This window comes from Hermetia illucens, chromosome 2 (genome assembly GCF_905115235.1).
Source record: "Hermetia illucens chromosome 2, iHerIll2.2.curated.20191125, whole genome shotgun sequence".
Taxonomy (NCBI): Eukaryota; Metazoa; Arthropoda; class Insecta; order Diptera; family Stratiomyidae; genus Hermetia; species Hermetia illucens.
Window position 1 is genome coordinate 34947962 of NC_051850.1, and position 71397 is coordinate 35019358.

The 71397-nt window shown below is 43.4% G+C and overlaps 4 protein-coding genes across 6 annotated transcripts; 2 read left to right on the plus strand and 2 right to left on the minus strand.

The window, feature by feature from the left end:
• Nucleotides 1-5011: 5011 nt before the first annotated feature.
• On the minus strand, nt 5012-10604 carry LOC119650047 (distal membrane-arm assembly complex protein 2). Of its 2 annotated transcripts, none has more exons than XM_038052531.1 (2): nt 10457-10604; nt 5012-5979 (listed from the first exon to the last, which is right to left on the minus strand). In XM_038052531.1, exon 2 carries the CDS (start codon nt 5962-5964, stop codon nt 5140-5142), a length of 825 nt encoding a protein of 274 aa, XP_037908459.1. In that variant the 5' UTR covers nt 5965-5979; nt 10457-10604; the 3' UTR covers nt 5012-5139. The 2 variants fall into 2 exon arrangements, with proteins under 2 accessions (XP_037908459.1, XP_037908460.1); XM_038052532.1 differs by having other exon boundaries at nt 10445-10579.
• Nucleotides 10605-10701: 97 nt separating this feature from the next.
• Nucleotides 10702-27811, plus strand: LOC119650046 (serine/threonine-protein kinase PITSLRE). Of its 2 annotated transcripts, XM_038052530.1 has the most exons (4): nt 10702-10974; nt 11357-11672; nt 24699-26949; nt 27013-27489. In XM_038052530.1, the coding sequence occupies exons 2-4, from the start codon at nt 11617-11619 to the stop codon at nt 27487-27489; spliced, it is 2784 nt and encodes a 927-aa protein (XP_037908458.1). In that variant the 5' UTR covers nt 10702-10974; nt 11357-11616. The 2 variants fall into 2 exon arrangements, with proteins under 2 accessions (XP_037908458.1, XP_037908457.1); XM_038052529.1 differs by lacking the exon at nt 11357-11672 and having other exon boundaries at nt 10703-10974; nt 27013-27811.
• A 6271-nt stretch (nt 27812-34082) lies between these two features.
• On the minus strand, nt 34083-34680 carry LOC119649817 (coiled-coil-helix-coiled-coil-helix domain-containing protein 7). Its single transcript, XM_038052148.1, has 3 exons — nt 34492-34680; nt 34329-34427; nt 34083-34270 (listed from the first exon to the last, which is right to left on the minus strand). The coding sequence occupies exons 1-3, from the start codon at nt 34534-34536 to the stop codon at nt 34157-34159; spliced, it is 258 nt and encodes an 85-aa protein (XP_037908076.1). The 5' UTR covers nt 34537-34680; the 3' UTR covers nt 34083-34156.
• Nucleotides 34681-34711: 31 nt separating this feature from the next.
• Nucleotides 34712-46106, plus strand: LOC119649816 (vacuolar protein sorting-associated protein 26C). Its single transcript, XM_038052147.1, has 4 exons — nt 34712-34867; nt 34929-35465; nt 45133-45355; nt 45815-46106. The coding sequence occupies exons 1-4, from the start codon at nt 34811-34813 to the stop codon at nt 45898-45900; spliced, it is 903 nt and encodes a 300-aa protein (XP_037908075.1). The 5' UTR covers nt 34712-34810; the 3' UTR covers nt 45901-46106.
• The last annotated feature ends 25291 nt before the right edge of the window (nt 46107-71397 follow it).

Below are 71397 nucleotides of genomic sequence, written 5' to 3' on the forward strand. Positions count from 1 at the left end.
ATATCAAACAAAGGCCTCAATTAGTACTTTCCGAATTTGATATCAGTTTTAACGTGAATTGTAAAGTGCGCGAGTAGAGTAAAAATGTATACAGTTAAAGTGAGGCAGGACTCAATTTCGGAAACTACTCATCCCAAAAATCAGGGTTGTACGTTTAGATGAAATCTAGGCCTCAAAATATGCACCATTCTTATATCTGCTCAAATAAACTTACTAATAGTATATTACAAACTTTTAGAAATTAACTAAAAAACCCTTACGTTTATCTTAGGACTACTAAATTTTGCACCGGCATAGAGGACAATCGTGCATATGTATGTCAAGTTTCATGAAAAATTTTTCTAAATCGCCTTCTAAAAACTAGAAGGCAATGGAATTTTCAACTATGTACACGTGAAACTGTCATGTTCACATAGGGAAACAAGAAACCTTTTATACTTGAAGTATTTTGCAGAATGAACACGTGCTTATTTTTGAACTTCATTTAAAGTGCGTGGGACCCATTGAGATTTTTTTTAATGTATTCCAGATCTCTTACAGAGAAAACGCCGAAGAAGGGAACAATTGTTTCCCCGAAATACGGTATTTGTTGTTTTTTTTCATGAAATTGTTGGTCAATAAAGCAAATAATTATCTCAACCCATTTATTTTAAGATACATAGTTATATATCGGCCGCTATACATTGCTTTTCTCATATATGGCATGCATGGGGATGAACAACTGAACCCAACTTCTGATCCTGAAAACAGGTTTTGAAGTGAGACAGCGCCTTGCCTACTATTCCACTGAGACGATGTTTTCTTGCCAATTCATATCAACTTGGAATGGGCACCTCACACAGCACGGTTCAGTCTGAATAAAACAGTGTTTTTGTGACCGCCGCACTGTCAGTGGCAACGAACTACCCAGAATTAGGAGATTTAGTACCCTGGGGCTGTGATGGTGATTTGTGCGATGAAATTACTTCATGTATCAGCACAGCCTAAATGAAGCGGCGTTCTATAACTAACATCCTTTGTTGTCGGATCTGCTGAATGCAGTCTTCTTGGTTGATACCCAAGAAGACTGCATTCAGCAGATCCGTCCCTCGGGCATTTGTACGGTGAAAGAAAACCATTATAAATGCGCGTGATGAGTATGTGTTGTAGTGAAGAGGAAACATACAAAAAAAACAGCTAGGCGTCATCGACTCACACGCCAGTTAGCTACCTCGTACCTAACCCGCATATATGCCATCATATTCCGTGCCGGCTGGAGACTCGATTTGTTTCTCTTGTATGTAGTCTCGTTGGCATCAACTAATGTCTCAAGTGTAACATCTACTGCAGTGTCATTCGCCCTGTTGCCTTCTATGATTCTGAGTGTTTATCCTACATCAAAAACAATGAGCGGTTCCCTATGGTAACGGAGGCAAAGCGCGCTCCTGATCAGTGACATAGTTCGCTATAATTATGTCTATCTATAAAGGATTGCACGCAAGAAGTCCCGAAAGATGTGTCTTTGATGGTATCACCATGTAATCGGCTCCGACGACAACGCGTAAACCAAAACCGGCCTGAACACCAAAGTCAGTTTTCCATTCAAATCGATCAAGCCAACGATGGCTTAACACGCTGGCTAGTGGCTTTCAACTCCAAGTGGATCAAGCTTATGACCGGAAAAAGTGGCGACTCGAACCAGGTGAGTTGAATCCATTATCGAACGGAACAAAGACTGAAGAATAAAGGTAAACGTCTTTATGGACTAGCGTTGGATGAAATAGGAAATTGGATAACATCCAGAGTTTGTCGGATGAGTGCTAAACCAGTTCTATTATAGATTCTTAATTGTTTTGGGTTACTCAGTACTGACAAGAAACAGGAGAAGTTAGGACTCCCTCTGGACTGGAGTTTTCTCGTAGAACTGGAGTTAAAATTTCCATGAAAAACGACATAATAGGAATGGCGCATAGTTTTGACCCCGGGCTCCATTTTCTCATATAACTTTTCACCCCGCGCCTGGATTCTTTTTCTCTACGGCCCTAAATGTGTCTAGTAACATCAAACTCGTGGCTTGAAGTGCAACTTTCACAAATATAAATCCTCAGGAAAGATCTTTCGACTAAAACAAGGCACCCAAGCTGCAAAATCTGTAGCTTAGACGGCAATGCAAAAGCAAGTGCGGCTTGAGAGATCCAAATCTCTCATTTACTACCATGAACATTTCCCCTTACAAGGTATTGTTTCCATGGTTCAAAAGTTCTCTAAACTGTTAAAATGCTGGGAAATACTAACAAATTTGAAAGTTGCGCATGAACAGGTCCTTTTAGGAGCCGTAGTACTTTCAGCAAAAGCAGGTAAAACAGCGTCTCGTTCAAGAATTCCAATACCAAAAAAAAAATAAAATAAAATAAAAATCGCTGGGCCATGGAGAATTTTCGGTAGCAATAATCACTATTCTTCCTAAAATTATGAAAGCGATAATCAAAATCAGGCTAGAAAATTTGTTTGCACAGACCCTACGAGAGGGAGAGAGGGAGGGAGGGAGAGTGAGAAATTTTTTTAGATTTATTTTCAATGGTAAAATCAGGTGGATTATGACGGTGACGATTACTACAGGAAAGAACTATCAGGGCCTATTTGGATCTGAAAGAACATTTTGGTAGTTTTGGTCAAAATGGCTTCCAAGCAGCATCCTAGGGAGATAATCCGGGCCCAGGGAAAACCATGAGAGCCCCCGAAACTACATTATCAATTAACGTAATTTTATTAAAGACTGTTTCCGCCGGTGCCCAGAAAGCTTCAGGTCCAGGAGAATTAACTCATCCCACTCTACAGGCCTGCTACCAGAACACTAAAAAAGATATCAGAATATAGCTGGGACCTGCACTAAAAGGAAAACCTTTGGATCTTCAAAAATTTCATAAGATCCGTTATTGAATTTCTGGCATTGTCCGTATTGCTGCCACCCAAACACCTTGGCAATAAAATCCAGACTTTCACAGCGGATTTACATCAACCTATGTAATTTTTTCATTGGTAAATGGTGCCATACCCGGTTATCATCACCAACTTCATTGCAACATCAAGTTCCATTAAGAGGAAGGAAGCCGAATCCTAAGCAGTACTTGCCCAAAATCTCTGTAAAGAAGTGAGTCCCGACAACATGTTAGGTTGTATAGTAGCCTTTCAGGATAAAGAAGCACCAGCCAAGCCAGCTAAAAATATCTCAAGCTCGTTGAAGAAAGGATGAGAGATGGGCCACTATGGTATAAGCGGTGGCGATACACTTGAGCCTCTCAGTGAGTAGGTGAAGCCATGCTAATAGTATCGTAGCCTAAAGAATGTTCGCTTTCACCAACTTGAGTGAGAGTTCCAGCGACAGAATATGGACATTCTGGGGTTAAGTGAAGTTAGATGTGCGACTTTAGAGGGTCTTCCCTCCGTCTTGTCGCAAAAAAAGCTTAAATCTGGTGCTGATAGCCGGTACAGGATGAGAAACCTTTTGACAATAGAGCGCTACGCACTGACAGAAACTTTGATACAGAGGAGACGAAGGCTTTCTATAAGCAAATGAACGCAGTCCAGGCGAGGCTTCTTTAAAGTGAGAAGGCAATTGTGATGGGCCTAAAAAAGGGATCATCCTTGTCACTTATTTTAATCTGCGTGAAGGTTCGTCTGCTTCTCGCAGGGTTGCAAAGCTTCATCTCGGTGCACTTGCATGATAAAGGTGTTGGTCGACAGTGAAAGAATTACTCTGTGGATCAGACGGGAAATGTATGAAGGTGCTATACCTGTTTTCGCCCACATCACCAAAGGGCGCCACAAGATCTCGTCAAGACTTTGGTAAAGGATCGATGAATGTAAGGAATTGAAGGCTCTATTGTTCGGTGAATGAGTGATTGAGTGATACATACATCGATAAGTAGTGTTCATCGTGGCAAAAGAAATTTAATATTGCGCACGACAGAAAAGCAGAAACTACCGCAAACAACGATCTCAGTATCGTATCACGTTTCAGAAATCGTGTCGCGTAGGTGTGGTTGACGTGATGTGACCCATTTAAGGATGGGTAAATGGTAACCATATGAATAAGTTTTAATTTTGATCCTCAGCTGTATTAGAATTAGAAAAATTGGAAAACTCATTTGCGAAAATGTAAAGAGATTTGCGGGTAGAGCTTCCAACTTAAGAGGGCTTTTTAGTTATGTTTTTGGAAAGGCATAGTCCAATAACTTAAATTTAAAAGTGTTAATTATGCAAAGAATTTAATGGCCGATTTCATCAAGCGAAATTGAAGCTTATTCCAATAGGTATAAGAAAACCCATTTCGTATTACAAAACAAGTTCATAACAATAAGGCTTCATTACGCCTCTAAATTACGGTCTGAGCACCAAGAAGATTTAGATTGATGATAATAACCGTGTATACTGGGGACACAGGTAATTTGATCCTGCGGTTTAAGTCATCGTAAGGCAGTCTGGATCAGCATAAATTTGGGTGGACTTGCAGCAACTTTTGTTTACACCCCAGTCATATTCTGTCCCGAAGTTAGTAGCCATACAGATCAGAATCAACAAACGCTTTGATTATCAGACGAACATTTTAAGAAGCCAAATATCGCAGAATCATTAGTCAACAGGGAAGAGGTGTGAGAGCTTCTTCTGTGTCCCTGTCCAGTTGGATAAACAATTATTGGACCATGTAGAAAACAGAGATTAAAACAAGATAAGGAATTTAAGGGACCATATATCTGCAAAACTGCTTTCATCTCCATAGAACTTTTCATTTTCAGAGTGAGAAAAGTAATTTAATGGGTACTTACAATGGGCGTAGGTGGGATTCCAAAATCGGTCATATGGATCATAAGAAGGAAAGAAATGGAGTCAAAGATTAACTTTTGCAATAACTTTATGAAATTATCTGGTTCTCGTGACTACACAAAATCTCGGGTACTGAGAGCATCACAGGAATAAATATCGTGAATATTTGAAAACGGAAAATTGAAGATGAAATGTAAAAAATATCAAATTCTTGAATACTTATTGCATTTATTTAATATTGCAATTCTAACAGCATAAATAAATAATTTCATATTTATGTACAAATATTAAAAGTAGCTTATAAACAATTTCGGATGTTTACCCAACAAACCCTTCTTAATCATCGTGGATTTCACTAGCTGCCTTAATTTGTAATTTCGGCCTGAACTCTTCAAGCATAGCACAACTTAGTTCAAATTCCTTTGAAACTTTTGGGTCATCAACAACAAGCACCTTTAAATTCTCAAGTCGGTAAAGAGCACTAAGACCGCGATAGGTTATTCCTGTTCCTGATATGTCCAATACTTCCAGCTTCGGATTTTCCGCACCTGACACACGATCTAAACACCAATCGTCAAACGTTTTTACATTTCGAAATGATAAAAATTTCAGATTTTGCAAGCGACGCAAATTCTCTAGTCCTTCGTAGTACAATGTCATGTTATCGCACTTTATTGCTTCTAATTTATATCTCGGATCGAATCTGTCTGGTAAGTTGAACTCACGATTCTCATCAGCTTGAATCCAATTTTTTTGATTTAAAAACTTCACACTTCCACCTCGGAATAAAATAAAGTGAGCGGATGCCAGATCGCTTCCAAGGATTTGATGACGTTCGGGTAGATACATTTGCATATGACGCTCAAGACGTTCATTTCGTTTTTGCCACCATTTAGATAAAGCTCCGGGCGACAGATCAATAGGTTGCTGCATCAGAGAAATGAGATCGGAAGTTTGATTGTCGTTACCAAAAAGTTTGAATTTACTCATCCAAGCGCCTGGTTTCTCGCCAGGTTCACTTCGCCATTTTAAACGTTTCTTGGCAGCTTCAAGTTGTTCTTGAAGACGGGGAGACTTATTGAAATTGTCGCTGCCAATGTGACGTATTAGAGTAATGGCAGCTGGAAGACGGGGCGTGGTTGAGATGGGCTGGCGGAGCATGCTGGTAAAAGAATTCTGAAAAAGGTAAAATTATTCAATGGGTTACAATATTTGAAAAGGTATGGTATCACTGAATTGATTGCTATTCAGTTAAACTGGACACGCAAAATGTTTTATGTTTTTTTTACCACCAGTTAATGTTGGATTTTTTATTTATGTCATCTAATCTATTGTATAAATTGAAGCTATTGGGTTGCAGGCAAAGCGATAATTATAGACTACATTCTGAAGTGGACAACGTTAGTTCTACATAAAACTTGCCCAGCATTGTTCCTGAAAGTATAACTAGTTTGAGTAGAGAAAATTTACAAGAAAGCTCTTGAAAGTGATTCTTCTCAACGACGAAGAGATAACAATCAAATAAAGCGGAAAAATAATGCAAAAATCATCAGTTTACTCATTCATACCGCTTGAAGACAAATGAGGTTCTCTGATACCAGGAACTCCTTCCGATTCCGAACCTATTTAATACTAACGAACGTAAAACGATATTGAAATACAACGTAATGAGACGTAAACTAGCCTACGATATTCCATAGTGACACGGGTAGGACCTCGTTTTTTCCCCATTCGACCTCGGCATCCTTCACACGATGAGTTGTTGATCAACAAAATGTGCCACTTAAGACTCGACGCACGCCACAAAAATGCTGATGCGTGTCAATTGACAAAAAAGTGGATAATTTGACGTGGATTCCCCTCTAGAGAAATCGATTGTGGCTATTATACTATATTCCGAAATCAACGAATAGTAACGGCATAGGTCTGCCAGCCAAAGTGCAATTCCACAGAAGTGTCCGTCGACACGTGTCTTAGTGATGCTGTGCAAGCTAATTGGGAGATGTGGATGGAATTGAAAACCCACAATCAACAAAAATGTATGAAAAGTTATCAGTAAGATCCTAAAAACGAAACAAGTGCAAGTGTATTTGGTTTGCCAGTGCGGGCATTCGAACTTCTTACGAATCCGGACGAGGTAAATGAATGTAAGAAGTAACCACACTGAATCACACTTCCTTATAACAGTCTATAGCATCAGTTGCTGTAAGATGTGTGCTGCTGCCAGGAGCTGCCTCCTTATCTAATACCTCTTAGCCCTCCTTCTTTTTTGTCCTTTTCTCGCTCGAGAAAAGTTGGAGATCTACTTAATGGCGGGCGGCAATAATTTTGAATTCACTCCTTCCTTGTAGTGCACGGATCCCTCTCTTTTCCTTGGGCGAATACCTTGACGGCAGAGGCAATCTCGGCAGACGCTACCTTACTTCTGCTGGCGTTGCTTCTACAAATTAGTGTTGCCTGCCATTAAGTAGATAGCTCAAGACAACTCTATCGACAAAATAAATAGTCGCTGTTTAGGTTCACTCCAGTTAAGGTTGCAAATCGGTCTACAACATCTGCATCCACTTCCAGTCAAACTGCTCCCCGAGATACATACTCAAAAATATAACGATAGAATGAATTATAAAGGGTTAATGAGGAATTATAAGAGACAATTATTGTTAAGAATTTACCACCGTGGTAGTAATCTCTCCCAATTTTTCCATGATCGGTGCAACCCCATATTGGTCGCAGATATTCTCATTTCGGAGGTGATTAAGGCGTGTGACGCCACTAGCCCCACGTAACATCTTCGAGAGCATTTTACAGAACAAAATGCGGCACAATTTTGAGAAGATGCACATTGTCCACCAGAAAACCTAACTTCTGGCGAAACACTGAACTAACCTAACTTTCGCTTCTATCGCCATTGAACCGAATAATGGTCCAGAATGCGATCATCATCAATGGCGCAACAATCAGTATCCGGTCTAGGCCTGCCTTAGTAAGGAGCTCCAGACATCTGGATTTGCACCGACGTCCATTAATTCGACATCCTTAAGAACTGTCTGGCGCCCTGGCCTACGGCAACCTTGAAGTCAATGATAAGATAGTGCTTGCCACACAGAGAAAACCTGTCTGTTGCCAAAATACTTGGAAGGAAGTCTCTTTGGTATGGGCCAATCATGTTCTGGGCGTATGGGACTTCCGACCAGCAGATATATATAGATAAATAATACTCAGCAACGTGATACCTCTATAGTTGCTGCACCTTTTTATGTAAGTGCGATAGATGAAAATTATTAGGAAGAAAAGAAAAAACTTTAAGAAGCCTCAAGCGAGCTATTTATCCAAGTAAGGCACACCCTTGATATGCTTCTACTCAGAAACGACCCTTGATGTGACTTTACTCAGAAAGGCCATAAGTGTTTGGTGTGATTCTAAAGGGTAGTAATAGGATCAATCAAATCATACGAGGAATGTCTATTGATTTCGTCATCATTCAGGTGTTATTGCCTTAACAAGGGAAAACCGGGACTATCATATGAGACTTGGGAGATACTGGTAGCCCCCGCAATAATCAGAGAAGATCTACTGGAAATTTTGAGCAGGATACGGGGAAGTAAAGTTTCAGGTTCTTAAAGAAAAGCTAAGGCGTCCAAGGCGGCCAAAGGGTAGTATAGATCCCAGGGCGAAACGTGGATTGGTACCCACGACGAAGCATGAAATATGAGAAACGTCTGCTGGACCAACATCATCGGTGATCGGTGATCGGTTCTTTCTTAATGAAAAACTGCAAACGGAGAAGGATGAAAGCGAGTTTCTCGTGCCTGAAAATGGGGCAACTGGTCCTCCAGGTTGGGAGTTGGGTAGGGCTGACAACCCTACACAAAAAACCGAAGTTACGAAGCCACGGAAGGAGCCTCGGACAGGATGGATTTTAAAACGACGAAAACGGAATAATGATTTGCGCATTTTTTCATGGAATGCTGCTGAGCGACTATCCGATACCCTGTCCCAATATAAGGCTGATGTAACAGCGTTGCAGGAGATGCGTTGGACAGGGAACGGTTTCCTGGAGAAGAGCCACTACACTATATATTATAGTGGCCATCCAGTAAGTCATGTGCTCGGAGTAGGTTTCTTAGTTAGCCAAAAAATGAAAGCTGCTGTTATCGGCGGGGGGGGGGGGATATTTACGCACAGAATGTTGGACTTCCGGTTCGGTACGTCGCCGGAACTAAACACCTCCCCATCGTCAGAGAGCTAGCGTGGATCTGTTTGTCACATTACTTCGGGCTAGTCCTCGGGCTCTTCCGCCTTGCGGAGCATTCAAATCAGAGAATTCCTGTCACCAACGGGATGGGAGAGGAGGAAGGGAAATGTCAGTTCAAGGAACTAGTGGAGCTCTATCTTCTTAGCAACGAGAAGGACCCGAACGTAATGGGCAACACGGCTCCACCTGTCAGCACTCCTCGACAATGTTGTCTAGAGAGAGATCCGTTGTGTTTAAATAGAGTTGCTGGCGAATCCCCTCTCACCTTCCATAAGAAAAAAAGTGTGATTGACGTCGTCCAGAACTCAATTACAAATCACACAATCCGGAGATCGTGCCTTTCCAATCTTGTGCAGGGCATGGGGGTTGCCCACTTAAGAACTGGGTAAGGAAATAGTCAGTCTCACCACGCTTCTGATTCAGCCACGGACCTAAGTTGCCGATGAGCCGCGCAGTCCATCTGTCTCTACTTTCATTTTGCCATTCGTCTAGGGTGCGTTGCCATTCTTCAAGAGCGACCACCTCCTTTGGCTCTTCTCCCTTGCGCTTGTATATTACTTGACGCTCCTTAGCAAGAAGAGCAACAGCGATCACTCCCGCGATCACCATCACCGCCGGTTCAGAGACCCGCAAAGCTCCCCGTCTCTGTACTTGCGCAATACGCTTACGACATACCTCCTTGCCAAGAGCGTCAATCCATACCTCTGCGCCGGAGAGCAGGGCAGATTGCGTTGAATTCATCAGGAGACGTCGTCTGCTAGACGTACGGGGGGGATAATTGATTTTAACTCTGATAGGTGTTAAAATGTAAAAAAATTAATATTTTGGTTTACAAGGGAGCAACACTAGTCGTGCGTTTATGCTTTCGGATTTTCTGATGAAACAATCCATGAACATTATTTTGGATTCGAAGCTAACACGCTCAGTGCCTTAAGTAATTTCTTTTACTAACAAAAACTAATCAAAACTAAGCCTATCACTTTGAAAGATGAATATTTTGGCCAGTGTAGGCTTGTTTGGTTAACATCCATGTGGGGCAATAATTGTATGCCTGTTACTCCTCGGCATTTGAAGTAATTTCATAATTCACCACAAAAAAGTATCACCCTTTGGTATACAACGGTATGAGGTCAATTTGTATTGCTCCGGAGTAAAGGCGTTAAATTACTAATCGTATTATCTGTTGTTTCCTGGTAAAACCGAATATACAGTATAAAATTTTCAATAATGTTTTTAATTATTCTGTTCATATTCCACAGAAGGATACCGTTCAGGCCTTAGATTACAAAAAATTAACGATTTGCCGACATCATTTGTCAACTTAAAGAGAGACCGAGAAAAATTGGCGGAAAATTCTAAATCAAAGTGATTACATTCAATAGATACCTTTGTACTTACGTCAGCTTTAATTAGAATTAGTCGAAATTAAGCTCCAAGCCGTGCTGCGTACCTTAAATCGAGAAATTTCACTAAAAACTTAGCCACAAAGAAATTCGTCCACCAAAACATTCCCACCGGACATAACCTTCAAGCGAATGTCAAAACGAACCGCTGCAAAGAGTCCAATTCGAATAGATTCTGAACTGCACCCTTCTCACTGTCATTAGGAATCTCCATTTTCATTTTATAAATTCTTTAATTGTCAAGCGATCAAAAACGTTTAAAAGCTGCCTGGGTTTCACGTGTGGTTTTAGTCATTGTCTAGATATTTTGCGTTGGGTTGATACAAATAGTTGTCGAGTACTTAAACGCGTGAAAATTAAATCGTTTTACAATTACTAGAGACAATACAGATAGATTTTCGGTTGGGGCGAACGCACACCTCACGCCATTATGAGTAATCAGCAACGTTTCGATAACTCGGGCAGTGAAGATGGCCAAGTTCGAAGCGCAGGCGATGATGATGATTTTCTCAGGTCAGTATTACACCCCCTAAATTGTAAGTCGCATTCGTACGAGAAAGTTCTGTAATCACGCTTTTTTTGGAAAAATCTCACTCCCTAAGTCGAACGAATGAAATTTGATTTTTTTTCGTGATTCAGTGGAGTGGGATGTCGTCATACAAAGAACAGACGAAAAATTCTCTCCCACACCTGTTATCCTTGCGACCGCGACTACCTTTTCCTTCCCTCCGCCCTCCCAACGTTTTTCGTGCGTGTGCGACTGATTACTCCCGATTTCACCGAGACGAATGCCACCAAAAGATGCAAAACTATTTTGCCAACAAAATCTGAATCCTTTTTACATTTCTAATCAATTTCAAATGGATGCTTATTGATATGAAATTTTTTCAAATAGGCCACAAAATAGTGTGTACTCTCTCATGTGTCCACTAAAAAATGTGACCGATGCGCGCGATGGCCAAACATGATCCAAACCTAAGACCACTTTTAAATCTTAATCAAAAAAGTAAATATATTTTTGTTTTATATAAAAAACAAACAACTGCAAAGTCTACATAAATAATCGCCGCAAAACGCTGCAACGACTGCTCTAAGTCACACATCGAATTGCACAGAGCCATGCAATGCGGGCGTGCGGATTCCCAGATCGATTAAATGCACATCAAACCGCCTGGCCTGGAAAGGTGGTTTGGACAGTATCGAATGTCGGGGTAATTACTTGTTTCATTTCTGCTTTTTACTCGTTTTGCGTATTGACAATCAATCGGTCGCGAACTGATGAGTTTCGGCTGCGAGATTATTAACGTAAATAAAAGACAAGGCGGCCAGTACGTCGGATATTGGCCCGTGAGAACTGCGACGTAGAGAGAAAGAAATTTAAATCGAGGATTTCCCTTATTTCTGGTGTCTATTTTCGAACTACGTGAAACATGAGACATGCAACACAATTTTTGTGTGGATTCTCAGGGAAAAGAGACAAAATTGCATTGAGATTCGCATTTCGTCGCCGTCGTCATGGAGCAACAAACCGCGTCTGCTTCAAGATCACTGCTGACGTCGTTGAGGTCGATTAAACATTCGTTGCTTGGACGCCAATCCTACTCAGACGTGAATTGAACCAAATTAGCTCTGGTAAGTTAATGACTTTCTGATAACGCTCTAAATGTTCTTTATTTGCACGTACTCGCCCACAAAATGGAATGAAATTCTGTTGCTGGACTCGTGCTAGGATGATGTGTGAGGCGAAGCGTTGTAGTGAGTGAATGGAAGGAAGAAATAAGGTTTGTAGAGTAAAATTAATATTTATTTTCCGTGGAAATTATATAGGAAGTGATCGGAAGTGTATATATATAATTTAAGAGTTCAATGGGCCATTGGAGGTGAAGATATGTTTGCGGTAGTGGTAGAAATTTGAAATCGACCCAAATCATTAGGAATCAATGACATGCTCTGTAAATAATTTCTTCTGCAAACATCATTTCAGTCCCATTAGCTTATCGTCTTTAATAACTCAACTACCCTCTGTCGTTTTTCCTGTCGAATTTGGATTTAGCGCCCCAAAACTATTGGTATATCAGAGGCTCCGTGTATTAAAGGAACAAGTCAAATTCCGAATCCCCACATTATAATTGGCATAACTAAAAAGATTATCCAGGGCCAAGTAAAGTGGGGTATCCCGTTTCTGATAAAAGACAATAGGAACTCTGACTATAAACTTAGTCATCATATCTTGCAGTAACGTCGTGGTTTCCTTCAAGTGATCGATCTACTGCTACTTCTGATTAGTTTATTTACAGTACCTGAACCGTACGCCGACAATTTTTCCACTGCGAATTGCATAGCTGACGAAGTTTGATGGACGCTTCAACTTGATCAATCTGTCAGTATTTAGTGGCCAGATTAAAGGTAGGACCGCATATATGCCACGCGGTGCGACACTACATTCAGCAACAACTGCTGCGACGGGGCATGTCTATACTGCATTAGCGCGGCAGCCAGCTGCATGTTTTGACATTTTAACAGGTGGATCTAAACCAAAACATGAAAAATCGTAGCAGTCAACTCAGTTATGATATGCAAATGGCACGCGACACTGCAAAATATCCCCTGCTGAATGTCGCTCAAGTGTGTATTGCTATCTGTAAAACCACGTTAAGCGACCCGGCCACCAATTGCACTGCCTGTCAAAATATCTTTATGTGGTTTTGCAGGCAGCAATACACACTTGAGCGACATTGCCCGACGTGACATTTAGCCAAGCGACGCGACGTGGCCAAATTGCCCGGCAGGGGATATTTTGCAGCGTCGCCTGTCATTTCCATATAATGAACTCAGTTGACTGCCACGATTTTTCGGTTTTGGCCTGTATCCGCCTGTTAAAATGTCAAAATATATAGTTGTTAGTAGTTAGCTGCCGCGCTAGTGCAATATAGGCATACCGCATCGCGGCAGTTGGGCAAAATGGAGGGTTCATACCTTAAAGGTACGACTGGACACGACCACAAACTGCACTGTCCGTCAAAATATCGATATGGTTTTGTAGGCAGCAATACATATTTGAGCGACATTGTGCAACGCGACATTAAGCTTAGCAGCAGCGAATATTTTAAGGTACGGCCCCATATACGCTACGCGACCCGACACTATATTCAGCACCGCCGCTTGACTGAATTTCGCGTCGTACAGTGTCGCTCATGTATATATTGCTGCCTATAAACCCATATAAAGATACAGGGTAGGCCATTTAATGCGGGCCCATTTGTTTCTGGAAAAAACATGAAAAAAACCATTTTTTGCTGTTCATATTAAAAATCATTTATTTTAGTTCAAGAACATTTGTGCCAGATATTTTTTGAAAATGATATCTTTTGGCCTTGATGGCCAAATGTGCTCTTTTTTAGCATTTTCCATCGTTTTGGCCAATGTTTCGGCCGATATGCCGGCTATTTCGCGTCGAATGTTGTTTTTGAGTTGAGCTAGAGTCTTTTGGATTGTTGATATATACCTTGGATTTGAGATAGCCTCACAGAAAAAAGTCTGGTGGCGTCAAATCTGGTGATCTCAGTGTTCATGGAAAATCACCATCTTTCGATATCTATCAACCTTCCGGGGAACAATGAGTTAAAAAAATCGATTGTAGCGCGTGAAGTGTGGCAAGTTGCTCCGTCCTGCTGAAACCACAAGCCTTCCATGTCATTTTCTTCGATGATGATAAAATCACGAATCATGGTCCGATAACGCTCGCCATTGATGGTAACAGAGGCTCCTTCGTCATTTTCAAAAAAGACCGGTTCAATGACCTTTTCCGCACAAACAACACACCACACAGTCACTTTTTGGTCGAGGAGAGGTTGTTCTTCAATTAGTTGAAGATTTTCGGTAGCGTAGAAGCGACAGTTTTGCTTATTTACGCCTCCATTTAACTGAAAATGGCCCTCGTCTGGCATGATGATTTTTCGCCAAAAGTCTGGTTCATTACAATTCAAACAATTTCGACGGCCCATTTGGCATAATCAAGATGTTTCGGATAATCAGTTGGGTTTTTAATTTTTGTGCTAATTGAATTTGTACGGAATTTTTTTTAAATCGATACGAATTATGCGCCTTAGTGTGGTTCTTGCAATGCCTAACTTTTGGGAACGGCGATAACTCAATGTTTTCGGAGTCTCCTCCTTGCGTACGGCTTCAATATTCACCTAAAACTGACAAATTGGTGGCAGTCACGGGGCTCCATTATATGGAAATGACACTCCAAAATATTCTCTGCCAGGGAACTTGGCCGCGTCGCTTGGCTGAATGTCGGGTCGTTCAAATGTGTATTGCTGCCTGCTGCGTAGCGTAGATGGGGTTATCGAAATTCTACTGTATATGAATAGTCCGGTCAGACTGATAGTATATTACTGTTTTCCTCGTTCTGCCGCAGAACGTAGTACTTCTCGACTGAGTTCTGGTCGATGACTGATGACTGTCGTCTCCCACCCTTTTGTTTTTCGTCAGACAATACGTGGACAAGATCACGGAATTGACGCCATTCTGATCGTGTAAATGCTGTCTCGAGTAAAACAGCATTAAATAAAATTTGGCGTTGAGAGAACTGCATTATTGTTGGCAAAGGGTTGTATATTCTTCAAATGCAAATAAAGCGACTGTTGGCGATTCATTGAGGTGGTTGGAAATACATTTGAACGCATATAGTGAATTATGTTGCGTATCCAAACCGAAAGCAGCTATACGTTGAAACAGGTCTAGAACATGTACATAGTATAGCCATAAGTTCTGTCAGTCAAACAAATCTTTATTTCTCACGAAGTAATAAACCAAATCAATTGAAAAGTACACCATTAGAAAAGGGAAACATAGAGCTTTCAAACGATTAAAAGAAATTATTCAAAATGGCTGCCGTTACCAGCTACAGAGACCCGAAGTCTGTGAGGCCATGCATCAATCAGTTCACGCACGGTATGGAGCGGGATTTCTCGAGCTGCACGCACGATGCTGGCCTTCAAACTCTCCAAATCGGTGTAAGCTCGATTGCAGGCAGTCTCCTCAGCCCAAGGCTGTAGTCCAGAGCATTCAAATCTGGGCTGCCTGAGGCCCATTCATCCGCGGTTATGAAGTCAGGAACATATGCCGCTAACCACTGCTGAATTACCATGTGAGCGGGGACCGAGTCCTGCGAATAGATATTTACTCAATAGCTCGGCCACATCCTCTAACATCTTTTCGTACACGTTCGCATTGGTTTTGACGTCGGCCCAGCAGAAATGAATATCAATTACTCTGTGATATGAGACGCCCGGATGAGCAGCACATCGAGTTCGCCGTATTTCCTTCAGTTTTGTCGTTAACATATGGCTAACGCACCGCCGGTACGCACCAAGACCAATATCTTGACGGAGGTGGGATATGGTTAGGTACTCTCCGTGCGCAGTGTTACCAGTTTCGGTGGCCTAACATTTCTCGCTATACGCATCGACTGACAGAACTTATGGCTATACTATGTATATCCAGGGTTCGCTTGGTTTAAATTTGGTGTAATATCGATATTATATTAGGCTGTGAAAATATTTTCGAGTTACTCGTTGATAAAACGGCGGTGAATTCGCAATGCCAGATGTTAGGCAAAGAAAGCGATCGCTATTACCTGAGCAGTCCACTACAAAAGTCTTTACTTATTGTTGTGTTAATGAGAGAAGGACATTTTGCTTAATGACCGACTGACGGCACCATCAGCACCGTAGTTGAAGAGCCAATCAAACGAATAAAATCGGGGAAAGTAGCAAGACCTAGCGATATCGCTTCCATTGCATTATTGAGGAGGGCAGAATACCATTTGACTCACAAGAAAGCAACGCCGCACCAATATGAAACAAAGTCCAGCAGATATTCAAAGAGAATTTTTGAAAGCACGACATCGTTCAAATTACCGTGAACAAGGCTGGCTGTCAAGAACTGCATAATCACTGACGCCATGCACGGTGTACGGTTGCTCATGGAAAAACTTCCGTCCGTCCCTACATTGTCTGGACCTAGAGAATGTGTACGACCCAAACTTATTTGGTATGCATTGCGCAAACACCTTGTATCAGAGGAAGGTATACTCGTATAGAAGCCACTCTGTGTCTATGTCAATGTTTATCAAAGAAGCACCCTCCCATCTCTTTATCTCTCTCTTTATTTATGTCTTACACTGTTCGTGTGCATTGTCACGAGGGATATCCAATGTCCTACACACTGTTCTTTGCAGATGTTTTTCTAGCGCCTCACCGCAAAGGATACAGTCACTGTCAGTGACAGCATCCTGCCAAGGAATGAGCAATTTAAATATCTCGGATCAATGCTCTCAGTCAACCGTACTATGTAATTGCATCACGCTTCAGTGCAGTTTGGGTGGCGTTCCACATCTGGCGTTCTTTGTCCGCGATCGATATGGGGTTGCACTTAGAAAAATTGAAAGATAGCGTAAGAAGTGTCTTCCAGGGTATGATCAAGTAATTCCACCGACGAGAACGCATTTGCTAAGATTTGCCTGAAAATCAACAACGGTGGCTTGATACGCTGGATGATCATTTGAAAATCCTCCTAGAACTGGAGAGTTCGATCTAGACGGCCCGACTATGCTACTGGATGAGATGAAGGCTCTAGATATAGAAAAAGTGACAAGAGCAACCCAAACATGAAAAACATCTCTCCTTTACTGTGCCCCTAGCTGAATTCACTGGTATGTAAGACTCTAATAGGACCAAGAATATAGCCGAGACAAGGGATGAATTCGATCTAGACGATCCAGCCTGCTACTCGTCATCGGGAGAAAGGCCTGAGAGGTAGAAGTCAAAAGTGTTTTTTAATGGAATCGAATAAGGAAAATTAATTGAAATATTGTCCAATATGATCGATGATCTGCCGCCACCGTGTGGCCAGAGCTATTGTTGGACTTTCAAAGTCCTTGTAACAACTTTTTGTATTCGATTTTTTTTTCCTAAGTCTGGCCTTATTCGTATTTTTCATAACCCTCATAAAATGAGTTACTGTCAATGTAGATTATCTTATCCATAATCCCCGCACTTTTCGTAGATCTGCATTTCTTTGCTTTCGGTAAATGAAGCGTTCACGTGGCGAATATTTCTGTTTTGCAATTCAAATGACTTCTAACAGCTTAACACGCATTTTTCCTGCAAGAAACGCTCTTCATTCGCCAAATTTTCAGAGAATGCTCATCTAGACCTAAAAGAAAATTACTGACTGCGGTTGCATAATTACCTAATTGCAATTATAATGATGTATTTATGACAACTTTTAATTGTATGAAGGTATGGAGAGTGAAATCTGAGTCCTTAAGGGATTGGGGAGTATCCAGCCCGAGAAACTAGTTTCGGTTCATTTCTGGTTTACGAAAAGTACATTTTTTGCAATAATATTTCTGGCCCCAAATGTGTGTGGCAGTGCTGCATCTAAATGATTGGGTCAGCAATCCTGATCGGATAATAGTTTCATTCAAAGTGGTTTATTGCCGCGAATCAGACAACTCGCCTACCCCGTCGTTTTGTAACTGATTCCGTCTTCACTATTCGATTATTCCACCAAAATGTCAGCGGTTTAAGAACTATGATGGGGCCTCTAATTTGCTGCCTTGGTTCAACATCTGTATTGCAGGAACTTGATTTTGATGATAAAATATTAAGCTCACTGGGAAGATGAGTTGGGTTGCAACACGAAAATTCATTGGTGGTGCGTTCCTGAGTGCAATTAAGGATCTTTTTCACGCTTGTCTCCTCTTATGATTGTGATGACTTACATGTCTCCCTGCCTAAATCTGTTTCTGGTGTCTATTTCTCCTGTATTTGTCCCTCCCTCTTGAATGAAGAAGTGCTTGATAATTTGCCTGATCTCCTTACTATCATCCATATCGTACAATACGTATAGGCGAAAAACAAAATACCCACCCGTCCTTTTGCATGTATGCGGAGCCCTTTTTAAACTCCACACAAATTCATGTCACTTATTGTATGTATCTCCACTAAATTGGATTGAATTGACGTGGCCATTTTTGAGAAAAGTGCATTTTTTGTGACAAACAAACTGATTTTAATAACCCTTTGTTTTGCATCAAATTTTGAAAAAGACACGTAACCGATACTTGATTCCCAACTTTCTGGTTCCAGCCAACTCCCCGGTACCATTCGGTCATTTACTTTGCCCTTACTTCTCTCTCTAGTGTCCGGATTAGTGAATGGTTACAGCACAAGGCTGTCGTACGGAAAGTTGCGGTTCACTGGTGACAGTGGGATTTGTATCGTGATTCGACGTCGGATACCAGTCGACTCAGCTGTGAATGAGTATCGAAGTCAAATCAGGCTGATAATCGCGGGCGAGGGTAATGCTGACCACATTGCCTCCTACAGTGTACTGTAGTGTACCGTTACGGTTTTGAATGAAGTGCTTTAACACACTTCAGGGCCCTGCTCCATTTGGATTATTGCGCCAAACGATTATTATTATTATTACTTCTCTCTCGTCGCCCAATGCTTCTTCTACACTCTTCTAGGTACAGACTATTCTGAGCCGCTCGTCGTTCTTCTCCTCACTCAACTTGACAATAATATTGGAACTTGCCCCCTTGAGCTTCCTAATCTGTTCCTAGTTAACCCGATTCTAGATAAAACACCCGACGAATGCACTTTCCGCTCCTTTGAAAAGAGGACATTATTATCCATATTCCCAAAAGCGAAGAACTTAGTTATTGGCATTGAAACTTCTGCATTTCATGAAAATTTATTGCACTCTAAGAGGTGTATGACGACATCATCATAGTGAAGTTATAGGAACGGCGGGGTCTATGGGGACACTTTAAATTTCCTTTTCAATTACTCAAGGCACACATTTGTATGTATATGTATCTGCTAATTAAGTTTGCGGGCAGTGTCCAATAGGATAGATTTGTGTGTACGTTAGTACCAGTGGTATTTACTTACCACCACAAAGTACATATTTGTATGACTGCACGAGGTAAAGTGGAAATACGTGAAGATACGTCAGATCAATTTGGATAGGCAACGTTTGTTTATTTAGGGCTAGCAAAATATTGATGGCTTTGATATGTATGTACATATGTATATCTAGAATTTAGCAATTAATGAAGGAGTATTTCGCATTTTTTGCTATGTACGAATAGAAAACCGTGCATAGGGAGATAAGATGAACACAAAATCTTTTACCTGAAGCGTCCGGCTTCCGCTATCGCGACTAGTTTCATTAATGACATTGTGGCGGAGCAAGTAATTTGCGTGATAATGGTACGCAATTGTGAACGCTCTGAGAAAGAGTCGGGCATGGCTTTGAAATACAATTGGCAGCCACTAAAAAATAGCTTTTCAAAGTCACTTTGTTTGAGTCAAGAGCGAAGTAAAAGAGTCAAAGACAAGGCCAGACATTCGCGTTGTGCATTAGTTTAACAAATAGTTTGTTAATTGTAAATAAAATAGTTACATTAAAATAAGTTACAATACAAAATGATCCCTTAGTCTAGTGCTCTTGCTTATTATGCGCAGACGTCCATAAATGGCTTGCCCTTGTTTTGTCTCCGCCGGACTGTGCTTTCATGATTAAAGTTGGTGCATTGGTGTCCTGTGAATAAACTGACTCTAAACTTCACCAAATTTCAACAGTAGCAGTAATACACCGTAATTGCTCATTTCAGCTTCATTTCAATATCTACTTCGTCGAAATCGTTGTGTTTTCAAACTGTCTGCTTTTACCCTGTGTTTCTCTTCCGATTTTACCTCAATCCAGTCCACTTAACATTTCGAATCTTCGTTAGAAACATCTTTATATATTCTGCAAGTGGTTCTCCCTTCCGCCTTGCTTTTTATCAAAACAGAACCTTATTAAAGTCGGTTCGTAATCTGTCCGCCTGGTCTGCGTGTCTGTCATACGCATTTTTCTCAGAGAGTTACAGCTATTCACATGGAATTTAGTACAAAGGTTGGAACAGCGAATCCTCATCCCCCGTTAAACTTGAGGAGGATCGCCAAATATGTAAAAGGGGAGCGCCAATAACTTCACGTGGCCTCACAGAAAATAATCGAGAGATATGAAGTCGCACCACCTTGGAGGCCAATTGCAAATTCAGTTAACGATATCACATCGCCAAATTTTGATTTCAATAAGTCGACGGTTGCGGTTGTCGTATGGCACATAGCGCCATCCTGTTAAAACCATATTCATATTTTCTAACAAATCATTGATCATGGTGCACTAACGATCTTCGGTTTAATTTTTGAAGAAATAAGGTCCATTCATGCCACCATATAAATTTCGATCTTCTTCCTCTCTTCAGTATGCATATTTCTTCGACGTATTGGCATCATTTAGAGAGAATGTAGTATGAAAATTTTGGTAGTTTAACGAGTCTATTATTATGTTGCATTACGTCCTTAAGAACTATAGTATGTCAAGCAAATTTTAATATATTCCCTACTTGCAAGTATTTAAATTTGTCATATGGTATTAATTGTACAAGTGCCGGACACTGCCAGAACGTGTATGAAGGTTTCGACACGCTCCGCACAGAACGTGCAGGCAATGTTCATGGATATACTTAGCTGCCCCATGAGATAGTTTACTCAGCAGTGAGTATTCCCACTGTAATCTGAGGGTTCTTCTTGGTGAGGTTTAAACAGTCCTTCGTGCATTTGGGTTCGTGTCCTTCCATGAGTACCCTGGACTGCTCCATTCCTAGTAGGCTCGCCCATTATATTTCCCTCAGCCGTTACTATTCATTTTTTAATGTCGTAGCTGCAAACCCGTTTTCGATTCTACAGGAGGGTTCTGGCCCGTGTAGAAGCATCGCTGCTCCCTTCCTGGCCAGTTTGTCCATTGCCTTCCAACCCAATACGGTCTGGCATCTAGAGTATCCAGACGTTAATGTGCGAGCTGATCATATTTAGTCTGTCAAGGCATTCCCATATCAGTTTAGAGTTCTCCTGTTTGAACTTAAGTGCCTTGCTTGCAGCTTAGCTGTCGATTAGAATAGCAATGTCCTGCTCCTTTGGAGGTTGAAGGAGGGGTATCTGTCTATGGCGTATATGCCTGGAATATGCTAGTCCGCTTATCCATTAGTTCAAAGTATATTTTCCTTGGATCAATAACCCCGGTTCCCGCTCCCTCTGCTGTTAGGGATCCGTCAGTGTACCAAGTGATCAGTTGCTGGTTTAAGCCCTATGCCACATCCAGGCTCTTCCAGTTTGCCTTGTCACTCCAGCGTGCTTCGAATTTCTTATCGAAGCGAAACCCCGTTTTCATGTTCCCTTGGTATCAATAATTCGGGGTACTGACAGAAGAAGTATTCTTTGAACACGGATTGATTTGGAGACCACAATCTACGCCTCGCGATGACTGGTACAACGGTTCTGGTTTATACCGAGTGCAAGCTCAGTATTCATACTACTGGATGCGAGGTCTATCTAAGACCTCTCCCGCAACTAGAGGGTACAGCGCAACTCCATGTTTTAGCCCATGAAGAGCTCCGTCTGCGGTGGGACCATGAAACTCACACAAAGTTGCAATCGCAAACAACCGGGCCGAGAGCATATCCCCCATGGGTTCTAAGGGAACATATTCTCTCAGAGGGCCACCCCAGTTCCAATGGTACCACATAACCTTCGGTGAGGTTTTGTGGCAAGAGTCACTTCAGATTAAACTTGTAGATTCGGGTCTGATCGTTCTCCTCGTGCGTGGCGACTGCACTTCCCAACGGGTAATATGTGGTATGAAATCTATCCAGAGTTCGAGGGATGACTTGCTCAGATGCGCGATAATGTGCGCCATAAAAATCACAAAGTTGTCTATAAATTGCGCGAATTGATGACTGGTTTTAATAAAGTAAATCTGGATAATTCGGTGGCGTTGTTCAGAGTATGCTGACGATAAGTGTCAAAAAATGAGCGCAGTATGACATTTCGTTTGATAGTTAACCCTTTCTTAAGTTCTAACGGGTTTAAGCACCCATGATATATGCACTGCGAGCTTTGTATAGATGAAACCAGCGTGTGTAATTCACAAAACCTTCATGTCTGAAGCGCTGGGCCTTGAGTTTCCAAATTGTTTTATTTTATTTTTAAAGAAGGAAGTCATAGTAATCGTAATTGTGGACCAAGTAAAGAAAACGAGGTCTATTTTTTTCTGTTTCTCTAATGACTTTCCCCAAGCCTTCACCAATCTTGACAAATTTCAAATATTTCGCCGAGGGTTCCTCATTTTTTTTTTGGGAGATTGATTGATTGATGTGAATATTACTTTGAGCTGACAAGATTCGAAATTTTTTGTATAAAAAAATTAACAACTCAACGACTCATTTGCCGGCCACTCTCGGATAGAAGGTTATTACCTGCAATAGAGTTACCGCCATATCTTAATGAGTGACCTATTCATTCCCATTACCGTCCTCTGATTAACAAGTTCATGAGTATTTGGTCCGTAAAGTTGTCCGTTTGTTATTATCTTAGGCAAGAGCACTCAGATGATGCGGCGCAGATAGGTATTTGATGAAAGCTTGGATTCTTCTAGTAATAATTTCATGTGCTAGTCTCATACAGCAGCAGAGAGAAAACATTATCATTGATGTTAGCGCATCTCCACATTTTAGACAACACAGAGAGCGATTTAGCGCTGTTAAGGTGTTTAGCGACTTTAAGTTCGGTGCCGTCGTTGGCAGAACCGTTAATGCAAATAGGAAGGGACCAACAACAAATCAGACCTAGGACCTTGGTTTTGTTAGTGTTTATCTTGTATCCGACTCTGCTTGTTTCCTTTTTCAAATCCAGAGTCATTTGTCCGAAGTCCATTAGCATAGTCGAGATGTTTGAGGGAAGATGACATTATTTATTGAATTCTTTTACGTTCTCAAACCAAGGCAGTATGAACAACATCGTCGATAACAAGAAGAAAATGTATCGGCGCAAAATGCAACTCTGGCTCCACTTTGCATTCGAAAGTACTTTGAGGTTTTGTCTTGATGTTTCCTCCATCACCTTTTGTCATTTGTACGGGTTTTCTTGCATATTTTCTAATTATTTCGCTCTGAATATAAACGAAGGCGAGCGAAAGTAATTGTTATTTCCGATATTCAGTGGAAGCTGATGGAGCACGATTGAAATGAAAAAATACTGATAGAGACAAAGTAGAACCAACACAGAAATCTTTATAGATTTAGAAAAGCTCGGAACTTGTAGCTAAAATCATTGTTTTTATTTTTGTCATTAAAGGAATGGAATGAATAATGGTTTGAGTAAATTTTGTGAAGTTCTATCTTATAACGCATTTAAATTATTTTTTATAAACGAATAACGTTGCACCAGGGAATCACTGGAGTACATCATGTCGACACTAACGAGCTGAACATTAGGAGTACGAAAAGATTCTATTGCTATTTTTTGTTATTGCTTAACGTCAACATTGGAATTTCCGTTTCTGTTAAGACATTTTATGAGACTTAGAATTTAAGGTTGTTCGAAGTGCCTTTAACTAATTTATTTGCCTTAAGTTGTTGAATAATTTCTTTAAGAACTTAACAGCATGTTTATCTCCATAAATTTCATGAGCAGGAGCTTTATCCTTATTTCTTCAATCACCACTCGCTACTTCGCATTTTCGCACACAAAATAAATTTCAAATCGAAAATAGACACCAAAAATAAAGGAAGGGAAAGCGGTTATATCTTCGACGTAACTTTATTCGAAATAAAAGACGCTTTAATTCTCCCAAATGAAATAATGGCCAAGAAACATCGGTTCACTGGAATGGAGTGCAGTCGCGAACAAAGTCCATAGATGACAACATCAAACAGAGCCAAAGACGGCAATCCAACGAAAGCATGAATGCTACGAACATGAGAGCACCCAGTACTCACTATAAATTCGTCTTGGTAGAAATATTATGGAAACACATGATTGCGGTGCTCTACAAAGGCTTCTGAAAAATCAACTGGATTTGATAATTTGGAATGAGCCTGAACGAAACGACTTGCCGACACGCAAATCTTCGAAGAATGCACGACTATGAAAGCTGGAAACGAAAATTTCACGCTAACATCAGGATAAAAGGAGGAGCGTCGTCGTTCAAGTCGTCGTCGTGTTGTAGTAGCGACACGCAATATCACATGACCAGACATGTGTCCATCGCATGGATTAACGAAATACATTATTTTCTATAATTTTTGTATCAATTTCTTATCATTTCAGTGATGATGATCAAGGTGAGTCAGCGTTTGAATCGCTTGATATCAAGCCACCACAAGCAGCGCGTGCCAATGCAGTAAAGAAACGTTCATTCAAGGAAAAGAAACATTCCAGAGAGCATAAACACAAGGACCGGGATCGCGACCGCGATCACAACCGCGAACGAGAAAGGTTAGTGAGGGAACGAGAAAAGGAACGATTTGATGACAGACGACATCGGCAACCGACTGGAGCTGGTCGAGAATGGGAAAGGCACTCAAAACGTCGCGAAAGGCACGATTATCACGATCAATCGGAACAACGTGTCCATGACTACCATGCACGGCAACAACACAAAATTCGTGATCGTGACAAGCGGCAAGTGTTGGATCCCCGCGATCGTGAGAGAGATCGAGATCGTGATCGCCGCAAGGGTCCTGCTGAGCATTATTACGAAAGCAAGGTTGATGCGGAACGGGCTTTAGAAGATCTCAGAACTCGCTTGTTAAGTAAAAGACACAAATATGTAAAGGAATTGTCTCGTTATCCGGACAGCCGCTCAGGTACAATAGAATCAAAGCGAGATGGACGTGATCGCCGGGAGAATATTGAACTGATAGATAGTCCAGAGCATTATAGTGATTACACATCTTCTTCAAATCGGACTGAAAAGAAAGATAAAAAGGAGAGACCGGAGGATCCAGAACAAGCTGCCAGACGAGCGCGTTTGCTTGAAGCCGAAAGACAGATCGCCCGTCAAAAAGAACTTGCCAAACAAGAGCTGGAAGCCCGCCGTGAACTACATCGGGAACGTAATCGTAATACAACAAAACGTCATCACGATAGTGAAGGAATCTTGAAAAAACACAAACGACCCAGGAAGCCGTCTCCTAAGGAGGAAGGTGAATATGAAGAAAAAGATGTTAAAATAATAGACAATGACAGCGACGAGGAAGAATCTACTGAGGATGAGGATGTCGGAAAAGATTCTGGATCAGATTCAGATTCTTTGTCCGGATCGGTGCATTCGCAGAAAGTACGACAGCAATCTGCCGAAGATGATGATGTATTACCAGGTAGTCCATTATCTGTCGGTGAATTAGCAAAATCTGAACACGGGAGACGATCAGGGTCCCGATCACCACGTTCATCACATTCAATGCGATCTCGTAGTCATTCTCGATCGGATCGTAGCGGATCCGTTCATTCAAGATCACCACGATCACACAGTAAATCAAGATCGCGCAGTAAATCTCGGTCACATTCAACCGATCGCTCAGTTCGCTCAATATCCAAATCGCGATCTAGATCGCGTTCACATTCACCATCGCGATCAAGATCTCGATCGGCTTCTAGATCAAGATCCCACTCGCATTCACGATCCAGATCACATTCTAGATCAGGATCGAGATCGCCTACATCACGCTCGCGATCCCGTTCACAATCAGTGGAGATCAAAGATCGAAAAAATACCGAAGAAGATATTGAGATGAAAGAGATCAAACCTTCGGATAGCAAAATTCCTGAACCCGCCAAGGAAGATGATTCACCGAGAGATGAAAAAGGTGAAAAATTGCCCAATTATTTCCCGGGAATTCAAGGATGTAGATCTGTCGAGGAATTCCAGTGTTTGAATCGAATTGAGGAGGGTACTTATGGGGTGGTCTACCGCGCTAAGGATCGCCGCACAAATGAAATTGTTGCCTTGAAACGACTCAAAATGGAAAAGGAGAAAGAAGGATTTCCGATTACTTCTTTGCGGGAAATCAACACCCTTTTGAAAGGACAACATCCGAATATTGTAACGGTCCGTGAAATAGTAGTTGGTAGCAACATGGATAAGATTTTCATCGTCATGGATTATGTGGAGCACGATTTGAAGAGCCTAATGGAGACTATGAAGCACAAAGAACAAACATTTTTCCCGGCAGAAGTCAAATGTCTGATGCAGCAGTTGTTGCGAGCGGTGGGACATTTGCACGATAACTGGATATTACATCGCGATTTGAAAGCTTCGAATCTACTCTTGTCGCATAAGGGCATTCTGAAAGTTGGAGATTTTGGGTTGGCTCGGGAGTATGGTAGTCCTTTGAAGGCGTACACTTCACTAGTCGTCACACTGTGGTATCGAGCACCAGAACTGCTGTTATGTACGAAGGAGTATTCAACGCCCATCGATATGTGGTCTGTGGGTTGTATTTTTGCGGAATTTCTCCAAATGGCACCTCTTTTTCCGGGGAAAACGGAGATGGATCAACTCAATAAGATATTTAAGGTAGGACGAATGAAATGTTATAAATAGAACAAATTCAATTAATTTTTTTTTGTATTTTTACAGGAACTAGGTACACCAAATGACAAAATCTGGCCCGGTTACAAAGATTTGCCTGCCGTACAGAATCTTATTAGTCAAAATCCACATTTCACCGAGTATCCAGTCTCAAACTTGCGGCGGCGATTCTCGAACAAAGCCAGTGAATTGGGAATGAGTTTGCTGCAAGGTCTTCTGACATATGATCCCAAGCAACGCTTCACGGCCGAACAAGCTTTGAAGAGCCCCTACTTTAAAGAGCTTCCGCTTCCCATCGATCCATCAATGTTTCCTACATGGCCTGCGAAAAGTGAGTTGGGCGCACGCAAGGCACTTGCTTCCTCGCCGAAACCACCGTCGGGCGGGTCGCAGTTCAAACAACTGGGCCGTGACGATATTCCAGCCGTTCAAACAGCTGCTAGTAGTAAGACTGGTTTTGTTCTTAATGCAAATATGGACCAACGACAATTGGCAATGGCGCCAGGGTTTAGTCTTAAGTTCTAGAATATTTGTAAGATGAATTGTAGAATGGTTTAAAAATTGAAGAATATTTTTTTTGTATGAAAGAAGATTGTAATGATCGACAAAAATGAATTCATGCTAGTTTTTCCCTTATTGCTGCAAATTTATTGTGTGCATGGGGAAATCACTCGAAGATATCATTTTTTCGTTAATTCACTGTTATAGTTGTGAAAATGTGAATGAATTACTTCTAATTAGTCTTAAATGTTTGTATAAAATAAGTTTTTAAGAAAAAAAAAGAAAAATAATGAAGAAATATAAATTTTCGAAAATTATTGAAGAAATATAGCGGAAAAACGTGAAAGATTGAAAATGGTGTTTTTAGTATTTGGAATCAACTAACTTTAGTTTATTGCAAAAGCTTCACTGAATTTCTTGTTATGCAACGAATAAGAAAACTTCCACTAAACGACCGAATAAAAAATTGGTAAGTGCTTTTCCAGCAAGAATAAAAAGCGCTTGTAGTGGAAACATACTGACTGGGGAGAGTCCTGAAAAGAGGCTCAGTCGCGAATGAGCCTAGTAAATTATCTTCGTAGCCTCGCTAGGACGGGTTTTTTCCCCATAAATGAAGTTTGGTAGGACATAAAATATGTCGGCAGGCTGTAGTATGGGGTAACATAACCCAAACTTACATGAAGCACTCCAATTATCCATTCATACTTTTGGAGCGCTATGAAAGAGGAATCTTAAACTTGCTCTAAGACTAGCAGCCTGGGATAAGGGTGGAGTAAAGGTAACATCTCCAATGTCGTAAAATTTGGAATGGTAATTATGAGCGTGACTGGACTGATCTTCCTCTGCATTTTGGAGACAAAAGTACATAGTTCAGCAGTTTGCAGGAGCTAGTGGTCATAATGAGAACCGGACGCAATATTTCAAATCACTAGTGAGAAGTAATGCCAGTGTCAAAGTACTTTGCATAATTTTCAATAACGTTTAGTGCTCGAACAAGAGTCGGGATTCTTTTAACGTCGCCAATCCCATTGTAGTTTTCGAAGTTTAAGCTGATGTTGGTTGTTCATTAAAACATATCGCATACCTCACGCATTTTGGTCAAATGTCTGTAGATTTGGAAAACGAGGCAAGCAGTCCAAAGCCAAGGTTCCTTTTCTAACGGTTCGTCACACTTTTTCTATCTGCATTAATAGTCAAACATCGATCTATTTGTCGATTAACGGTGCTAGATCTATTATTACTATTCTGTTCAAAATTTAGAACGCTTTTCATTATTTTCGAAGCTGGTAGTGCTGACGGCATATGCCCTAAAATTTATGATGCGAGAAAAAGGAATTATCTCTTCAATCGCTACAAAAGGCTGAATTTGGCAAGACATGGTAAAAAAAATCCGCTGCAGAAAAGTCTACATAAGCTGTATTCTTTTTTTGATCACCAGGGGCCTCTTGCAGATTCGAGGAAGGCTACATGCCGACATATCAGAAGAGCATAAACATCCTGTTCTCTTACGAGAGGACACTACATTACTTGCCTGATAATAAGGGAAGCGCACAAAAATATATTACAACGAAGCGTCTAGACAGTCCGTAATCACTTATGAACCCGCTATTGAAGAGTTCGGTTCGGTTTAACGGTAAACCAGCAAAGCAAAGTGAAATCGGAAGCGCGAAACAGGACGCAGAACCAGCGTACACCATCGCCGTCCGTGGACAGGTCACTTCTAATAACATCGCACAACACCTTCAACTGGCCGCCAGGGCCGTTACGGCCCAGGATATAACCAGTGAAGACTGTCCACCCATTATTATTGAGGATGACCAGAGCTTCCTTTTAGGGAACCTGCCCCCTCAATCCCCTCCAACCTAGACAGACACTCCGTCGTTTGTGACTCTACATCTGGCCTTCTGCCTCATTCCAGCTGAAGCACCCCTCCTTCACCGACCGGAAATCCACAGCTGTTCATCGCCTCTACACTCTTCCATTCCTAGGGACTTTTTCATGGAAGCCAGGTCCGTTTCAACATGTCATTCTCCTCCCTCTGGACCACAATTTCTGCCTTCTATCACAACTACCTTCGTCTTCCTCCTGAAGGCAGACCTGAAGCGTACTTAAAATTCCTCTTCAAATTGCTCTTCACAAGTCCCTCGAGGAAACTGATCCCAATCTTACTCTCCTAAACGAAACCTAGTCAAATCGGGACTAAGACCAAATATCATCCCATTAGATTCACTTGTTTCAAATTGCTTATTAGTAGTAGCGTCCTTCGAGTCCTAATCCGCTCTCTCTATTTCCAGGTGGTACAGGTTGCTACCTCACTCCCATTCTGTCCGAACCCTCGGAAATCACAGCCAGTTTTGACGTTTTCCCCCTTATTGGCGACCTCAACGCCAAGTATGTAACTTAGGACGATCCAGTTAACGGCTGCTCCTCACTGGCAGTTCACTCTGACCATCATGCCCTCAGTCTCTCTATGCATTCACAACTGAAATATGCGCCCACCATCAGTGAACATTCCGCTATTCTCTTCAACAACTGCCTGAATAACAGGCGCTTCCACACATCCTGGAAATCAGCTCTTCCAATATCTTCCTAAGAAGGATTGCTCTGGCGATCTCAAAGATATGAGGTCAATCTCTCCTCTATTCAATATTGTAAAAATTTTCGAACGCATCCTACTAATCCACCTTAAGAAGCACTACCCCCTATGACTCCACTTAATCAATTCGAATTCGAAAGCCTCAGATCCACTGAACAGGCAATTCTCTACCTGCAAGACCACATCCTGAATCACCTGGAAACAGACAATGTGCTGTAGTCTGTGCCTTAGATCTTGAAAACGCATTCGATTCAGTTTGGAAACAGGGTCTGCCATTGAAGCCAATCCAGGCTAATTACCCACCTCCCCCCCCCCCCCCCCCCCCCTTATTTAGAATACTTTTAGACTTCCTCTCCAAAAGAACTTGTCACGTGCGCTTCAACGGACTTCGTTCCATCGACTTCTCTGTAGACTCAGGAGGGCTCCATCCTAGGCCCAAACTTTTTAGCATCTTCCTCCACGATATTCCCCTGCCTCCTGTAAATTTCTCCTTTACGCCAACGGTAGCCCAGGCTGCTCCGCGCCCGGTCTTTCTCCCCCGCATAAGGAGGGATCCTCTTCGCGGACGACACCATACCTAACCGATAGAATCATTGCTTATTTGAGCTGGTAGGCCTTCACCGTTGATTGTCATAAATCAGAGGTTATTTGTTTTGAAAACCCCAGCGGGAAGTGCCACAGACGCACAGTGACAGAAAGTAAAAATCTATAACTACGCATTACCAATCACACTCCACACCAAAACAAAACATTAAATACTGTCTCAACAAACTTCAATTCAACTTCCATATGAGATAATCTGTAGCCAAAACTTCCAAGGCCTTAGCTGCCTTAAAAAACCTCCTCTTCTCTCGGGCCCTGTTTCCTGCTACTGAAACCTTTTCGTACAAAACCCTAATTCGACCAATTCTGACCTATGGTTTCCCAGCATGGGCTACCATGTCCCCCAACGTAGCCGAAGCCTTCCAACGGTTTGAAAGGACAATTCTCAGGAAATGTATGGCCAAATACACAAGGTCGAACCTAAAATTCCACAAAAATTCTTTCCTGTATGCTCTTTCCGGGGTTTGCATATAATAAACGGGTTCGGACAGAGAGGGCAAAGTTACTGACCGTCAACGACCCTTGTTATATCCGAACTAAGTCGACTTACATCTTCCAGTTGGCAGACCCGGATAATCGCTAGTCAACATGGTGGTGAACTAACGTGAGCGGCGATATATTTGTGGGGCTTGGGTTGAAGAACGATAAGAAGATCGTCTTGGAAGATGAGATTAGAAATATGGAAGGGAGAGTTCTAGTCGGAGGAGACTTTAGCGCCAGAACTCTCGAATGGTGGATGCCTCAACCAAATTTTCGAGGCACACATATTTAGGAGATAAGCGCCAGCACAAAACTTATTGTCCTAAATACCGATAACATTCCGACATTCCAACGTCCAGGTTGCGAGGGCACTATCCCAAACGTAACTTTTTCTACGGTGTAACTTAGTGTCAACGGTCCAACGATGGAAGGTAATGGAAGATTTCACGGCCAGTGATCACCAGTTCATTTTCTTTGAAGTGACTGACGGCTCTTCCCATTGTTCTGCTGTCGGGTAAACATCTACCAAGTGGAGCATGGACGTTGCAAAATTTGCCGAAGCTCTCTCAAGAGGGGTAAATCAGCCACAAGACCCAGGTGCAGACAGAAGAACTACAATTGAATCGCTAGTTCATTCAACAAGGAGCCTTATCACTACAGCTTGTCATGTATCGGCTCCCAAAGGGAGGAGGCGGGAATTGCCTGTGTCCTGGTGGACGGCGGGAATTGACAGGCCAATGGAGAAACTGCCTCAGACTTCTGGGGATTGCTCAGCGTGAGCAAGACAAGAGGCCAAGACAAGATGCTGCTTAGATCCGCAGAGTATAAAAGTGGTACAAATGAACTCTGTTACGAAATCAACATGCAGAAGGCACGCTGCTGTCAGGAACTAATCAACGACGTAAACCGAAAACCATGGAGCTTCAGATATAAGCTGGTTACCAAAACAAACTCAGTACCCATCGGTCACCCTGTTCTATGGAAGCAGCGAACATGGAAGGAATCATACAGTCCCTTTTGTCTGTCCACATCATCCGAACTGACACTGTCGATGAAGGATTGAGTACTGCGGAATGCCCAGTCTTAACTGGAAAGGAATGAAAGAAGGCGGTCCTGTCCATTAAGGACAAAAAAGCGAAAGTACCGGATAATATTCTCAGCGAAGTGTTGAAACTCGTATGTAAATAGAAGCCGAGCAGTAAATAGGAGCATTCAATGCATGTTTGATAGTGGGAGTTTTTCCCTCCGCTAGAAGGTTGCGAGACCTGTGCTGATAAGCAAGGGCAAAGGTGACCCCGAGGCGCCGTTAGAGTATGGTCCGCTCAGTATGTTGGAGACAGTGAGGAAGCTGCTTGAAAAGCTCACCAAGGCACGACTGACTGACGTAATACGTGTTGCGGGGGACTACTCACCAACACAATATGTTTTTAGAGCGGGGCGATCTACAATTGATGCTATTGAGTAGATGATCCAAGCGGTGAAATTGGCTGAGGCACATAGCCACAGTAAGAAACGCCTTCAATTCTGCGATGCACTGGAAAATCGTTTCCATACTCCAGGCTATCAATTGTGCAAATTGAGAGACTATTGAAAGAACCGTGGCCTAATTTACAAGACCCACGAAGGACAGCGTGGAGTGAAGGTAACATCGGATCTATGAATTGCATCTGGCCGGATATCCGGATGATAATCGTGCGTCTGGTCAGATATCCGGATGATGTTGCGGCACTCGTTGCTGCGCGCACGCTGAGCAAACTCAGCGTACAATGCGAATGGTGATTCGGCGAGTAAGCAGATGTATAGCTGAACCCCAAGGAGAGGTTTCCACAGTTTCTCTATTCAAGTAGGTGAAACCATCATCTAGTCGAAGCCGGCGGTCAAACACCTTGGCATTATGAGAGCCTCGAAGATGAGCTTCATCGAGCAGATTCGCAGCACCGCAGACAAGAGTGTGGCTAGAATGATTGCAATTTGCCGGCTGATGTCTAATGTTGGAGGTCTCTTATCCAGCAGGCGTCGCTTGTTGATGAGCGCGGATCAGTACGTCCTCCTTTACGCTTCCGAAGTATGGACTGACTTTTTTAAGTAATCCAAGTAAAAAGACGAGGGGCTCTGTGAGCTATGACCGCCTATCATACCGAACCAGCAGTAAAGTTGGTAGCGGGAGTTATTCCGGTTGCTTTCCATGCTGCTTAGCGGAGGCTTTTATACCATATAAAAGGCGAGGGAAATGAGGAAACTGTTGCTTGTGAAGAGAGAGCGTATACTCTTTGCGCATGGCAGCATCTTAGGAAAGAGGATCAATCGGTAGGTGGACCGCGCGAAAGCACGCTTAGATTGACCACTACCTAACCCAGCTGCTCAGCGAACATGGGTATTTTCAACCTTACCTCCACACAATCGGTCGCCCGACTGTATTTATTGCAAGGATGTGGTGGAGGATGCCCGGCACACCTTTTTCATCTGCAGAATGTGGCAGCGTTATCGACATCACCTTTTGATGGAAGGGTGCCTTGCGTTCCCGGACACTATAATTAAGGCCTTGCTGTAGAGCGACGGCATGTGGAGCCGGGTGGCAAGTTACATTCAAGGCGAAAAAGGGGACGATACTCATAAGGTTTGGCCTGAAGTAATCTGCCAAATGGTTCCGAGTCAGTCCTAGACGCTCCAGGAGGTGTTTAAGCCGGTACCCGGTCTGAGACAGGAACCAGGCATTTTGTGCGTAAATACATTTCACCCATATACCCGAAAAAAAGTCTTTAGGGGAAGTTCAGGAGTCACTTTACGAGAAGTTAGGAAGAAAAGTGAAGTACACTATTCAATGCTGAAAAAATATCAACGAATGCTGATACTGAAGTTCTCCACTTTGACCGCTTTTGCTGTCCGAATGAAATTGAAATTGTGTCTGCTGCAATTTGGCGCCTTTTAAATGAAATCATGATTTCATACTAAATTTTATTTAATAACAACACTGAAGAGGGGGAGAAGGGGAGAGCTTAACAAATACCAATGTCATTGCGGCGCTGGTTTCGTCTTCATGTATTCCGCCTTAATTTGTTCTCGGTCTGCAATATCTGGAAGATATGGTGTGATACCCCGGAACCGCCGGTCACTCCGAACCTTATTCTGTGGAAATGAAATCAATTAGCATCTGTGGCACATTGGCTAGGGGAAGTGCATTTACCCAAAACTCCTTGCAATTGTTGTAGTTAGCAAAGTAGACTTCACACTTTTCGCGGTCAAAATTGTTTTTATGCAAGCATTTGTACGAGAGTTCTTGTTCCTGAAATGATATCATTTTAGGGATTGGTAGTAGCCAGAGAAGGGGCTTGATCGGACATAAATACCTTCAGGCAAGGGTTATCGCGCTCAGCATTTGGATTCTTCGACATGTCTAGAGCCGGCAGTGATATAAAAAAAGTGAAATTTGTTTTGACTTTTATATAACGAAGCAGGGAGAAGGTTAGCGAACGAAGCTGCCATACTTCGTGATTGGAAGACCCATGGAAAGCCGGGAAGGCAATCAGCTGCTAGTGAAGATGACACCCGGCTGGAAGGGTAACCAAAACAAAACTCGCACTGACACTTCCCAATCAGCTGAAAAATTGACTTCTGCGCAATCAGAGCCGTCCACTGTCCAATGTAAACAATTCCTTATCGTGAAACATGTCGATTACTTTAGATATCAAATTGAAAAAACTGAACAAAATTTATCATGAAGGTGTAAGTGTTGCTATCTACCTTGGAGTTTGTTCCTCCAGTGATATTTGAATGTGATTTTCAGGAACTTCTGGCTGGAGTGGTGCAGGTCAACTGCAGCACTGAATCAAAACATGAAGGAATCGCCCTCAACATGGAGGGTGTAGTCAATTTACAGCTTAGCAGCAAGAATTTCGGCATTTTCGAGGCATTCTACAACTCCGTGAAGCCAATCCAATTACTCAACACAACATTGGAATTGAGCGCGCCAGGGAAACTTTCCCCAGGACTATCGGAGTTCCACTTCGAAATTCCACTTACAACCAATAAGGAGCCGAAAATGCTCTATGAAACTTATCATGGAGTTTTTGTGAATGTGAACTATCAACTGAAGTGTGAGATTAAGAGGAATTTCCTCGCAAAGACAGTCACGAAACTGCAGCAATTTTGCATACAATACAAGCCAGAGAAGGAGGCGTTGGCGAGCACGGAAGTGAATTTCAGCATAAGTCCTGAAACTTTGCAGAAGACTGCAAAGGAGAGGATATCCATTCCGAGGTTTTTGATTACGGGGAAGTTGGATAGGACGGAGTGTTGCTTGACGAAGCCTTTCACAGGATTTGTGAGTATATTGCAAGCTGGAGTTAACAAACAAACTTTCGAATTCTTTCTCTCCTGAACACTTTGCTTTTATTCTATAGATCATAGGAAGCACTTCATAGAAAGGCGGATTATCTGCTATTGTGCAACACAGAAAGTAGGACAGAGACGAAACTAGGACAGAGACTCTATACTAGATTGAAACTTATTGTGAATGCATTAAAGGACATGGTGTTGAACTCCCACAACTGTACGTCGTCGAACTTCTAATTAAACACCCCCTATCGTCAGAGAGCCAGCCAGGAACCGTTTGTCACATTGCTTTGGGCTAGCCCTCCAACTCTCCCGCCTTGTAGAGGCTTCAAATCAGGGAATTCCTTTCACCAACGAGAGGGGAAAGAGGAAGGGAACTGTCAGTTCAATGAACCGCCTGCTATCTGGCTCCTCCACCGGCCGAACTCTTCTTTGCAACGAGAAGAATCCGAATGTAATGCACAACATGGCTGCCAGCGCTCCTCAGTATCTCCTCGACATTGTCCTTTGGAGAGAGTTGTGTTGAAATAGAGCTACTGACGAATCTAGTCCCGCCTTTCATAAGAAAAAAAGGTGTGTTGGCGGTCGTCTACAACTCCATTGCAAAGTAAACAATCCGCGGATCATGCCTTTCCAATCTTGTGCAGCTAAGACTGAAAACCTCCACGCCCACTTAAGAACTGGGTAAGGAAATAGTCAGGATCACCATGCTTTTGATTTAGCCACGCATCTAAGTTGCTAATGAGCCGCGCAGCCCATCTGCCACGAGTTTCATTTTTTCCAAAGGAGTTGTCACTCATTGAGGGTGCGTTGTCGTTCTTCACGAGCAATCTCACTTGGCTCTTCTCCCTTACGCTTGTATATGCAAGCGCTCCTTAGCAAGAAGGGCAACGGCAATCACGGCCGGTTCAGAGACGGCAGCGGTACCCGCAAAGCTCTCCGTCTCTGTACTTGCGTGAGGCGTTTCCGATATACCTCCTTGCTGAGAGCGTCAGCCCATAACTCTGCGTCGTAGAGTAGGACAGATATGGAAATCATCTCTTCCACCTCCACTTCCATATTTGCCATTAGCCTACTTAGTGCCGAAACTTCAACTGAGCCTAGTCCGCTCCCCATTTGACTTGCTCGGAAAAGCTCATCTTTGAGTCAAAAGTCAGTCCAAGGTAATTTTCCTTTAACTCGATTATTGACTCGCCGAACGATGTGGGACGCCGGGTCGGAACTTTCTTTTTAGACAGGATGACTATTTCGTTTTTTTTTTCCAGCGTAAGGTTGCAACTATGAGCAGTCATCCAAGTCTGCTTGACGTAAGCGCCGCGACATCATCCGCATAACAGACCAGGCGCGATTGTTCTGGCATGTCGAGTATAAGTAGAATATCATAGGAAGTGTTCCAGGAGACCGGCCCTAGGATGTATCCCTGCATTACCCCCAACGTGACCTCCATTCTCCTTTGACCTTCTAGCGTTTCATGGAGCAGGGCGCGGTTCTTCAGATAGTGCCTCAATATTAGTAAGAGATAGTTCGGCACGTGGAAAGTATTGTCTAGTATGCCTAGAATGTCTCTCCATCTTACGGAATTGCTCACATCGAGCATTATGAGGAGTACCATTCGTCTTGCTCATCGGCTATGTGCCTCCGCTTGGCGAATGGCATCCACGACTTGTATTGCAGCATCAATTATGGATCTCCCTGTTTTAAAACGGAACTGCCTTGAGGATAAGTCTCCGGAAGCGCGTATCGCTTCAGCCAGTCTATTTTTGATGAGCTTTTTCCCAATAGTGTCAAGCATACAAAATGGGCGGTGTAAAGACTCGCGGTGGCCTTTCCCTTTGCTGATCAGCGCAAGCCTCGCCACCTTCCAACGAGAAGGGAAAATGCCCCATTTCAGCCAAGCATTGAATGCACCGAGCAGAAGGTCTGGCCGATGTTGCAGCACCAGTTTGTATACCTCTGCTGGAATACCATCGGCCATCGTCTTCTTATTTTTCGTAGAGAGGACTGCATGTTCCAAATTCTTTTACAGAGAAAAGTCGGCAATCCTCGGTGCTCTATGTGCCGATGTTATCATCCTGTACGTGGTGTGCAAGGAATAGTGCCCATACAATGGGGTCCATCTGCTCGGCCTTAAGTGAACAGGGTCTTCGCAGGGCCCCGATTTTTCGGGTTATCAGTTTGTAACCGAATCTCCAATGGTCAATATTTACCTCATCGACCAGATCCCGCCAGCAGCGAGCTTTGCTCCTGTTTATTGTGCTGCGGAGTCTCTTTTGGCTGTCATTATGGTACATGCCTCCTCCTTGTCGTTTAGACATTGTATTAAGCGGCGGAGTGTATGACACTCTTCCGGAGTTCTGCAATTTCCGCTGTCCACCAATCCATAGAAGATTTGCCACGTCTCGATGCCCTCCTGGGCATGGAAGCTCTGCGGGCCCGTTATCAGCTTTATAATTGAATTTATGACAGTGCCAGCTGCAGCGTCACCACTCTCAGGAGTACCTTCCAGTGCGGCTCCATATGTTCCAGGAGTTTCGATAAACCTATCGGTGTTCACCCTCGCGACGGTTCACGCACAGAAAGAGCGCCGACCGCACAGAGAGTTTGCGTCAACCACTTCGAAGGCAATGTCTTGATGGTTGCTTGCCGAGAAGTTTTCCAGAACTCGCCACCCGTCTACTAGCGACACTAGTGACTCTGACGAGAAGGTTACTTCTGGAATGCTTCCCTCGCAGCTTGGGCGTCGTAACGTTGGGGTGCACGGGTGTTTAAAACTAACAGTCCTATTCTCGCCGCCATTTCGAGAATTCGTTGTCCTCTGGAGTCTGGATGGGGTATGCCCCATTCAAGTGCCCAAGCTCCCTCCAGAGCATCAAGCCTGTGTCGAAAGTCCGGTCATTCGGTGTAGACACTGAAAAATGTTACCCCCAACATCGAATCCAGACAAAATCGCCCCCTCGGCCTTGGACAAGAACCCTTGTGATGTGTGTCGTCCTGAATTCAAATGACAGCGGTACCTGATATGTCAGCGTGCCAAGAAGTTGGGTCCTTGTTTCGGTACTGCTCACTGATGAGCACTAAATCAGCTTTGGTCTACGCAGCGAACTAACAACTTATGAGCGGTTGCACTCCGGTGCATATTAATTTGTAGGATACGAATCATGTTGACCGCGTCCTAGCTCTTTCCAGTTCTGTTCTGACGACTAGACACCGCCCCGAGCTCGCAGTGTGCGAAACGTTCTCATCAGGTGCGTCACGGTCCCTGCATAGGACGCAACTCTCCTTGTCGATGCAAGTGCTCGCTTTATGACCTGCCTGACCGCATTTGCGGCATGTTGCCCTTCTGCCAGGTCCCCGACAGGTTGTAGACGTGCGCCCATAATCCAAACATCTGTAACATTTAGTTGGGGTGGCCCGGATTCGTACCCTACACACAACTCAACCAATTCAAATTTTTCCGCTGTTTAGAAGCTTATTGTTCCGCAACTTCCATCACGGCGAGTTTTTAGCCTCGAGAGTTCGCAGAGGTGATACCAATCCAGACATTGATTATCGCCGGACATTCGTGCTTGATGGACCTTTCTACCTCGTTATTTTCTGTAAGGCAGTCAAGATCTCGGCTTTCCAGAGAGTACGTGAGTTTCAAGCTGGAAACCAAAGCTTTCTCTTCCAGAAGCCTCTTGACTGCTTTACAGAACATTACTTTATTTGTTGTCCTCGGGCCTAATTCGGTTAAGACCCCACCATCTTTCGTTTTTCGAATGGAAGACAGTTTTGCTTCGGTATCTTCGGGCATGAACTTGTAACTGATTTCACTGAGGACGCAAAAGTCTTGCCTTCTGTCGATTTAATAAGCAGAGCTGGGGGTCTAGTCCTCCTTCGTCTCCCAACCTTTTCTTTTGGTACTCCATCCTCCGTGTCAGCTTTAATTTTAAGCAGAGGGTTTCCTGATGACCCGGTGTGTTGTTTTGTTTTTTCCCCGGTTTGCTCTGCAACGTGCTGTTTGCGATCCACTTAGCGCTCGCGGTGTTTTCATCGGGAAGCGCGGTTGTGTCTGTTTTCAGCGGATTTTCTCTTACTCTGTGTCTCTGTGTCCGGATAGCTCAGTGGTTAGAGCACTAGGCTGTCATACGGAAGGTCGCGGTTCAAATCTCACTGGTGGCAGTGGAATTTGCATCGTGATTTGACGTCGGATACCAGTCGACTCAGCTGTGAATGAGTACCTGAGTCAAAGCAGGGTAATAATCTCGGGCGAGCGTAATGCTGACCACATTGCCTCCTAGTGTACCGTTACGGTCTTGAATGAAGTGCTCTAACACACTTCAAGGCCCTGATCCAATATGGATTGTTGCGCCAACGATTATTATTATTATTATTTCTCTTACTCTCCATGTCCACCTGTCTTTCAAGCCACTAAGGAGCGAATTTCTTAATTCATTGTATTTTCTCCTCGACCCGATAGAGCAAATGATGGGGGTCAACCTATCATTCCTTTTTTTCGGGGCTGGGTGGGATTTTCCTCTCCTCTCCCACTTTTGTCCGACCTAGTTCTGCAATGAAGTAGGAATTGCGATGTTAACCCTCCGATCAGGATTCCCACCGTGCCCGGGTTTTGTAGTTGCCAGAATAAAGAGAAGAAAGTTAGATGGATTGTTCAAACGAGACATGATTCAGCCTAATCTCGTAACAATCTAGGATTTTGTGAACTACCTTAACGTTTCGACCGTATTACTCCACTGTATCACACTGAAAGTATATACAAGGACGGGAATGGCGAAGGTGTTGATTGCCATGATTTTATTTTTCTTGAACAACTCGGTTTTAAGGGCAAGATCCAGACGCCGTTCAAACTCCTCCAGCAACTTAAATTTCATTATTGCCACAGCAGGAGTTGTTGCTTGCAATACGCCGAGGTATTTGTAGACGTCATCCGAATTCATATCCTCAACCCGGATGTTATTATGGCTATATCCTCCGTTTTCGGTGTGTTTTTCCCGAACAATTGTTTTTATGCGACATTTATCCAAACCCAACTGCATGCCGATATCCTTGCTGAACTGGAAGATGATGTCCAGCAAGGAATGAAGTTGGTTTTCATCTTTGGTATACAATTTAATGTCGTCAATATGTTTGACGTGGAGACCGTATTTGCTTTCATGCAAAATATGGGATAGTGGATTCAAAGCCAAACAAAGCCACAGTGGGCTTAGAGAGTCGCCTTGGAAAATGCCACGCCCGATTGGTATCTCTCCTGATATTTGTGAGGATACCGATAGCTTCGTGCTCCAATTTTTCATCACTGTTCTCAGGAGAAGAACCACATTCGGGTTGATTTCGTACAAGTGTTGTACACATGTTGTAACTACGAGTGCGATATGGAGTCAAAGCCTGATTTATAATCGATGTAGGCTGTCGAGATATTTCGGTTTTGGTGGACAGCCTGCTTCAAAGCTACTGAATGGATTATAAGCTGATTTTTACAGCCCTGGGAGCCTTTTGCGTATCCTTTTTGCTCCTCAGCTATCAATTTATGAACATCAAGATGTTTTGAGATGTTCGTGCACAGAACTGAAGTTAAGACCTTGTAGATGGTAGGAAGGCACATAATTGGTCGACATTTTGAAGGGCAAGAGGCACCCTCTTGCTTGGGGATGAGAAAAGTTATTCCCTTGGTGAAAAATTGTGGAACTAATTTAGGATAGGCAATCATCTGGTTAAGATGATTTGTCAATACCCTGTGAGTGTTCTTGAACTGCTTCAGCCAGAAGTTGTAAATCTTCTCAACTCCTGGCGCCTTCCAATTACCTGCCTTTTCAAGCGACGTAGAAGCACGTCAGCTTCAGAAATGTCAGGGGTGGTCATTTCGGGGAGGGCCTCGCATGAACGCATAAGGTGTGGGAGCCACGCTGCTTCTAAATTTCAACGGCTAGGTTCGCTCCAAACATTTCTCCAGAAGTCTTCTGTCTGATCCAGATGGAGGTTACTTTCACGACTTGAGTTGGTGAGATGTTTATAGAATCCCCATTGGTTTTGAAAGAACAAGGTGTTGTCTGTCGTTCGTTGAAAGCGAAAGTTTCTGCTTCAGCACCTCGAGGATTTCTTCGATTGGCATATCATTGGAGAGATGGTAGTTTCTTCTATAACAGTAATCTCGCTAGCCAAACGATCAGCCAAAATTCTGTCAACGGCAGCAATGATGTTACTAGTTGCCGAAGTAAACTTTAGTTTTGGTATTTTTGGCGTAATGTCTGGGAGAATCTTAGCATATCCTGTGAATACGACTTGGAATGCGGTCAAAGCTTCATTATAAATTGGTTCGACATCCCCAGTCTAAGCTTCTCCTGATTACTGGGTTCATGGAGTGCTTTACAGGTGGAGTATTCGTGTTGCTCCTTTGTTTAGTCCGGTAAGTTGATGACTCCAGACCGAGCTCAAGTGAAAAATTTGTTGCCTAGTTGGTAGGGTAACTCGATTATTTTTCACTATCACCCGGTATTGATTGACGTTTTGCTCCGGAACATGATTTAGTTCCGGAAAGCGGGTTATGAATGCGTCATGGAGTTGGTGTCTGTACCCTGATGGATTCCGTTCCAAATCCGTGACACGGTCTATTCGCGGACGATAAATTCGTTAAGTTGGTTCGTCCAAACCATACGACGCCTGGTGGTTACGGCATAACCGTCAAAACATCCAAACGCGAAGAACCGCTTTGGTGTTGTTGAGCGACTCTTAACCCTGTTGGGTACTGTCTTCGTGTCCCTGGGGTCCCATATAAAAAATTTAAACAAAGGCCCCCAATTTTACTACCACGAGTAATGGGAACCAGTCAGCCTGCAACAGAGCCCCAATGTTGCAATGTCCCATGGTTACCTCCAAAGGTAGGAAAGTTATTTGGAGGGGAGTCGCTGAAATACAGTGTAACATCACTGCAATTCATCCGGTAGGCGCGTCGATTCCTTCATCCCAGATTACGGATTTGTTAAGGAGGTTTACTCCCCCAGAAAAGGAAGAATAGGTTAGGAAAGACGAAAACAATTGGAAATGTTCTGCTTGTCCGCGACTACTTATTTTTAGGATCATCTTGAGATATTCATAGCTGACCCGGAGGGTCATGTCATTATCCGTAGCCCATGACACGCGCCTGTTTGCATGCAGCTCTGCGTTTGCAACTCAGGTCGCATTTAACCTGATGCGCCAGGTATACATAGTATAGCCATATTTTCTGTCAGTCAAACAAATCTTTATTTCTCACGAAGTAATAAGCCAAATCAATCGAAAAGTACATCATTAGAAAAGGGAAACATAGAGTTTAATTTATTCAAAATGGCCGCTGCTAGCAGCTATACAGGCCCGAAGTCTGCGAGGCCATATATCGATGGCTTCACGCACAGTATGAAGCGGCATTTCTCGAGCTGCACGCACGATGGTGGCCTTCAAACTCTCCAAATCGGTGTAAGTTCGATCGCAGGCAGTCTCCTGTAACTTAGCCCAAAGGCTGTAGTCCAGAGGATTCAAATCTGGGCTGAGGCCCATTCATCCGCGGTTATGAAGTCAGGAACATGCGTCGCTAACCACTGCTGAATTATCTTGGTTTTGTGAGCGGAGGCCGAGTCCTGCTGGAAGCATCGTGGCTTTCCAGCGAACAGAGATTCACTCAATGGCTCGACTACATCCTCTAACATCTTTTCGTACACGCTCGCATTGGTTTTGACCCCGGCCTTGTAAGTTACTCCATGATATGAGACGCCCCACCATACCATGACAGAAGTCGGATGGTGACGACATTGGATTCGCGGAGCATTTTCCTTGTCTTCATAACAATTGTGAGCATATATTCGATCATTTTGTCAGTTGAATTTTTCCTCGATGGTAAAATATTTTTCATCAGAAAATAGAATTTTGCGATTTTTTTACCGGGAAATCGTTGCAGAAGAGCAGCACACCGAGTTTGCCGTATTTCCTTCAGTTTTGGCGTTAACATATGGCTAACGCACCGCCAGTACGCATCGAGACGGATATCTTCTCGTAAAATATGACTCATACTTAGAGTTGAAACGCCCATTTCCGCCAACATTCGTTTCTGCTTGCGGAGAGGATTGCGGCGAACACGCTGTTTCGCGGTATCGAGCTAATGTCCTAAAAACGAATCGTTCGTTTACCAGCAGCTTTTTTACCAAAATATGAATCTTTTTCGGCGTATTTCCACATTGGTGCAATGCAATAATCGTAATTATCAAACTTCATTGTGTTGTGGTTTACACGCTACTGACCTTTGGAAGCTGAAAGTCTGACGGAAATGTAGTATGGTTAGATACTCTCCGTGGGCAGTGTTACCAGTTTCGGCGGCCTAACATTTCTTGCTATATGCATCGACTGACAGAACTTATGGCTATACTATGTATATATATATATCGGGAGCGATATATCCCCTTCTTCAGTACAAAGCTACTACCCGGTGAAAATACTGTTTATTAAGAGTAGGCAGTAGGTATGTTATCCACTTCTGTGTGTTGGTTTGTTGCTTCCTAAATTTGAATGAGATTCGAGTCTACGAGGGCTGATTCATTCATCGTGGAATGAAGTTTCCATTGATATTAAGATCATGATGAACTTGGAGTTAGGTTTAATTCCATTTGATTTCTGTTCAGATACGCAACATTCCCGTTCGTAAACTATACTTAGTTACTTACCATTGAAGCAGATATGCATCTTGTTTATTTGATTTCTGTGTTGAGTAGTGATCTATTGACTGAGAAAACGCCATTGTTACCCATGGAGAAAAGTTACATTAGAAATCCTTCCTCTTTGGCTCTGGATTTATTTTGCTTTGTCCAGTGAACATGTGAGAACTAATAGAGCTCCTATTGTTCTTAAAATACCTCAGGTAGGACGATGATGCTTTCCCGTTATTCCAAAGTATTATGTACTTTGAAAAAGTTTTAGATCTGTAATATGGGAAAAGCCTGGACAACAAGCCACATACACAACACAAAGTGAAGTCTATGTTTTCAAGACGGGTTATGGGTTTCAGAAAGCAAACATTCACGTCCTAATTAATCCACATCGAGTAAGACTCGTGCAAGTGTTCAAATTTCACTTCCATTCTGCCATTGTTATTATGCTTGTTAGAAGATCTATTTTTCCTTTCAATATGTCGAATTACAGTGGAAGTAATTTAATAATCTTCACATGTTTCTTCACTCTTTTGTTTATGAATGAAATCCTGAAAGCTAGTATTCAATATAGGTAGAAAGCTGTCATGGTTAACGTCCTATACCCTCTAATTTTTATTGTATCTTTCAAGGTATCCTTTTCTTGTTTTCCATAATCTAATTGTCTTCAGTGGAAGTGAAATGACACAGTGACTATGTGTATTGCAAATTCGTCCTATCATCTTTTCCACAAAGCACGTAATTTCCAGTACAAACTCAATTTAGTAACATAGATATCTGGTACCCTTTGCTTGTTTTCGTCCCACTTCCTGTTTCTTTTTCTGCAGGAAAACACCATACACATAGTATTTCAATAATATTATTTTCTCATTCTTTCCTGTTTGTTTATTTTTTCCCTTATTTTTTGTTTGTTTCGTTTCATGCTTTCGCCACACATATATTTGGGTTTCGGTCGACCCTATCCTGGCTGGGTGTAAATGCGAGTAGGTAACCGTACAACATACAGAAGTTGCAATCAAATCAATTGAAATTCAACTAGTACGTGTTGAAACGTGCGGATGTGCCGAAGGATATTCACGTGATGCGACTGAAATACAGAATATACAAATAGCAGATGGAAACGTTTGTCCGAAAGTGCAAATACCAATTTTTATGATATTTCCGCGATTATTTACATGTCCAACGTTAATAACGAAGAATTTCAAAGTTGGTAAGTTGGGGTGGCTTTTTTTAGTTGCTCCCAAATGTTGCATGCACGTACTTTGGATGATTCAATGTAAGAATGGATGCTTAGACGGATCAATTTATACCTGTTGATTGGGTCCTCACTCTCTTCGAAAAAAGGAGCTAACCATTATATTTTAATGTGGAATAGCCTTGAGTATATCAAAGGTAATGTAGTGTAATGTAATTCGGAATAGTCTTGAGTGTATTAAAGTATCTCCTGTTTTCACTTGATTGAATAGTAATCCCTTCTAGACTGAAGGCAAGAGTAAGTCCCTAAATCGATTCGTACAATCCTATAGAGGACATTCTAAGCTCAATCGGAGCGTCTGAAAGCAGCTCTAGTGTCAGCACCATTCTATCTTAGGCTTTATCCAGATTACTTCGCATCTTTTCAGGATTACAGGATGCAATTTTCGAGTCTCATAAAATCGTTTCATTTCAGAATTCGAAGTCAATTTGGTGATTGTGTTCAAGGATGACTATTTGGTGACAGAAAACTTCCAGATAGTCTTGAAGAGATGGAATTAACAGCGATGGAGGGGCATACTAACGATGGAACAGGATGCAGCGAATATTGCAATTTCGAATACTTGTTATAGACGTACTTTTAAGAGCATTCACTTATACTTTACAATAGGCCGTTTAACGTAATCTTGAATATTTAATTCAACTCTACAGCTACGATAGCACTCTCTGAAAAGAATTAAATTCGAATAAATTCACAAAAAGGAAAAAAAAATACTTTTCTGTTTTAAAACAAACCATAAGTTTCCATTCTATTCCTTACGGTAAAATATTCTCTCGTTTATTTTTTCACATGCTCTGAGCACAAACGATGAGACGCCAGGAAAAACCTTAAACTCATTTGCATTTTAACGATGTACAATTTTGTATGGGACTCTTATGTATTTTTTTTTCCAGTCATTGTTAAATTTATCTATGTCTCAGAATGGTTGAGAAGGTGAAGGTAAAGTAACAGTGAGCAAGCAAGTGGTTGATATAGTATGCATGAGATTCTTATCGCTAAGGAAGATTCACCAATTTTGTAGCTCTTTGCATGGTGCAAATGCTTCATTCTCTGCACGATGCAGTTTCCAACCGGCTGGAGATCCTCATATAAATTTTCTGTTAGAGAGAAATGATAAAAAAGGCGACACAGGGAGGAGGAGATGCGATGGTGAAACAGCTTGAAAATGGTAAGGCTGCAATTATTTATTCGGTGTTGTATAAGATTTTAGTAAGGACATTGGTGCTTTGAAGTATTTCGGCGTTTAGTGAAGTATAATATCTTTTATAGAAGTCCTGGTTTACGCTGAAAGAAATAAATTTTAGTTTTAAAATTTGCAATTTAAAGTCACAAAAAACATGTTATGGGGTGGGCTATGATGTATTCTAGGCATTAGGACAACCATACTTTTTGTCTTGCCTTCCGTGTTCGCACCACTCGCTGCTTGTAAATACTCGTAAATCCCCCGTTCGTGATTGTTCCACTGAAAGCGATCAATAATGCCACAATCGCAGCTTTGATGGTCGTAGTTGATAGGGATAACGTTTAGTGGTTGGAATGACCTGTTCTACTTCAATCGGCGGAGAACTGAAGACTTACAGATCACCGAAGCAGCAATTTGCTTGTTGGTAACCTACAACCAGTTATTCGAAGCCACACGCTCATCATGATCGTTATCGCGCGGTCTGGCCGACTGGTTTATTTGATTGCTTGAATATCATGTCTGGAATACAATTAGGAATAAAATTAATATTTCTGATAATTGTTCGGGGAGTACAGGAAAACAGCTTTATGCAGTTGACACGACTTGAGCTCAGAAACGCCAAGTTCGAAATAGTTCTGTTGGTTGAATTCTTTTTTCAGAATTACCTTCTTGGATTTTTTAAGGCTTTGTGTAAAAAAAATATATAGGGAGGCCAATATAGACTCCTATCACTATCTCGTTGGCATAGTGCTCCGGGCTCGAATTACAACACCATCTACAATCCCCTTTGACAGTCAAGTGAGAATGAATACTGAAGCCATTCACAACACAGCCCTTCGTTACACCTATAAATTACCTACAAGGGGGAAATGGATGCCGCAATTACCGCAGTCGACAGATGCCTTGGAGATGAAGCGTCAACAAATGATCTTCACAATCACCTGAAGAACGTTATCATTGATACAAACATACTTGGCCCCAGCTGCAAGAAAAGTCGGAACGGCTGGTTCCCCGATGAATGTAGGCTAGCAACGGAACGGAAGAACGTTGTATACCGAGTAATGTTGCATTCTTAAAGAAGCCGGCTATGACAGCATAGTCAAAGTAAAACTGTACATGGCCTTGAGAGAATTCGGTATCCCGACGAAACAGAGAAGCCTGGCTAGGCTGACCTGTGCGAGGCCAGATAAAAGCAACAGGATCACTATCGAGACCATTCGACATCAACAACGGTCTAAGACAAGGGGATGCCCTAAGATGCATCCTCTATAATCTGGCCTCGGAAAAGTGATCGGTGTTGCCGAGCTATATGCGAGAGGCACGATCCTTTTTAAGTCCACTCAACTACTGGCCTATGCTGACCATATCACCACCACCACCATTGGGTTCTTAGCAAGAAGTATTGCGAATTCTTGGCCGCGTTCGAGAGAAGAATCCTCCGAAGAATTTTTGGCCTCTTACATAAGGATGGACGATTCCGTAGCCTACATAACGACGAAATTTACGAACGATACCACGACCGTTAGGTTGTGGATAAAATCCGGCTCAATAGGTTACGGTGGGCGTATGGAGGACGATGATCCCACCCGGAAAGTGTATAAGGGCAATATCTATGGTAGAAAAAGAAGACGAGGCAGATCCTGCCTGAGACGGAGTGATGGCGTAGGTCAGGACGCAAGACAGCTTTTAAAAATTTCGAATTGGTGGACTTCGGCGCAAAACCGGGATGTTTGGAGTTCCTTACTAAGCCAGGCCTAGATCGGATACCGGTTGTTGCGCCGTTGGTGATGATGAGCTGCAACCGCGTTCCCTTTCTCTTCCGTGTTCCCGCTCCGCTTCTGCTTCTTTTATTCGCCTGTGGATCTGTTTCACCATTGTATGGTAACTAACGCGTTCCATGTTGTATTCGATTTCACAATGTACTTTACCAGATTTTCCACCGTTAAATGGGTATTTACCTCAGTTTCAAGGTTATTTCTTGAGCTTTCAAATCTTGGGCAGGTATTTCTTGTCTGGTCCCATACTGTTTGCCATGTAGTTAATGACCTCATTCCTCCATTTTGCTTGCTTCGGTTCGCTTCTTGCTTCTCGTACAAGCGGCTTGTTTCATCGACTAAATCTCCTCATAAGAAGTTGTCTGGTAGGCGCAACATATTCGGAGGGCACTTAGCCGATATGCAGATTGAAGCTGTCTGCGATTTTTATTGCTGATACTCACAATGGTGCCACGTAGAAAAGAATAGAGCTGACGACCCTTTGATGAAAGTTATCGTTGGCTGTGTTTCGTGCCGCCTATATTTAGAAGCATCCTTGCCAATGCTGAGCTGGTGGTCACTGCCTTCTACCAAGTAGGCTTTAAGTGTGGTTTAAACTTCAGCTTGGTGTTGAAGGTTACATCCAAGCGAAGCATATGTGCACCGTCGCTAATCTGAACGGTTTTCAGTTCCCGCCGCTTTGTAAAAAGTACCAACTTCGTTTTCTATTTGGCAAGCTTCAGCCCGAAGTCTTCAAGCCAAAAATCTAACACTCGGATTGTCTGGCTTGGAAAAATGTTTACTTCGTCGGGGTACGTATTCGACCCTTCGTCTGAATCGTAAAGTAACTTCCGCTGTGGAAAGTAGTCGAAGCTTATACTTAATATATATTTTGGCGTTTCTGCTGCGATGAGCGCTTTGGTGATACAGTTCCATCTGGGAGATGTCAAGAGTCACCAGTGCGCAGTATTTCCCTTCGTCAAGGCTTTGGTAGCATCAACTGCTAACCGAGCCTTCTGGCAGCCAAACTACCTATGTCATAAATAACCGCCACTGCCAATTATTTGATAAAGCCGGTTATATTGGTTCACTTATCGGCGAACCTGGTTTCAGGATCTATACAAGCTCCTTTAGCCAGTTTGTGAGCATTTGTGCGAATATGTTTGGCACCATTCTCATTGCCACCTTGAGCGACTTGTTGGCAATTTCATCAATACCAGAGACTGCATTATCCCGGACTCTGGCAACTACTTCAGAATTTCGTCTGGGGTGTCTTCGGCATTCATTGGTATTGTTGGGAAGGTAGCTTCTGGATGTTGAGGAAATAATGTCTAAATTATCGCATATAGCAGTCTAGGGCACGTGAAAGGACGGGACTTTTTACCTTCAGTTAAGAATATGCCTCATCACACATACTTTTTGATTTTCTGATGGCCCACTTCAATTTTTTGAAGCTCGACGCAGGTATGAAATGTGAGTGCAGAACTATTTCATTTGTAGGTAGTTCGTACGCTACTTCCAGCGGCCATTTCATCTGGCGGTGCCAGGACGTAAGTTAGACCAAGCTAAACAAATACGTGTCTGCACACTAAATATTGGCATCCTAACTGAAAAGACCGAGGAACCCGTAAGAGCCATTCGGAAGAGCCACATTGATGTCTGCGCCCTGCAAGAAACCCGATGGTTTGGTGCCAGAAGCTGCGACTTGGAACGCGAATGTGGTTCTCCAGTCTGGTAGCCCGCACACTCAATACGGTGTTCGCATTGCCATCTCAGAGGATTTCCGTGACCCCATTTAAGAAATCGATCGATTTGATAAGCGACTGATGAAGCCCACCATTATATCAGCTGTTCGCAATATTCTTTTCTTCACCGCGTACGCACCAAACACAGCGCGACCTGATGCCGAGAAAGATGCCTTCTGGCAACTTCTCGATGAAAAGGTGCCATGGAGGAAAAGAGTTTGGGACGCGCAATGAGAGTGACGAGCGTATTTTTGCGGACACCCATAACCTTGTACTTATGGTTCATCAGATGACTGTCTCATCTTACTACATTTTACAGTCGGAATAATAAAACGCAAAACGACTATATTCTCATAAGACGCTTACATTTTACCACCGTCACTGTTTGCAAAGCCGTTCCCTATGCAACTCTACTGCAATTTTGTCAACCGGGAAGCAAAGAAAGCGATCCCTCTCTCCCGAGCGGTCCATTACAAAGATCTTTACGATAAATTGGGCACCGGAGATTTGTATCGACTTGGCAAAAGTTGACACGAACGGAGCTTCTGTTGCGTTAAGGACAAGAACGGTACTTTGCTTACCGATCGTCGGGCCGTGACGGATAGATGTCGAGAACATTTCGAGCAGATCTCAACTAAAGCACTGCCGATATTTGGAGCAGTTCTACCTGTCAACGCAACTGTAGCGGAATGCCAACCGATTTATAAGCGGGTGGGGGGCACCCTTCTTAATAGATCACCAATTTTATTCATTCATTCATTTAAAAGGGGTGATTCTGTGAGCTAGAGGTTGGTGGTGTGTGCCTCAAGGGATCTATAAATGGGGTGATTATACGACCAGTAATTAGAGAGGCACTGTTGGGACCTGGGGATAACAAAGTTCCGAACCTATGCAGCATATCTAACAAGACCTTCAGCTTGGCAACGTAGCTTGAATTGACGGAATTCGTTGAGTTTTTCGGCTCATGCAAAACATAAGGATCACTCCTGCATTATGGAGGAAGCAGAAAGTATTGTTGGCGGTTTGGTTGGTCTGACTGTATTTTCAGTCAGTTAATAAAACGAGTACCATAGTATCAGTAAACGTTGAATAGCATTTACCTTAGTTGGCTCAGTAGATAATTGCGAGGGATTATTATAGTGCAGTTATCAAAGTTTTCAACCTCCGAATTCTTTCAGTCAAGACCGAAGCAATTAGTGCTTTTAAGACTTTGCTGTATACCAATGAACCACAACTTACGGAGGAAGCAATTAACTTGAATTAGGACCTCCAACTCAATCGTAAAATGTCAGGATAGATGATAAACACAGCTGATATAGCTGCGGTTGCTATAGGGAGCCCCAGCTTCAGTAAGAATATGGAACCAAATAAGTAATGATAAAAACCGAGTACGATCTATAGAGCGATTGCTTTAAGAAAATGTTAGGGCTATCTCGGATGATGTAGCACATTACGGGGATGATGAGGATGGTTTTTTTTAAACGATATTTTTTTATTGTATTCTTATTGTATCTTTCGGGATCCATTAGTGTAGCGTTTTTTTACCAATACTTTTTTTTTCTCTTTAGCGGTAACGTCCTCAATGCTGTCTTGACCGGTGGACGCATAGGGGGTCAATGGACGATTTCGATTCCATTTTTTAAACACCTCGACATCGCTGATGACATGTGCTTGTTCATCGAGTAATGGACTTTGGCCAAATGGCTCTGGATACTAAAAGTAGAGGTAAGCAGAGTCAAATTGAAGATCAAGAATACGCAGGATTTCAGTCTGACATCGTGCTCTTCCTATTTACACTAATTGGCAGAGTATGGAGTACGTCGTTCAGTTTGTATAATTAGGAAGCGTTGTTTTTGGTGACGGGGGCATCGTACCTGATCTGGAAATGCAGCTATCTCAACACCAAATGATACTGTTCCGCGCCAATGTTCTCTCGACGGGAAATCACTTAATGGGAATATTACATTAAAAGTGACCTTTACTGTTACATGAAGCTCAAAACCTTCGTGAACATTTGTTTGCGCGTTTTATCGAGGGATCGGGGTCCCTGGGTACTCTGGCCTGATATAACTTTCTATGAACAAGTTCGTCAGAGCACGGGCCAAATAGACATGAACGTGTTGAGGAAAAGGTAGACTTGTCAGTGGATAGGTCATACATGGGTAATGGTTCATAACTCCATTGCAGGGTATGCAATGAGACCCAATATCCCAGGACAACCGAAGAGTGTGTCCTCCTAGAGCTACATGCGCAGAACAGTAGAGGAGCGTGTAAGCTTCGCGGAAAAATACCACCTTGTAGTCATTTCCCCCTGCTTGAGATGGAGCGATAGCGTGGGCTAAGACGCCAGACAGTTTTTAGGGATATCGAATTGGTGGACCTCGGCGCAAAACCGGGTTGTCTGGAGTTCCTTACTAAGATAAGCCTAGACCTTATACCGGTGGTTGCGCCGTTGATGATGATGCTGTAACCATAATTTTGCCACTTGGGTGCTCGTCCAAGATTGATGGATCCGATGACCACGACCACGAAGTAAGTTGCTGGTTCAGTCTACCGCCGAGTAGATGGTGGACTCAGAACTTCTTCAACTTTCTAATCAAAATCTAAAATAAGTTGTCAAATCTTAAAACTAATCGTCAGTGTTGTGAAATAAATTTATTGCAAAGTAAAATTACGACGAATCTACATAACGTTTTGTATCAGTTTGTTTATCCCTTAGGGGTCGTTAGCGACCTTTAACGGGTCACTTACGATACGGGTGCCCGAGTAAGTAGTTCTGACCCCCTAGCAGAGGTGACCAATGCCCGTAGATATCACCTATGTAAATGCTCGAGGCCAAAAACTCGCCGTGGTGGAAATCCCCGAGCAATATGCGGGAGAATCATTTTTGTAGTGGGGTATGTCTTATAAGCCTTCTCGGCAAGTGATCACCAGTACATCGCGCTACTTGCCGGTGAGCACCAACGCGACGATCCCCCTGCTTGTGGAAGGTTGCGATTGTGAACACCGGGAAGTTCCTCGAAGCTCTTGGAGTAGGCAGGGCCGCGCTGGAAGGCACTCCGGGGGGTGGGGTTGCCGCAGCTGACACCGTTGTATGTACTGGTGGATGGCAGAAATCGCTGACCTACGGAGGGAGTGGCGGAACCTTGTCAACGAGGTGAATGAGGATCCGGAGGGGGTTTGGCTAGTTTGTCACCCGGAAAATCGGGGCTCTGCGGAGGCCCTGCATATTAAGTACCGACCAGATGGACCGCATTGTACGGGCTTTGTTCCCCAGACATCCTGTACGAGTTGATGTCAATAGCGCGTTGAACAGGCGCAAAGCAGACTTGGCATATTGATGCGATGTGTAAGCAGATGGATGACTGTTCGCTGAAAAAAAATCGAAGTAGTTATCTTGACCAGAAGGAGAATTTCGACCCTACGTCCTATATCGATTGCTGAGTTGACTACAGGGTCAAAACCAGCGGTTAAATACCTTGGTTTAATGCTCGACTCGAAGATGAGCTCCTTCGAGTAAATCAACACGGCAGCGGACAGGGCTGGAGTCGCGACCTTGAGTCGGCTAGTGGCGAATGTCGGCGGCCCTATATCTGGTTCTGCTTTATGGCGTAGAGGTATGGGCTGATGCCCTTGCTAAGGAGGTGCATCGTTAGCATTTTGCTCAAGTGCAGAAGCGAGGAGCTTTGCGAGTAACGTTTGCTTATCGCACCGTCTCCGCAAAGCTATCTACCACGGAATGCGCGGCTCATCGACAATTGGTTGAGCCGAATGCACGGTGAGATTGATTATTTTCTTACCCAAATTCTAAGCGGGCATGGAGGTTTCCAGTTTTACCTGCACAGGATTGGGAAGGCGCGATCTCCTGATTGTTGTTCTGCAATGGAGTGACGGACGACGCTGAACACACATTTTTCTCCTGCGAAAGGTGGGACGGCTTTCGTCAGCAGCTTTATCTCCAGACAACATTGTCAGAGAGATGCTGAAGAGCGCTGGCAGCTGGAATCGTATTGCGCATTATGTTCGGGTTGTTCTTATTGCGAAGAAGATTGAACTCAACCGGCGGAGGGATCGGACGGTAAGGGGTTCCCTGAACGGACAACTCCCTTCCTCCCCTCTCCTCCCGTTGGTGAAACGAATTCTCCGACTTGAAGGCTCCCAAAGCCGGGAAAGCGGGAAGGCTACCCCGAAGTAAGGTGTCAAATGGTTCCAGGCTAGTTCTCTGATAGCAAAGAGGTGTTTAGTTGGTAGTTTGACAACGTACTGTGCGTAAACGCATTCACCTACTCTGCTCCCCAAGAAAAAAGGTTTTTTTTGTCTACTTTTCAGACAGAACATTCTCTTTTAATTGGCTGATATTAGTCCTTTGAACCAGGTTGTTGGCCAAGGATTAGGCTGGAAAGTTAGTTTTCTCTTACACTTTGTAATTTCGAATGGGATCTTTGTCGCAATTTTAAGGTCACTGTGGATGTTTACGTTCGTTATTTACCAAGGTGCTCTGGTGATGATTCCTTGTATGCTGAACTGGGCTTTCTTTGGCAATAGGCATAGTTAATTGCCTTGTCCTAGTGCGTCTAACAACCGTCTTCTCTTAGAAGTAATCAGTCTGGATTTCCAATGTCGATCGCTTTAGTTGGGGTGGTACCCCGGGGGATCAGGACCATCTGTTACCCCATCGTTTGAGCTTTATGGAGAAAACAGAAACAGAGAGCTAACTTTAATGGCGGCACCGGAAAATTATTATGGAAATGCCGCAAATACCAGCGCCAGTGGAAAGAGATCTCACACTGGCCCAGATATCTCAGTCTCTTTTGAAAACATTCACCTCTGTGAAAGTAAAAGGGCGAAAGTTAGACAGTCATACTGGTCAACTAGGTTTACTACTCCAAGAATCTACTCGTAAATTTAGCTGAGATTTTTAAAAGTTCAAAGAGATAGCATCAGGAGTCATGGTTTTTCTGAAGACACTCGCGGAAGGAATGCTGTTACAATCAGTATAATATATATAAAACATGTAATTACTATGTAAGACTCAATTTGTGTGCATTAAAAATAGAAACATCTCCGGTGCCTAGATACTTTTACCAAACAATGTCTCACAATTTTTTGCTCCGGCGTCTCGTTAGGACGACTTTCACCTCTATTGTCACAAACAAGTGAATACTTTTTCTTACCGTGCGAATTCCACTATTTCCACTTTATTGAATTTAAGTCAAGCATATTCTTAGCGGAGGAGTTTCTAGCTGAGCACAGAGAGCTCCGTAATTTAAGCTAGAAGGATGCAGACGCAAGACACACTTGTGAAAGTTATGTATGCAAACTATATTTCTTTCCAACAGGAGGAAGCACCTTGAATCCTAACAATTGTTTCTTTCACCGAGAACTTGAAGAAAGTTCTGAGTACATTTCTACGTAAAAGACATTCATTTCAGAGGTTTCGGCAGAAGAGGAGGATTGAAGAAAGCACGCTGAGGAGGTCACCATTATCTTTAACTTTCCAGATGGCGTATTCAAAATGGAATAGGTCGCTTGGATTTAATCCTTCGTTTTCTGATGAAAAATGAAATTAAGTGCAAGTAAGATGTTTTCTTTTCATCTCCATAAATTCCAGATTTTTTCTCGGCATATAATCAAGGCACGATCCAATTCAATTCGATTCGGTGCCTGCGTTGGGGGTTGGGGCTGTGGTGGCTAACGTAAGGATCTTTTTTTCTCCGCAGTACAGACGACAACGACAAATTGTCCTGACAGATATGCAAGTTAAAAGGATGCAAACTAAACGAACAATTGAGCTCTTGTCTATGCGACCAGAATACAGAAAATCCTTTTTCTGCGCGATAAAGGTAGCAGGACTCGGTGCCTGATTCAACAATATTCCATCATACATGACTAAGTTTGCTTCTAGCTTGAGAATGGACGTGTTCTATGCATGTCGGACGGAATGATTTCAATTCTAAAGGAAAATTGTAGGATATCTGCAATGTATAATCTTTGTCGGGATAACAAGGATGCACATTTTGTATGTATGCATGTACAATACAAAATTCAAAAGTGTTTTATTGAATTTTTCTTTTCCGATCGAGATGGTTTGAAAGAGAGGAAAATTATGAAATTGTTTGGAAAATTGTATTTTTCACTTGAGTTGACTTAGTGCCGTAGAAAGGATGATAGAAAGTACATTGTGAAGTGCATTATGTATTCTCATCGAGCAGGTATTTGAGTTTTATGAACGTGACTCTTTGAGAAATTTATATCAATATTTGTGAAGGATACTTTAGAACTGTTCTTTCAAAGTAAATGTGATTACAAAGCTTCTGAAGGTACGAATAAAGTACGTAGGATCAGCTCTATCTTTACTGTTTAAGTGTAGTCTATATATTATGTAGCATTCAGTACATTCTATAGCTGCAGGCTCATATGATTAAATATTAGTCAGCGTATTGCCTTCCAACTTTACTCCCCACATTAGAGGTTATTTCGAACCTCTTAAATAAGCTTGGCACAGTCGCACGATCCTCTAAGATATACCAGTGTATTCTAAGCTACAGTACTGGTGGCACTGGTAGCCTGTTGATGGTATACCCAAGAATCACCCGTAATGTACTCGCTCTGAAGGACAAGCCACCATTAAGGGCTTGTACTTAACGGTGATATTGTCCAGGGTGGTGCGGCAGTGCAGAGACGCGCTCAAGAGCCTGGTTGACACTCTTCTGGGTACAGATTCTTAAGAATACTGAGAGGAAAAACCAAGCCAACGGGCTGGTCAGTGGAGGTTTCAATTTTGATAGACCCTTGATGTCCGCAATTGGCATTCCGCTGGCGACTATGAAGGCTGAAATCTACTAGCATTACTTGACAGCTAGTGGAGATCCTGGCGCATTCCCATTGTTGAAATTGTGATAGTAGTTAGATGCCCTTAAGTACTTCCTTCGCAATGCCCAAGGTCTAGCTACGCTAGGCTGTGGAAACTGGGTAAATCATTTTTGTGGACCTCAAGGAAATCTCTGGATCTAGGCGGGGGGAGCTGCCATCCTTCGTGAAGACCTGAAGAATTGAATAACTGAGCCTGAGATTCTGCTTCCTTTGTCATTCCCACAGCAGTCGCGGTCTTAGGAATTTGTTATTCGGTCCGAAAATCAGACAAAGTTGGAAGTTGGCATTTTTATGACTTTAATCTAACAATTTAGATATCGTTGTGGATTCAAAATCTAGTCCAAGGCTCCTTTCATGGCGTCGTAATTTTGGTTTTCCGTGTATGGTTGTCAGCCCCACCCAACCCCCAACCTGGAGGACCAGTTGGTACAATTTGTTCCGTTTTTAAACTACGAACATGAAATTCGCTTCTGGTTGATGGCAGCCAACAGAACCTATTTCAGCTTAAAAAAACTATTCCGCTCAAAACGTCTCACCATAGAGTCAAAGTTCTTATTGCACAAGACAATAATCTTGCCAGTCAACATGTATTCCTCGGAAACTTGGGCTCTTAGCAAGAAAAATTGTGAAATCTTAACAGTTTTCGAACAATTTTTGGCACCCTACATGAGTATGGACGATTCCACAGCCTACGTAACGATGAATTTTATGAGCCACCACGACCACCTGGTTGTGGATAAAATCTATATGGGTGAGGATAATTCAGTCCGGAAAATCTATAAGGGCAATATCTACAGTTGAAAAAGAAGACGTGGCTGCCTGACATGTAGCAATGGCGTAGGTCAGGACGCAAGACAGTTTTTAGTGATATCGAATTGGTGGACCTCAGCGCAAAACCAGTATGTCCGCATCAACTTAATGCCGGACCGGACCAAATGGAGAGCAACTTACTCGTCATCGCCTGACAGTTTTTTAAAGTTCGGATGCTAAGCCCTAAACGAGGGGTCCGTATACCAAAAAAGAGGGCGTAAGTTGCTCTCCATTTGGTCCGGTCCGGCATGCGGACTTGGGACGACACGATTCTCAAAAAAAATATTTTCAGCTCTGGCCAAGCTCTGGTCAATAAGGCGGATTTGCGTAGGCTGGTAGTTGGCTCAGGTCCATCATTGTGAATACCGAGCTGCGCAAAGAGAAACATGGTCGATGCTGGATACCTGGCTCTAAAAGGAAAGCAGGTGATATAGGGGACACCGCCAACCAGAGAAGACATTAAGTGGAAAACGGAAGACCTTTTACGGATGAAGATATCGGCACTGCTGCGCCTCCAAATATGGCAATTCTTAGAGAAATCGATCGTATGGGAATTGAATCTTTGTGGGTTGATGTAAAGGAAACCTGGCTACACACCAGCCGTGTCATTTGCCTCCGTTTTCTATTGCATATAAGCCTAAGCTTATGTCGAAAAGCATAAAGATTGGTCTGATGCGAACGTAGGATGCGTCCTTACGTTCGGGGGGCTAGGAAGAAGTGAAGTAGTTGACCTAAAAATCTGTACGTCAAAGATGTTAGAGTTGATTACAGGCTGGTGGGTGCTAGATCAAGTCTTATTCTCAGGCCACTGATACTTAGAACTCAATCCAACTGCCGGTACTACAAAGACGAAATCCTAGGAAAACTTCTTCGCAACTAAATGGAGCTTTTTAAGTAACTAAGGACTCTTTGGCAATAGAAGATGAATTGGGAACTCTGAATCTTCGAGTGTTATGTAGAGGATTGTATTATTTCCCGAGACCAAAGCGGTAGAAGGCAACGGTTCCCTGCAAAAGCTTAGGTAGTCAATCAGAACTTCTGAATGGTGTTTGAAAAAACAATAAAAGAGAAGACTGAATTGACGAAGACGAAACTCACAATGTGAATACAAGAGGCTCGTAAAACGTTCAAGGAGAGAGTCCATAGAGCATACTGTGGAGAACTGGATGGAGAAAGGAAGAGTTTCGGACTTTGCAGAGTCCTTAAAAAGTATGAGTTGGCCAAGTTGGACGCTCTTAAGAAAATGGATGGAAGTTTCGCGAATCACACCACCCAGGAGAACAGTTGTCAGAAGAGGGAAGGAGAGTATTGACGATTTTTGCAAACATCTCAACACGATAGTGTTTATAGTTGAAGTGAAAGCTAATATATTTTGAACACTTCAAAGCAGCATGGAAGGTATAGAGTACTTAGAGGGACTACTAAGAAATATTTTTCTAGTATGTCTCGGTCTGGGCTACGTGCCTATTTCTTGGCAGAAAATTGAAGTAGTCTTAATACCTAAGCCTTGCAGGGATATCTATTTAAATCCAAAGAACTTTAGATGGATCAGGTTAGCATCATTCTTGCTAAAATGTTTGAAGAGACTGGCTGAGCGTTATATTCGTGGAAAAGCGCGCTAAGAGGTCGCACCCATTAAATGAAAACCAACAGGCATCCACCAAATGAAAGCCAGCATCTTTTCATCTTTGGTGCTGATATGCTGGAGTTGCAGCGGGTAGAATCACATCCACTATCGGAAATCCTGCGATACATAAACGTTTCTAGCATATTTCGTTAGATGGGGGGTGGGGGCAGTCCATGTATAATGCGTCACCACTGTCTGATCGCTCAGAGGCTATGGCTCTTCTCCACCTTAAATGTACACAACACACGCACGCTAGTCCTGATGTCTCCCAGAATCTTCTGATCTAATCGATCCTTGGTTAGGTAGATAGTTGTCAGTGGCCGCTTCGAGGAGCTCAATTAGTGTTGCGTTGCGCAGTTTTGATACTATAATCTCTTAAGACCATGACTACTGTAATAAGAGCAAGAAGGCAGAGTCCAGTCGGCTCAGATTTTCAAATCCAGTCCATATCTCGTCCGAAGGAAAGCAGCTTCCTGCAGCTAGAGATCTCTCTGAGGTCCTCACAGAATGGTCTACCTAGTATCTGTAGCTTGGCACTAGCCAAAGAAGGGAGTGCATGAGGGTTTCTCCCTATTCTCCACAGCTTCGGCAATGCAAATTGTAGGGTATGTTGAGTCTTTTGACATGGTCTTCTATAGGTCAGTGCCTCGTGCAGACTGCCATAATCTTCAATGCATTTGCACGCGTTTGGAACAAGAGGCTAAATCCTCCTTGACTTGGCACAGATGGTGACGCTTCAACATCTGCTAAGTCAGGTAAATACATTTCACTCTTGACAGTCATACATACATATCCACTGAAGGACTGATCCTCGCCCGGACACTATGTCAGCACCCCTTCTGTCCTTATGGCCTTGAACCCAGTGGAGAGCCCCGGTAGTACCTGCACACACGATTGTTTGAATCATTTTAAGCTTGGTTCTATTGTACTTTTTGCTCAGCGTCGTATGGTTTGTGTACGTTAGGGTGGGACGTACCATGGCTAGGCACTTTCTGAGAGCCATCGTCCGCCGGAGGCTTTATTTCTTTGCAAAGGTTCTCTTGCAGGTATAGCAGGCTATACAGGCCTTCTAAGCCCTGAGTTCTATGTTCAATCTTCAATTTATCTTTTGACCCAGGATTACACCCAGGTACTTTACCTTGGAGGTAAGAACCAATCTTTGTTTCTTTAGTCATGGGAGGTGGAATTCATGTACCCTTGTCTTGGTGGTGAATAGCATCAGTTCCGTTTTAGTTGGATTTATGCCCAGTTCGCAATTTGCAGCCCGCAGGCACACCTTTACCAATGTTCCTTCCATGTTGTCACTAATAGCGGAGGGAAATATCCCTGACACCAATATGACGGAGTCGTCGCTATATGCCACTATCTTAATCACACTCCTGTTCAATATGCGTAAAATTTCGTACATCAGTACCAACCAGAGCCCTGGAGAGATGGCGCCACTGTCTTGAGATCGACTGCATTTGAAGGCGGCGCACTTCGCTTTTTTCTTGTCTCCCAGGCATTTGTCGTTATATTATTCAACAATTGCCTGGTATTTAACGAGGTCCTATTCATCCCCTTTGTCTACACTATTGATCCTCTTGCTCTTTGCAAATTTGCTATGTATGGTTTTGTGGTACTGGCTTTTGAGCAAGAATCCCGTGAACCTGCGCTTCTTGGCCGGTTTTCGGTAACCGATATTTTTGAGCCTTTGCTTTTCAGGGGCCGCCGACATTGACGATTTCAGGCAAGGAGTACTTTGGCTGGTACTCGCTACACCCTGCTTAACGGCAGTGGATTTCAAGCTGGAAATCACTTGTCCATCTGCCGCTTCGTTCCGGGAGGTCCCTGAAGTTCGTTTCAGTATAGCGGTACTGTCTCCTGGCTGGATGCCAGCAGCTCGTCTTCCGATGCAGCGCCCGGGATCACCTTTTCTTCTATCGTCCGTTTTTTTGTATGTATTTTTTTCGTTGGGTCCATGTCTAGTCCCGCGAGTACTCCGGGAAAAAATGTTCACTCTGGTTAGCTTGGCCACCAGAGTAAGGATGTTATTTGAAACTGAAGGTGCCCAGGATGTTCAGAGTCCGCATATTGAAGAGCAAGCTCCCCATTGTTAAACCTTGGTTTGGGGTCTTGTTAGAAATGTTCTCCAGTGCAGGGAGGATGATCGCCGGGCCAGATCCGCTTTCCTCTAACAAAAGACCAGCTGGCAAACAGATACTCGTCAGTTGGACGAGCTTACTTCAAGCCGAGTTGTACACACCGTTAGTTCGTCAGTGGCGCGCGTCAGTGGTCAACGCGAGAAGGTCTTGTAAGGATTTGCCGAATTATGCAAGCTTAACTTGAAAAATAACTAGACCAGGTCAGCCGATCTTTACTTTATAATGATTGAATCCCAGCGATCCTGGTCTCTTAAACTTTTTATATGTCTTTGGTTTTTTAGTCTCTTTTAGCTGATTGGTTACTATTTCCGGCACCTTTTTTTGTTATGGCGTTGGCGGAAGGGTGTCTCCCTTGTCTTATTTTATCTATTTCTTACTTATTCCTTCTTACTCCAAAGAATGGGAATTTGGTTTTGTTAAGATACTACCATATACTGTGTAAAACAAAACCTTATTAAAATCGATTCATTGTCTGTCATTCTCCCACACGCACTTTTCTCCAAAATGGCTAAACCAATCCGAGCGAAATTGGACATATGTTGGACATATGGGAACTATGAAATCTCACGCATACAGTGAGTCATATAAATTAACGTGCAGTTTAAAGGAAGAGGAATGGTTGAGGGAAATATACTGGGCGGGCCTACTAGGGATGGAGCAGTCCAGGGTGCTTATTGGGGAAAACGAACCCATGCGCACAAAGGATTGCTTAAACATCACCAAAAAGAACCTTCGAATCATAGTGGGAATTCCCACTGGTCATTGCCAGCTGAACTATCACCTAGGGAAGCTAGAGATATCTACGGACACTGTCTGCAGGTTTTGTGAGGAGTATGGCGAAACCTCTATACACGTCTTGGGACAGTGTCCGGCATTTGTGCAAAGTAGGTTGAGGCATCTGGGAGAACACTTAATACCAAATGCAAAGCTGAAAGATCTGGAAGTAGGGAACATACTAAAGTACCTGACGGTTATATGCCTGCTTGAGATACTATGATCAATAGGTACACTATAACCAGTAAAAGGGGCACAATAGTTCTTTAAGGACACGGTGCGACTTTTCGTTAACAGAATAATAATAAAGGAGGGCTCCCCATACATGTAAAGGTGTAAAACACTTACGCGAAATCTAAGCCTCGAGAGATGTCCCATTCCGATATCTGCTCAAATAAACTTACGAATAGTATATTACCAACTTTTAGAAATTTACTGAGAAACTTACTTTAAGTTCATCCTAAGAGTACTAAATTGCACCGGCATAGAGGACAGTATCATGCATACGCGTGCCAAGTTCCATGAAAATCCTACTATTAGTCTCAAAGTTATAGCAGTTCAAACTTATCAATTTCGTGCGAATTAACAGCATCCTAAGGCATACAAATAAGATGCTGACGGCATAATAACCGAGAATAATTGACATTCGAGTGAAATATTAAAATTTCATTCATGAAGAATCTATTTCTCCCCAGCCCTTTTTAAGATTTTGTGTAAAACAAAACCTTTTTAAAATCGGTTTACTGTCTGTCTGTCTGGCTGTCCATCAAAGGCGTTTTTCTCGGAGGCTGTTGTAGCGATTGATACCAAATTCGGTGCAAAGGTGGGAACTGTGAACGCTCACGCATACAGTGAGTTACATCTTTTTATGTCGAATTTAAGGGGAGGTCCCCATACATGCAAAAGGGGGCTGTAATTTTTATTTTCTGCAAATGTAGTCATGAAATATAGTCAAATGAAAGGTCTCGATTAGTACTTTTCGAAGCCGGTCTTAGTTTTAACATTTGTTGGAAAGGTGGTGAGTGGGTGGGGTCGAAAGTGATCATTTCTTTCACGGGCCCTACCTCAGAAACTACCCAAATCACAAGCCTGCCACTATATCTTCCATACCGATATCTGTTCATATAAAGTTAATAATAGTGTGCTACTATAATTTTTAGTAATTGACTGCAAAACCCCCCTTAAATTCATCTTAGCACCACAAAGTGATGTACGCTATAATATATAGCATAATCCTACCAAGTTTGGTGGAAATTGCACTATTACTAACGAAGTTATCATAGTTCAAATTTGTCGCTCCTTTGCAAGTTGAGACTATGAATGTCAATATCAAACGAAACTCAATACTCGCAAAAATATATGCATATATTATGTGCTACGTACTACTGGGACAAATGCATACCCAAATGTCTTTATATACGAACTACGCAAAACCTTTCGTATCTGAAGCGTCCAGCTTCCAGTTTCCCGACTTGTTTGTATCTGTTGTAGGTTAGTGTGTGAAGGGTATAAAGTTGACTATTATCAATATAGTGGTTCCCATGCATCAAATGAAATATTTAAATCGCATTCTAAAAAATAGAGGCCAATTGAATTTGTAACTATGTGACACGGAACCGTTAGGCACGCATCGCTCCTCTTTTTTTCTTCAGTCTTTGCCCCGTTCACAAGCGGGGTCGGCTCTTCGTGATCGGTTTCGCCATTTTATTTTATCAAATGCCTGATCTGGATGTAATCGCAAGGCTTTTCAATCCCCATCTCGCGTATCAGCCCACCGATGTTTCGGTCGGCCTTTTGGTCGCTTACCATCGACGTCGATGTTCAGATCAATCTTGGCAAGTGAATTCTCGTTAGCGCGAATTACGTGACCATGCCATCGAAGACGCCTCTCTCGCAGTTTCTCCACGATCAGTTCAATCCCATATCGATCGCAGATATCCTCACTTCGGATGTGAGTCCTTGAGAGTTTAACGTGAGCACCTGTCTGGAAGACTAAATCCCACGGTCTTCTTAAGGCACGGATTGATTTTGTGACCACAATCAGAGCCCCGCTGTGACCACGCCGAGGTCCGAAGGTCTCTTCTCGCTTGAGCATCACCAACAACCTCCATGAAGCTCCACCTGGGGGCCAACCGTAAACAACCGAGTTGTACTCACATCAACGGGAGTTCACCCGAAGTATGAGAGTCCAGGGGCTATCCCGGCTCCCATGGTACCAGTATACCCACGGTAAGGTTTCGTGACCAATTGCCACTTCAGATGAGTTCCCGTGCAGACTCGGGTTTGATTGCCCTGGTAGGTAGGTATCAGTGGCCGCTCCGAGGAGCCCAATTAGCATTTTGGTGCGCCGTTTTGATGCCACAAACTTTTAAGACCGTGACTGTTGTTATGGGAGCACGGAAGCAGAGTCCAGCCGGCAGCTCTCCGACCCTGCAGCTAGAAATCTCTCTGAGGTCCCCAAAGAATGGTTTACCCAGTGTCCGCAGCCTGACTCTAGCCAGAGCTGGGCAATCGCAGAGAAAGTGCATCAGGGTTTCCCTTCCTTCTCCGCAGCTTCGGCAATGCGAGTTGTAGGGTAAGCCGAGCCTAGCAGCATGGTCCCTTATGAGCCAGTGCCCCGTGCAGACCGCCGTAATTTTGAATGCATTTGCACGCGTCTGGCACAGGAGTTCTCGTGATCGGGCTATGTTATAAGTGGGCCAAATTCTCCTTGACTTGGCACAGCTTGTAAGCCTTCGCCATCTCAGGCCCGCGGCTGCTAGGTAGTGCGAGTAGACTCGGCCCCCGACAGCCGTAAGCGGAACACCGTATTCGCCGAGGGACTGCGAAGAGCAGAGCCTTGCCTGGCCAATCCGTCAGCCCGCTCATTCCTCTCTATGTTCCAATGCCCGGGGACCCAGAGGAGAGTGATCTTGAGCGTGCCGCCCAGATAGTTGAGCGCGTCTCTGCACTGCCCCACCAGCCGGGAAGATGTCGTCGTTGAGTACAAGGCCTTGATGGCCGCTTGGCTGTCGGTCAGAATGGCTATGTTACGCTTAGGGCTCGAATCACGCTCCAGCCATCGACAGACTTCCAATATCGCCAGTACTTCCGCCTGGAATACACTGGTGAAACCTGGGAGACCATACGACTTGGATACCCCGTATGTATTCGAGAAAACCCCGCGCCGACTCCATAGGCGATCTTTGATCCGTCCGTAAAGAATACCGTGTCATAGTTTTGCAACACGCCGCCGGTCTTCCACTTTGCCCTGGTTGGAAGGTCCAGGTGGGGGATGCCCAGATCTCTCGAGGTATTTCATCTAGGATGTTGCTGTGGCCGTAGGACTTCGCTGTCCAGCATCCGGACTCACGTAGTCTGACGCACTGCACGCTGCAACATATTTGATGTGGAGGTCTAGGGGGAGGAGAGCCAGGAGTACATTGAAAGCATCTGCCGGGCAGGACTGCAGAGCCCCCGTAGCACCTGCACACGCGGTTCTTTGAATCCTATTAAGCTTCTTTCTATTGTATTTTTTCTTCAAAGCCTGCCACCATACAATAGAGCCGTACGTCAGGATCGGACGCACTACAGCGGTGTACATCCAGAGAACCATCCTCGGCCGGAGACCCCATTTCTTTGCAAAGGTTCTCTTACAGGCATAGAAGGCTATACAGGCCTTCTTAACCCTCGGTTCTATGTTCAACCTCCAATTTAGCTTAGGATCCAGGATTACACCCAGATACTTTACATTAGAGGAAAGAACCAATCTGTTCATTCAGCCGTGGTAGATGGAATTCAGGTATCCTTGTCTTGGTGGTGAATAGCATCAGTTGTTGAAGATTTCTCTGGTCAGCTTCCTGAGACTAGAGAGATCTTCGTTCCACCACGGTGCATGGTCTTTTTGCTGTACTTAGCAGGGCACGAGACTTTGAAGGCGGTATCAAATGCTTTCTCCAGTGCCCCGACCTTTGACTCCACTTCGTCTGTCGTGCCAATCCTGCCAATTTGCGCACCGGAGAGTTTGTTCTTAATTACCTGACCAAACTTTCTCCAGTCGATCCTCCTGGGGTCTCTAAAGGGCTTGGAGACCTCTGCGGCGAGATCTAGACTGAAGAGTATCCAACTGTGGTCAGAGAAGGATCTCTGGTCAGACACTCTCCAGTCCTCCACCCTAAGAATCCCGTTGTCGGTTATTAGGGTGATATCAAGGACCTTCTCCCAACCGTCACAGTTCTCCGAGCAGGGGAAATGGAAGGTTGGTGTACTGCCCCTGTTACACACCGATAGATTTGAAGTAATAATAAAATCAAAGAATGATTCACCTCTTTCGTTCGGAGCTGCCCTAAAGCGTATGCCTTGCATTCGCGTCGCAGCCTATCAGCAGGTTGGCTTTCTTTGCTGTTATGGTGTTCATCAGATATTGTAGTTTTTCTGGCGGAGCTGATCGGTCGTGAGCCATGTAAGCCGAGGAAATATACACGTTCTCTGCCCCCGCCTGCTCCAGCTTGGCCACAACTAGGTCACTGTAACTCAGGTCCGGGCACAGGAAAGCGTGCAGACTTTTCTTCGCAAGAATACATGCTCTAGGTCTATCCTGATCAGCGTCTCCTGTGCTGTGGAATAAATTAAAATATTTGCTTTGGAGCACTTTGATGGTTCGGTCGCTTCCGACCCCGGGCTCCTGTATTAATGCGATGTCGATGACTTCCTCTAAGAGGAAGACGAGCAGATTAGCCGAGGCGCACTTCGAGTACTGCAGATTTATCTGCGTTACCCTCAGCATGATCTGCTTGCGTGGGGGGATTGCCAACAGCTGGTTGGCGGCGTCGATTGGGTCTAGGTCGTCGTCCGGTTTTGCAGAGCGGAATACTTTTACTTTGGCATTCCTGACTCGAATCACACTTTATAATCGGCCTTTTTCAGTGCCTCCAGGCACTCCTCGTTTATGCGGAGTAGTACAGGCTGGCTGTTTATCTGAGGTTCCTCCTCCTTGATAACAACCCAGTCATCCATGGGAATCCCGGGGTTGTCAAGGCGCAGGAAATGGACGAGCTTGTCCTTCTCCATGCGGATCTTCGGCAACCAGATGCGAGCGACCGGTCTCCTGGGAATCTCGTCGTAAGGGATAATCTTGAGCTTAACGTCCTCCCAGGCGTCGCTGATCTTAGCGACACACGAACCGAGAAAGTCCTTAGAGAACTGGCCCATGCAAGCTATTACGTGGAATCCACGGACCACCTGAGATGAATCAAAGTGGGGAGTGAGTCCCGGGTGTTTGCCTCCGGTCTCCAGGAGATGCTTATAGACCATGCCCGACAGCCTAGCCTCAACACTGGTCCACACCTCCAGCGTTAGTTTGCCGCTAGCAGAATTGCCATCCGCCAGCACCACACATAAGTGACTCCTGGCCACGTCGCTGAAGGGCTTCGCAGTACGTGGCCCGCCGGTTGACGGTTGCTGTACAATTTCCTTCGGATGTTGCTTAGCGTCTGCGCTTTCGCCTTCTGCTCGTCAGCCAGGCGTTTGCTATTGTATTCATCAATAATCGCCTGGTATTTAGCGAGGTCTTTTTCATCCCGCTCGTCGACAGTACCGGCCTCCTTATTCCTGGCAATCTTACCGAGAATATGCATGGCCTTCTGGTACTGGCTCTTGAGCAGGACACCCGTGGACCTTCGCTTCTTAGCCGGTTTCCCGCGACAGATATTCTTGTCGGTTTTCGCTTTCGAGGGATCCCCCGACGCTGAGGGCTTCGGGTCAGGAGTACTATGTCTGGTACTTGCTACACCCAGCTTGACGGCAGTGGGTTCCAGGCTGGAAGCCACTGGTCCGTCTGACGCCTCGCTCCGAGAGGTCCCTGCGGTTGGTTCCAGCACAACGGTGCTAAGGCTGGCACCGAGTGTACTACTCTCGACGGCCACTGCCTCCTGGCTGGAGGCCAGCAGCTCGTCCTCCGGTGATGCGCCTGGCATCATCGCCTCCTCTTCTATCGTCGTTTTCGTTTTTTTGATAATTGAGTCCATGTCTTGGTCCCACGAGTAGTCCGGGAAGAATGTCCACCCTGGCTGGCCCGGCCACCAGGGTAAGGGTTTTATTTGAAACTGAAGGTGCCCAAGGTATTCAGAGTTCGCATACTAAAGACCAAGCTCCCCATTGGCCACGCAGCCCTCAGCGTATGCTGTTCCACCTTGGCTTGGGGTTCTATTAGCACCTTTTCCTTGCTGCAGGGAGGACGATCCCCCGGTTGTTGCTTCAGTCCATCCCCCCGCCAAATCACATGACCAGCAGACAAGCAGATCCTCGTCAGTTGGATGAGCCTACTCCCAGCCCGGCCCTACACACTCTTGGCCCGCTCGAAGACGGTTTCTAGCGGCCACCACGCGGAGGTCGTGTGAGGACTTGCCGAATTATGCAACTTTAACTTGAAGCATAATGAGACCGGGCCGCCTTGATCGCCCTGATTAGGCGTTTGGAGCATTCGCCTACTGCATCACGGCCGGCAAGCCAAAGTAATACAGCGTCTCCCGGTGCCACAACTATGGAGGTTCTCCTCGGTCACTTCCTTACTGCCACCTCTGAGCACCTCACTTCGGGTTTGATCGAAAAGTGTTGCGCTACTAGTCCAACGCAACATCTTTGTCTCCATTACCGCAAGACGCCGTTCATTGTCTTTTATAATCGGCCAACACCCAGAACCATAGAGAGCGACAGGACGGACGACATTGTGGTAAATTTTAGATTTGAGATGTTGGCTAATACGTCGATGACAAAAAACACAAGTTGTGGAACGCCATTTCATCCAGGCTGCGTTAATGAGTGAAGCAATTTCATTACGCAGTTCTCCATTGGCTGATAGCATTAACCCTAGATACTGAAATCGCTCAGTTCTGGGCAGGTCACTACCGCTAACAGAACTGAGCGATTTAAATATCTCGAATCAATGCTATTAGCCAATGGAGAACTGCGTTATGCTCTTCACATAGGGAAAGCAAAACCTTTTATACCTGAAGCGTCAAGCTTCCGGTTTCCCGACTTGTTTTTTAACTACTTCACACTTCCAGGATTTTCTGTTGTGCAGTTCAGTTCAGTTGTCATAATTCCATTCTGCTAAGCGATGGTGGAAGGTGATAGTTTCCATTCCATTCTCTCTAGAGCAGCTTCCCTTTGGCCTCTCTTCTCTTGCTTTTGAGGTGGGATCAATTCCTTCGATGGAAGCAAAAGGTGTTTCTATTTGATGACCGTTTTATCCTCTTTTTCCCTTCCTAGAAGGGATAGAGGAAGGATATTCTCTAATATTATTAAACATCTATTGTGGCGAATATTAATCTCCATAAAGAGTAATTTGTCAGTAGCTTAACTAATAATGAAACTTTCAGACCAGCTCGTACCTTCTCGACAGCTCCTGTCCCCGAATGTGCTGGCTTTAATGGGCTGTTTTATAATCTATAGCTTCTAACTTCAAACAACTACTCCAAATCTCCTTCTAGTTGAAATTTAAAGTTTGTTCCGCATAGAAGTATTGCAACTTTTAATCCTTTAAACTTTTTAGCCCCTAACGAGCACACTCGCCAACGAGTTCGAATAAGCACTTCCAAGGGTCGCAGCGTAAAATTTTAACTACTCCAATCCTCTTTACTATACCCATTAAGAAAAATAGACAAATGGAGGGGGAGGTGGCCTATGTGGACAATATTCAAGTGCATATGCTCGCATGTGCATGGACGCGAAGTATCCTGCGGTTGGTCATGTTATGGAGATTCCGATTAATTGAATTCGTAGTAAAAAGTTAGGCAAAGGATGTGCGGAACACGGAAAGTACCATGAAAGGGTCTGCCTTGCGATTGTGTAAATCCAAATAAATTACTCTGAACTCGTGGCGTGACAGCATCCGGTAAAACAATATTCTGACCGCAAGCGATTCAAAGGCAGATTACCATGTATGGTAAATTGGGGGTGATTTTTCAAACTTTAACGGCACGATTTATTCTGTTCTGTACGTGGCTCGGCGGATGTATGAGCTTTAATGCGTCCTTCGTATGGGGAAGTGCAGTCCAGTTTATGAAGGTTCGTGCTCGGTATAGTGACCTGTAATGTTGTGTAATATCAACTCGATAGCAAAAAACCGTTTTACGCTCCATTCATTTCAAGTGAATGATGTTTGAGTATCCTTTAAGTTAGGACTGCTGGGCTGGAAAATTAATGGGAATTTTCGAACTTGTACTTAACTTTCATGACTTACTAACTGGTACCGGTGCAATTGCTTGCGGAATTTAAATCTTCCGCGGGTCCTTATTGTTAGATTTTAGATAAATTCAGCTTTTGTCCTTCAGTTCCCGGGGTGAGGTCATTATTCAGACACAAATAGCACATATCATGACGTCTCCCATTAATTTTACCGAGGGGTCCTTCCATTCCACACCTGACTCTTGAGTTCCATCCTAATCATATCACCATCTATTTTCCCTGGAACCGGTAAATGTATATCTTATCCATATAACGCAAGATATATGCATGGGTAGGACTCGCAGAATGTGTGGAATTCAGCCTTAAGTGAATTGAATTGATAGGGGCTTCACAGATATGTCTGCTATATGGTAATTTCGAAGCCCTTGGAACACATTCACCATTCATCCGACATTCATTCACCATCATTAAACGTTTATTATCCACATTCACATTTTGTACTTAAAAGTCCGTCCCGAATACGCTGAGTTCCGGGGTCCGGCCTTATTCATTCTTTCCTAGAACATAAAGATTTATCTTGCCTTAATTCATGGAGTCAATTCTATTTGTGTGTTCTATACACGTAAAGTTTGCTGATGGTGCGAAAGGAGCAAAAAAGGATACTTACAAGCATACAGACATGTGTGTTTGCCGGTTGGGTGAACTGGCTGGGATGCTTTGCATGTTCAATGACTTCTTTCGGTTCCTCTTCTTCTCTGTGCGGTGGCCAGAGGGAAATTTATGTAATGCTGAAAGTTTATCGTTTAAATTTGTTAAAGGACTATGGGTAGAATTCAGTAAGGATAATGATATTGCAATTGAATTTTGACTTTCGACTTTATAGATTGATTTAAATGTGAATTGAATTGGTCAGGGAAATGC

Bases quoted from the DNA above. Each gene is read 5' to 3' on its own strand.
- LOC119650047 (XM_038052531.1), bottom strand. From the start codon at position 5,964: ATGCTCCGCCAGCCCATCTCAACCACGCCCCGTCTTCCAGCTGCCATT.
- LOC119650046 (XM_038052529.1), top strand. From the start codon at position 10,892: ATGAGTAATCAGCAACGTTTCGATAACTCGGGCAGTGAAGATGGCCAA. The intron at 10,975-24,698 runs GTCAGTATTACA...TTATCATTTCAG, and splicing joins GATGATGATGATTTTCTCAG to TGATGATGATCAAGGTGAGT. The intron at 26,950-27,012 runs GTAGGACGAATG...GTATTTTTACAG, and splicing joins AACTCAATAAGATATTTAAG to GAACTAGGTACACCAAATGA.
- LOC119649817 (XM_038052148.1), bottom strand. From the start codon at position 34,536: ATGTCGAAGAATCCAAATGCTGAGCGCGATAACCCTTGCCTGAAG. The intron at 34,428-34,491 runs GTATTTATGTCC...ATATCATTTCAG, and splicing joins GCGATAACCCTTGCCTGAAG to GAACAAGAACTCTCGTACAA. The intron at 34,271-34,328 runs GTAAATGCACTT...TCATTTCCACAG, and splicing joins ACAATTGCAAGGAGTTTTGG to AATAAGGTTCGGAGTGACCG.
- LOC119649816 (XM_038052147.1), top strand. From the start codon at position 34,811: ATGTCGATTACTTTAGATATCAAATTGAAAAAACTGAACAAAATTTAT. The intron at 35,466-45,132 runs GTGAGTATATTG...AAATGCGAGTAG, and splicing joins CGAAGCCTTTCACAGGATTT to GTAACCGTACAACATACAGA. The intron at 45,356-45,814 runs GTAAGTTGGGGT...GTTTCATTTCAG, and splicing joins AACGAAGAATTTCAAAGTTG to AATTCGAAGTCAATTTGGTG.